General features: G+C 43.0%; 1 protein-coding gene across 1 annotated transcript; it reads right to left on the bottom strand.

Moving 5' to 3' along the window:
• Positions 1 to 37,557: 37,557 nt before the first annotated feature.
• On the bottom strand, positions 37,558 to 60,254 carry LOC120046007 (sodium- and chloride-dependent GABA transporter 2-like). Its single transcript, XM_038990920.1, has 15 exons — positions 60,068 to 60,254; positions 54,518 to 54,652; positions 52,798 to 52,938; positions 50,857 to 50,936; positions 45,834 to 45,841; positions 45,467 to 45,599; positions 43,539 to 43,673; positions 43,185 to 43,288; positions 39,224 to 39,348; positions 39,038 to 39,150; positions 38,605 to 38,742; positions 38,349 to 38,451; positions 38,136 to 38,236; positions 37,810 to 37,980; positions 37,558 to 37,617 (listed from the first exon to the last, which is right to left on the bottom strand). The coding sequence occupies exons 1-15, from the start codon at positions 60,252 to 60,254 to the stop codon at positions 37,558 to 37,560; spliced, it is 1,734 nt and encodes a 577-aa protein (XP_038846848.1).
• Positions 60,255 to 72,089: the final 11,835 nt, after the last annotated feature.

The raw sequence follows: 72,089 nt of genomic DNA, 5'->3' as shown, positions 1-72,089 counted from the left end.
CCCCATTTAGTTTAATTTGATTAAAAACCATTGCGAAGTAGTCAAGACAGTCAATAAACGTTTTGGTTCCTGAGACTTAATCACCAAAGATGTATTTAAAAAATAAACTTTGAGAGGAGTAAAACAGTGAGCTGCCATTCCCTTGCTTTCTATGCATTGTAAGCAGGCCCACTATGGGCCATTATGTAGGCTGTGTTCATGCCCATCATAAAACGAGATGTGAACCCCTTAGGTGAATACCGGTGAACCTTGAATTTATAAATGATCTGTAACCTGTAAAAATGGGTAGTTGTCTGTTTCATATTTACGTTCAAAACCCAAGTCCTCCCTTAGGCCTACTATAACGAAGGCTGGTTCAGCAGCAATAGGTTTCTTTTTTTTTATCTTGGCCAATTTATGATATCATTACATTTTACATGTATTTATTGTTGTAGTTGTTTTAAAAAAAAAGCGTATTGCTTGTTTTTTAGTGTAATGATATTACAACCAAACTTATTAGAATGATTCACATTCTTGGAATTATGGTGACAACGTCCGCGGCGTGCTTCTGGAGATGTTTGAATGCAATCTGACCTGTAAGATGGTTCCGATTAGGTTCATAAAACATATTGGGGGGCAGTATAACAGTGAGTGGACATTCTCCCTGTCTCTTTATATTGGATCTTTATCCAGCTACTGTGAAAAATGTGGATAGGTGTAAAACCCTCCATAGTCTGCGTGGTTTTAATAGTATACGCCCACGGGGACAAATGAAGTTGCCTGTAAGTGTGACGTAACATATTTAAAACAAGTGGTTATTTGTTCTCTTATTCCTTCTCCTTTAAGGCCTTATCAATAATTAATTCAATCTTGCTTATTGACAATGTTTGGCATGTATATGTTTAGCCATAATGCAATTTACAGTGGGCCATGCCCCTATATAAGTGTGAATGATATTGAAGCCATGGAATTACTTAGATCAATGTGGAATGCAAATAGATTCAAGTTAACATATTTAGCAAAGATAGCTCTGCATTTTGTAATTTTGTTTCTGTAAACCATTTAACAAACTATAATGGACTAACAATGGAATTGGAGTTGATTCCACGGCAATACATAAAATACCATATAAACACAACTTGTGGCAACGACATATTTGGCCATGGAGCACAATCTGATTAGCCAGTGAGGGGCCAAGCCTAGACACGCCCACAACTTGTTTATTCATTAAAAAACGATAATTGTAATAATGAAAATAAAAACATATTTCGGACACATAAAATTATCCAGTCATACTGTTATCCATTCATAGAGTTATCCATTCATACATTTATCCATTCATACAGTTATCCATTCATACAGTTATCCAGTCATACAGTTATCCATTCATGCAGTTATCCAGTCATACAGTTATCCATTCATGCAGTTATCCAGTCATACAGTTATCCATTTATACAGTTTTCCAGTCATACAGTTATCCAGTCATACTGTTATCCATTCATACTGTTATCCATTCATACAGTTATCCATTCATACTGTTATCCATTCATACAGTTATCCATTCATACAGTTATCCATTCAAACAGTTATCCATTCATACAGTTATCCAGTCATACATTTATCCATTCATACATTTATCCATTCATACAGTTATCCATTCATACAGTTATCCATTCATACAGTTATCCAGTCATACTGTTATCCATTCAAACTGTTATCCATTCATACAGTTATCCATTCATACAGTTAACCATTCATACATTTATCCATTCATACAGTTATCCATTCAAACTGTTATCCATTCATACAGTTAACCATTCATACATTTATCCATTCATACAGTTATCCATTCAAACTGTTATCCATTCATACAGTTATCCATTCATACATTTATCCATTCATACAGTTATCCATTCAAACTGTTATCCATGCATACAGTTATCCATTCATACAGTTATCCATTCATACATTTATCCATTCAAACTGTTATCCATTCATACAGTTATCCATTCATACATTTATCCATTCATACAGTTATCCATTCATACATTTATCCATTCAAACTGTTATCCATTCATACAGTTATCCATTCATACATGTATCCATTCATACAGTTATCCATTCATACATTTATCCATTCATACAGTTATCCATTCATACAGTTATCCATTTATACAGTTATCCATTCATACATTTATCCATTCATACAGTTTTCCATTCATACAGTTATCCATTCATACAGTTATCCATTCATACATGTATCCATTCAAACTGTTATCCATTCATACAGTTATCCATTCATACTGTTATCCATTCAAACGGTTATCCAGTCATACAGTTATCCATTCATACATGTATCCATTCATACATTTATCCATTCAAACTGGTATCCATTCATACAGTTAACCATTCATACATTTATCCATTCATACAGTTATCCATTCATACAGTTATCCAGTCATACTGTTATCCATTCATACAGTTATCCATTCAAACAGTTATCCATTCAAACTGTTATCCATTCATAGAGTTATCCATTCATACATTTATCCATTCATACATTTATCCATTCAAAATGTTATCCATTCATACATTTATCCATTCATACAGTTATCCAGTCATACTGTTATCCATTCATACAGTTATCCATTCATACTGTTATCCATTCATACTGTTATCCAGTCATACTGTTATCCATTCATGCAGTTATCAAGGTATACATTTATCCATTCAAACTGTTATCCATTCATGCAGTTATCCATTCATACAGTTATCCAGTCATACAGTTATCCAGTCATACAGTTATCCATTCATACAGTTATCCAGTCATACTGTTATCCAGTCATACAGTTATCCATTCAAACAGTTATCCATTCATACAGTTATCCATTCATACAGTTATCCATTCATACTGTTATCCATTCAAACTGTTATCCATTCATACAGTTATCAAATCATACAGTTATCCAGTCATACAGTTATCCAGTCATACTGTTATCCATTCATGCAGTTATCAAGGTATACATTTATCCATTCAAACTGTTATCCATTCATACATTTATCCATTCATACAGTTATCCAGTCATACTGTTATCCATTCATACAGTTATCCATTCATACTGTTATCCATTCATACTGTTATCCAGTCATACTGTTATCCATTCATGCAGTTATCAAGGTATACATTTATCCATTCAAACTGTTATCCATTCATGCAGTTATCCATTCATACAGTTATCCAGTCATACAGTTATCCAGTCATACAGTTATCCATTCATACAGTTATCCAGTCATACTGTTATCCAGTCATACAGTTATCCATTCAAACAGTTATCCATTCATACAGTTATCCATTCATACAGTTATCCATTCATACTGTTATCCATTCAAACTGTTATCCATTCATACAGTTATCAAATCATACAGTTATCCAGTCATACAGTTATCCAGTCATACTGTTATCCATTCATGCAGTTATCAAGGTATACAGTTATCCAGTCAACCTGTTATCCAATCACACTGTTATCCAGCCATACAGTGATCCATTCATACAGTTATCCAGTCATACAGTTATCCAGTCATACAGTTATCCAGTCATACAGTTATCGAGGTATACAGTTATCCAGTCAACCTGTTATCCAATCACACTGTTATCCAGCCATACAGTGATCCATTCATACAGTTATCCAATAATACATTTATCCATTCATACAGTTGTCCAGTCATACAGTTATCCAGTCATAATGTTATCCATTCATACAGTTATCCATTCATGCAGTTATCCAGTCATACTGTTATCCATTCATGCAGTTATCAAGGTATACAGTTATCCAGTCAACCTGTTATCCAATCACACTGTTATTCAGCCATACAGTGATCCATTCATACAGTTATCCAATAATACAGTTATCCATTCATACAGTTATCCATTCATACATTTATCCATTCATACAGTTATCCATTCATACAGTTATCCATTCATACAGTTATCCATTCATACTGTTATCCAGTCATACTGTTATCCATTCATGCAGTTATCGAGGTATACAGTTATCCAGTCATACAGTTATCCATTCATACAGTTATCCATTCATACATTTATCCATTCATACATTTATCCATTCATACATTTATCCATTCTCACAGTTATCCAGTCATACAGTTATCCATTCATACATTTATCCATTCATACAGTTATCCATTCATACATTTATCCATTCATACAGTTATCCATTCATACATTTATCCATTCATACAGTTATCCATTCATACATTTATCCATTCATACATTTATCCATTCATACAGTTATCCATTCATACAGTTATCCATTCATACAGTTATCCATTCATACAGTTATCCATTCATAGAGTTATCCATTCATACTCTTATCCATTCATACATTTATCCATTCATAGAGTTATCCATTCATACAGTTATCCATTCATAGAGTTATCCATTCATACTCTTATCCATTCATACATTTATCCATTCATAGAGTTATCCATTCATACTCTTATCCATTCAAACTGTTATCCATTCATACAGTTATCCAATCATGCAGTTATCCAGTCATACTGTTATCCATTCATGCAGTTATCGAGGTATACAGTTATCCAGTCAACTTGTTATCCAGTCACACAGTTATCCAGTCATACAGTTATCCAGTCATACAGTTATCCAGTCATACTGTTATCCATTCATGCAGTTATCGAGGTATACAGTTATCCAGTCATACAGTGATCCATTCATACAGTTATCCAATAATACAGTTATCCATTCATAATGTTATCCAGTTATACAGTTATCCAGTCATAATGTTATCCATTCATACAGTTATCCAGTCATAATGTTATCCAGTCAACCTGTTATCCATTCATACAGTTATCCAATCACACTGTTATCCAGCCATACAGTGATCCATTCATACAGTTATCCAATAACACAGTTATCCATTCATACAGTTGTCCAGTCATACAGTTATCCAGTCATAATGTTATCCATTCATACAGTTATCCATTCATACATTTATCCATTCATACAGTTATCCATTCATACAGTTATCCATTCATACAGTTATCCATTCATACAGTTATCCATTCATACTGTTATCCAATCATACAGTTATCCATTCAAACTGTTATCCATTCATACAGTTATCCATTCATACATTTATCCATTCATACAGTTATCCATTCATACAGTTATCCAGTCATACAGTTATCCATTCATACAGTTATCCATTCATACATGTATCCATTCATACATTTATCCATTCATACAGTTATCCATTCATACAGTTATCCATTCATACAGTTATCCATTCATACTGTTATCCATTCAAACTGTTATCCATTCATACAGTTATCAAATCATACAGTTATCCAGTCATACACTTATCCAGTCATACACTTATCCAGTCATACAGTTATCCAGTCATACAGTTATCCAGTCATACAGTTATCCAATCATACAGTTATCCAGTCATACTGTTAATAATCAATGTTGTTATTCTCTCTCTATCTCTCTCTCATGCAGCAACTGAAAAGGCCTTTTTAGTTTTCACTAGGAAACAGGAGGAAGAGTCAAGAACAACATTCCAGACCAAACAGAAAACAAGTGGTTTTAAGATGACAGGCCATTGGGTGAAAGGGTGTCGGGCAATAGAAAAAAGGTGAAAAACATCCCAGGAACACAAGAGAAGAGAGAGAAGGGAGAGGAGAGAGATAGCTCTCAGGGGGGCACAAAGCGCCCGATGCCCCAAGTTGCTTGAGACACTTGAAAGGCTTTGTCTAGCGGAGCTCTGGGGTAACCAATCCCCACTCAGTATGAGGGCCATTGGTCAAGGATGTCAACAAGGCCCTGGAAACAGAGGGAAGTGTTTGTCAGTGGAGGATAGATAAAAGATGAGGGTTACAGAGGCGAGGAGGGACGTTAATCAAGTGATGAGGAAGTTTGCCGGAGCAACGTGGAGGAAGAAAGAGGGGAGTTGAGGGGGAGGAGGGGGAGGAGATGGAGAGGTGGGTAGGATATGAAAACTGAAGGACAGATAATTGATAACAGATTACATGGTTGTTAGTTGCAGGTTCAAGCTGAGCTACTCACCAAGATGTTGAAATCCTGAGCTAATTGCACCATGGATAGTACAGACCCAGACTGGTGATTTTTGTTACTCCAAGCCTGCATCCCAAATGGCCATACATTGTACACTACTTTTGACCAGGACCCATACATTCTGGTCAAAAGTAGTGCAGTATGTAATGAAATAGGGTGCCATTCGGGACAGACCCCAGGGTTCCATCTCCAGACAGCCTAGCCATTAAACCATTATAATATAATAATCCAAGGAGACAAAGACAGGCAGCATCTAAGAATGGGCTTTGGTGATTTGTCAAAGTCCAGTGGGTAGATGAATATGAATAGAAATGTTGAATATTGAAATATTTAGCTCAAACATGAGGGTGAAAGGCTTTACTGTATAGAGGTGTTGAAGCTGGATTCAGCTGGAATACACACACAAAAATTCATACACACAAACATGCACATACGTACATACTCATGCAAGCACGCAAGCACAAACACACACACACAGTTTTCACATTGGCCAGAGCAGCATGAGAGCGAGGTGACGAACAGTTGATCAGGAAGCCTCTTCATCAGAGCTGAACAGTTGTCTGGAGAAAACAACAGATCACTGGTAACAGAGAGGGCTAGGATCAATATACTGTAGAAGGTGTCTTCACAGAGAGAGAGAGAGTGAGAGTGAGAGAGAGAGAGAGAGAGAGAGACCGACAGAGAGAGCGAGAGAGAGAGAGAAGGAAATCGAGAGTGTGTGTTTAGAGAGAGGAGGATGCCAGTGAGTGCCCAATAATTAGATCTAACCATTTCTTTATTAGCAGCTGCATGTTGGACTCTGTAGAGTAAGGGAACCGACCCATATATGTAAGGCTGCTGGAGTCTGAGGTAAATGGAGCAGACCCGTATATAAAAGGCTGCTGGAGTCTGAGGTAAAGGGAGCAGACCCGTATATAAAAGGCTGCTGGAGTCTGAGGTAAAGGGAGCAGACCCGTATATAAAAGGCTGCTGGAGTCTGAGGTAAAGGGAGCAGACCCGTATATAAAAGGCTGCTGGAGTCTGAGGTAAATGGAGCAGACCCATATATAAAAGGCTGCTGGAGTCTGAGGTAAAGGGAGCAGACCCGTATGTGAAAGGCTGCTTTGGTACAACATATGTGGTGGAGCCAAACTTTCAGAGTATTTCAAAACAATAGTGTATATGACGAATTGATGATACAGTTGAATAAATATACTATATTTGTTATTGTCGCTTTTCACATTCATATATTTCCCCTTTATTTCCTGCTCCCATCCTAATCCCCTCCATCCCTCTCTCCTCTCTGTCCTCTCTGTCCACTCCAGGGAGAGCAGGAAGTCTCCAGATGGTTTAGCACTTGTCAGAGTGACCCTGTGACCCCAGATGCTGTCCAGATGCGGGTCAGTGACGGGGTGCAGACCTCTGTCCGACTGATTTACGGCCCATCGTTAAAACCCTCAATGGAAAGGAGAGGGCCGAACTATATACCCCACCTAGCAGAATGAGCCGAATGGGCATAACATCGCAGAACGATTGATTTCTGGAGTTTAAGATTTTATTTCTGGATTTCCGAAATTCAGCCTTTTCTTCTGAGGTTGTGCTTGGTCTGTTTTTTTATGATGTCACCGGTGGTAAACTCAACACGTTATCCCAAGACAAGTAATGTCACTAGGTGTTCTAACTCAATGTAGAAGGGCAGAGTTTCTAAAAGCTTCCAAAGAGAACAAGAAAACATTGATATGAGTGTGAACAACAATTGCCATGTACTAGCACAGCTCCTGGAAACAACTCAGTACAAACCATTGACTAGTGGAGATGGGATTGGCTTTATGCAGACATAAAACTTGACCCAAGTGTCACCTTTATCCTGCAAAGTATAACCAAAGCAGACTATATCCAGTTATTGTTTATCCATCCAGACATACTGTCGACTCTCCCAATGAAAACACTCCACTGTGCAGTAAAATGACTAAATCAATTGGACTACATAGCAGAAGTGACCATTCTGTCTGTCAAGTGAACAAGTGCTGCTGTGTAGATGCATAAGGTGCAGTGTCGAGTGAAGTCAGACTCGTTTAAAGACATGTAACGTAGTTCTGTTTTTCTTTCCTAATTAACCACCGTGGTTTCAATAGTCCCCGAGTGGTGGATAACTGGGCAAATAGAAATAAAGTGTGTTTAATGGCCAACAGTGACAGGCTATATTATTTACTTCTTCAGACCCCTGTCGGAACACCCCCCACTGCCAAGGCACATTCTCTAATTAACAGCTATACAAGCCAATGAACCATAGGAATATGTTTTCCATATGGTGTTTGATTGTTACGCAGAGAAATAGAAGGAGAGAGGGAGAGAGAAGGTATTAAAGGGTGTGGAGGTAAGGGGGGACCCCGAATTCCCCTGATGCCGCGAGGGGCCTATGAATGGCGGCAGTCTGAACATTATCCAGATAGACGGAGTGTGTGTGTATGTATGTGTGTGTGTGATTTAGTGCAGTGACCTGCAGCTGCAACAGTTATTGTGAAGACGAGATCTCTTCCTCCGAGTACTTGTCAAACGGTTGGTTACACAAACCAGTAGCTCAGTACCATAGAGATACAATCTACCCATTATGGCATTATTTTGAATACGAAATTTCCCTTCTAGTCATCACATTTCTATGCTCTGTACAACACTATTGTTCTAACCAGTCAGACTAATCACACAGGGTCACATGTCTGACCACTGCCTACTGATTGTTCTAACCAGTCAGACTAATCACACAGGGTCACATGTCTGACCACTGCCTACTGATTGTTCTAACCAGTCAGACTAATCACACAGGGTCACATGTCTGACCGCTGCCTACTGATTGTTCTAACCAGTCAGACTAATCACACAGGGTCACATGTCTGACCACTGCCTACTGATTGTTCTAACCAGTCAGACTAATCACACAGGGTCACATGTCTGACCGCTGCCTACTGATTGTTCTAACCAGTCAGACTAATCACACAGGGTCACATGTCTGACCGCTGCCTACTGACTCTTCTAACCAGTCAGACTAATCACACAGGGTCACATGTCTGACCGCTGCCTACTGATTGTTCTAACCAGTCAGACTAATCACACAGGGTCACATGTCTGACCGCTGCCTACTGACTCTTCTAACCAGTCAGACTAATCACACAGGGTCACATGTCTGACCGCTGCCTACTGATTGTTCTAACCAGTCAGACTAATCACACAGGGTCACATGTCTGACCACTGCCTACTGATTGTTCTAACCAGTCAGACTAATCACACAGGGTCACATGTCTGACCGCTGCCTACTGATTGTTCTAACCAGTCAGACTAATCACACAGGGTCACATGTCTGACCACTGCCTACTGATTGTTCTAACCAGTCAGACTAATCACACAGGGTCACATGTCTGACCGCTGCCTACTGATTGTTCTAACCAGTCAGACTAATCACACAGGGTCACATGTCTGACCGCTGCCTACTGACTCTTCTAACCAGTCAGACTAATCACACAGGGTCACATGTCTGACCGCTGCCTACTGATTGTTCTAACCAGTCAGACTAATCACACAGGGTCACATGTCTGACCGCTGCCTACTGACTCTTCTAACCAGTCAGACTAATCACACAGGGTCACATGTCTGACCGCTGCCTACTGATTGTTCTAACCAGTCAGACTAATCACACAGGGTCACATGTCTGACCACTGCCTACTCATTGTTCTAACCAGTCAGACTAATCACACAGGGTCACATGTCTGACCGCTGCCTACTGATTGCTCTAACCAGTCAGACTAATCACACAGGGTCACATGTCTGACCGCTGCCTACTGATTGTTCTAACCAGTCAGACTAATCACACAGGGTCACATGTCTGACCACTGCCTACTGATTGTTCTAACCAGTCAGACTAATCACACAGGGTCACATGTCTGACCGCTGCCTACTCATTGTTCTAACCAGTCAGACTAATCACACAGGGTCACATGTCTGACCGCTGCCTATCAACATCTGTGATTATGACTTATGGTCTACCCTTAACCATTGAGAATGAAAGACTATGCATTTGTGTGTGTATGCGAATGTGTATGTGTATGTGTGTGTGTATGTGTGTTTGTGTGTGTGTGTCAGCTTGTGTGTGTGTCATGTGCTTTGTGTCAGATATGTTCAGTATGTCTGTCTGTCTCTGTCTGCCTGTGCCTCCTTATCTCCCCATAGCCTTACCACTCTGCTATGCTGGGCTCTTTGTCCAGGGAGTGATTCCACATCATCCAAGCTATGTGGGCTCTGAAGGGTAGTGTACCAGTGGGAATGCTGATTAACCTGGGCATTTTAACAATTGCTACCCTACCATCAGCCCAGTTTGTGTCCTAAATAGCACCCTATTCCCCAGTACACTACTTTTGACCAAGGCCCATGTAGGGAATAGGGAGGGTGTCATTTGGATTGCAGCCCCAGCCTGCCTGCCAGTCAACTCCTGATTGCCATGAGAGAGAGTAAGAGAAAAGTATTGAGAGGAGATTACAGCATGTGGTTCCACTAATCACTCTCTACACCATGTAGATTAATGGTGATCCAAAGGGCTTTAGAATGGAAGGTACTGGGGATAATTAGGTTTACTTATCATTGTTTCATTAGCCTTTAGGAGAGTGTCCCAATTGACACCCTGTTCACTACTTTTGACTAGAGCCTTATGAGAGCCCTATGGGAGCCCTATTGGTAATAGTGCACTGCTTAGGGTATAGGGTGCCATTTGGGAAGCATTCTGGGTCGAGCCTCTTTCCGTCTCTGACTCTATGTGGGGCTGTAACGGCACCCGCCTGTCATTCCTCTTATCGAGCATATTTAGCTCTGTTGTTCAAAGGATAATTTATTTATGATTTCTGTACGGGCGTCTTAACACTGTAAATGCAACCCAGAGACACTGCCTGTCACACAGTTATCACTCCTGTAACGTAATCGGACCAAAATTCGGCGTGGTAAGTGTTCATGTTAATTTATTAAAACAGAACACTAAACAAAATAACAAACAGAATGAACTAAACGAAACAGTCCTGTCAGGTGCCACTACTCAAAACAGAAAACACAACTACCCACAAAACACAGGTGGGAAAAGGCTACCTAAGTATGGTTCTCAATCAGCGACAACGATAGACAGCTGCCTCTGATTGAGAACCACACCCGGCCAAACACACAGAAATAGAAACCTAGAACACAAAACATAGAATGCCCACCCCATCGCACGCCCTGACCAAACCAAAATAGAGACATAAAAAGGATCTCTAAGGTCAGGGCGTGACAACTTCAGAGGTCTAGGACATTGGGCTCCTTGTTTTGTTTTGAACCGTTTGAAACAAGGGTAACAGAACATACTGTAGATGTGATACTATTACTTGTGATTTCACTGACGGGTCAGATAGTGGCAGTATAACCCATATGATTGTTAGGCTCTGTAATTGGGTACCTACAACAATGTCTTTTGTACTGTACACAAGTTCCCCCTGTATTCTCCTCTGGGCTTTAGCAGTCTTTTGGCACGCTGACATCACAGGTCCAAACCCAGATGATCCCACATACTTTAATTGGATTTTTAAGGTGCAACCTTATGATGCATTTATAAGTTAGAATGAGGCATGCAAATATCAATTTATATTATGAGATAAAAGCAAACACTGACATAAAATATAAACACAGGAGAAGAACAAGAACAGATGCATCAAGCTATTTATCAAACTAACAGAGAGAACCCCAGAGGGGTATATTCATTGATCCTGTTATGTAGTATACCATTCAGGAACAAACAGGTAACGCTGAACCCCAGAGGGGTATATTCATTGATCCTGTTATGTAGTATACCATTCAGGAACAAACAGGGAACGCTGAACCCCAGAGGGGTATATTCATTGATCCTGTTATGTAGTATACCATTCAGGAACAAACAGGTAACGCTGAACCCCAGAGGGGTATACTCATTGATCCTGTTATGTAGTATACCATTCAGGAACAAACAGGTAACGCTGAACCCCAGAGGGGTATACTCATTGATCCTGTTATGTAGTATACCATTCAGGAACAAACAGGGAACGCTGAACCCCAGAGGGGTATATTCATTGATCCTGTTATGTAGTATACCATTCAGGAACAAACAGGGAACGCTGAACCCCAGAGGGGTATATTCATTGATCCTGTTATGTAGTATACCATTCAGGAACAAACAGGTAACGCTGAACCCCAGAGGGGTATACTCATTGATCCTGTTATGTAGTATACCATTCAGGAACAAACAGGTAACGCTGAACCCCAGAGGGGTATACTCATTGATCCTGTTATGTAGTATACCATTCAGGAACAAACAGGTAACGCTGAACCCCAGAGGGGTATACTCATTGATCCTGTTATGTAGTATACCATTCAGGAACAAACAGGTAACGCTGAACCCCAGAGGGGTATACTCATTGATCCTGTTATGTAGTATACCATTCAGGAACAAACAGGTAACGCTGAACCCCAGAGGGGTATACTCATTGATCCTGTTATGTAGTATACCATTCAGGAACAAACAGGGAACGCTGAACGCCAGAGGGGTATACTCATTGATCCTGTTATGTAGTATACCATTCAGGAACAAACAGGGAACGCTGAACCCCAGAGGGGTATACTCATTGATCCTGTTATGTAGTATACCATTCAGGAACAAACAGGTAACGCTGAACCCCAGAGGGGTATACTCATTGATCCTGTTATGTAGTATACCATTCAGGAACAAACAGGTAACGCTGAACCCCAGAGGGGTATACTCATTGATCCTGTTATGTAGTATACCATTCAGGAACAAACAGGGAACGCTGAACGCCAGAGGGGTATACTCATTGATCCTGTTATGTAGTATACCATTCAGGAACAAACAGGGAACGCTGAACCCCAGAGGGGTATACTCATTGATCCTGTTATGTAGTATACCATTCAGGAACAAACAGGTAACGCTGAACCCCAGAGGGGTATACTCATTGATCCTGTTATGTAGTATACCATTCAGGAACAAACAGGTAACGCTGAACCCCAGAGGGGTATACTCATTGATCCTGTTATGTAGTATACCATTCAGGAACAAACAGGGAACGCTGAACGCCAGAGGGGTATACTCATTGATCCTGTTATGTAGTATACCATTCAGGAACAAACAGGGAACGCTGAACCCCAGAGGGGTATACTCATTGATCCTGTTATGTAGTATACCATTCAGGAACAAACAGGGAACGCTGAACCCCAGAGGGGTATACTCATTGATCCTGTTATGTAGTATACCATTCAGGAACAAACAGGTAACGCTGAACCCCAGAGGGGTATATTCATTGATCCTGTTATGTAGTATACCATTCAGGAACAAACAGGGAACGCTGAACCCCAGAGGGGTATACTCATTGATCCTGTTATGTAGTATACCATTCAGGAACAAACAGGGAACGCTGAACCCCAGAGGGGTATACTCATTGATCCTGTTATGTAGTATACCATTCAGGAACAAACAGGGAACGCTGAACCCCAGAGGGGTATACTCATTGATCCTGTTATGTAGTATACCATTCAGGAACAAACAGGGAACGCTGAACCCCAGAGGGGTATACTCATTGATCCTGTTATGTAGTATACCATTCAGGAACAAACAGGGAACGCTGAACCCCAGAGGGGTATACTCATTGATCCTGTTATGTAGTATACCATTCAGGAACAAACAGGGAACGCTGAACCCCAGAGGGGTATATTCATTGATCCTGTTATGTAGTATACCATTCAGGAACAAACAGGGAACGCTGAACGCCAGAGGGGTATACTCATTGATCCTGTTATGTAGTATACCATTCAGGAACAAACAGGGAACGCTGAACGCCAGAGGGGTATACTCATTGATCCTGTTATGTAGTATACCATTCAGGAACAAACAGGGAACGCTGAACGCCAGAGGGGTATACTCATTGATCCTGTTATGTAGTATACCATTCAGGAACAAACAGGGAACGCTGAACCCCAGAGGGGTATATTCATTGATCCTGTTATGTAGTATACCATTCAGGAACAAACAGGGAACGCTGAACGCCAGAGGGGTATACTCATTGATCCTGTTATGTAGTATACCATTCAGGAACAAACAGGGAACGCTGAACGCCAGAGGGGTATACTCATTGATCCTGTTATGTAGTATACCATTCAGGAACAAACAGGTAACGCTGAACGCCAGAGGGGTATACTCATTGATCCTGTTATGTAGTATACCATTCAGGAACAAACAGGTAACGCTGAACCCCAGAGGGGTATATTCATTGATCCTGTTATGTAGTATACCATTCAGGAACAAACAGGTAACGCTAAACCCCAGAGGGGTATATTCATTGATCCTGTTATGTAGTATACCATTCAGGAACAAACAGGGAACGCTGAACGCCAGAGGGGTATACTCATTGATCCTGTTATGTAGTATACCATTCAGGAACAAACAGGGAACGCTGAACGCCAGAGGGGTATACTCATTGATCCTGTTATGTAGTATACCATTCAGGAACAAACAGGGAACGCTGACGCCAGAGGGGTATACTCATTGATCCTGTTATGTAGTATACCATTCAGGAACAAACAGGTAACGCTGAACCCCAGAGGGGTATACTCATTGATCCTGTTATGTAGTATACCATTCAGGAACAAACAGGGAACGCTGAACGCCAGAGGGGTATACTCATTGATCCTGTTATGTAGTATACCATTGAGGAACAAACAGGTAACGCTGAACCCCAGAGGGGTATACTCATTGATCCTGTTATGTTGTATACCATTCAGGAACAAACAGGGAACGCTGAACGCCAGAGGGGTATACTCATTGATCCTGTTATGTAGTATACCATTCAGGAACAAACAGGGAACGCTGAATGCCAGAGGGGTATACTCATTGATCCTGTTATGTAGTATACCATTCAGGAACAAACAGGGAACGCTGAACGCCAGAGGGGTATACTCATTGATCCTGTTATGTAGTATACCATTCAGGAACAAACAGGGAACGCTGAACGCCAGAGGGGTATACTCATTGATCCTGTTATGTAGTATACCATTCAGGAACAAACAGGGAACGCTGAACGCCAGAGGGGTATACTCATTGATCCTGTTATGTAGTATACCATTCAGGAACAAACAGGTAACGCTGAACCCCAGAGGGGTATACTCATTGATCCTGTTATGTAGTATACCATTCAGGAACAAACAGGGAACGCTGAACCCCAGAGGGGTATACTCATTGATCCTGTTATGTAGTATACCATTCAGGAACAAACAGGGAACGCTGAACGCCAGAGGGGTATACTCATTGATCCTGTTATGTAGTATACCATTCAGGAACAAACAGGGAACGCTGAACGCCAGAGGGGTATACTCATTGATCCTGTTATGTAGTATACCATTCAGGAACAAACAGGTAACGCTGAACCCCAGAGGGGTATACTCATTGATCCTGTTATGTAGTATACCATTCAGGAACAAACAGGGAACGCTGAACCCCAGAGGGGTATACTCATTGATCCTGTTATGTAGTATACCATTCAGGAACAAACAAGGAACGCTGAACGCCAGAGGGGTATACTCATTGATCCTGTTATGTAGTATACCATTCAGGAACACAATTGGGCTATCTACAATGTTCAAGCAGGAGACGGAGAAATAAAAGTGGCAATCACAAAAGCAGTTGAAGCGGACCTAAACAAGTCTATTGAACAAATATTTTGTTCACCTCATGAAGCTGGTTGAGAGAATGCCAAGAGGGTGCAAAGCTGTCATCAAGGCAAAGGGTGGCTACTTTGAAGAATCTAAAATACACAATATATTTTGATTTGTTTAACACTTTTTGGCTACTACATAATCCCATATGTGTTATTTCATAGTTGTGTTGTCTTCACTATTATTCTACAATGTAGAAAATAGTAAAAAATAAAGAAAAACCATGGAATGAGTAGGTGTGTCCAAACTTTTGACTGGTACTGTAGGTGCTCAGATGACTGAGCTGGAGTAGATCCAGGAATCTCTTACCGCTGAAAATAATACCTGAAGAAAACCTCTGGAGGGAGACAAACAGCAGAGTGTGCAATAGGCTTTATTCCTTACAGTCACATGATATACAAGCCTACTCTGTTGTGGACACAGATATGATGGTTGTAATGTTTGGAAATATTTTTATAGTTTAAGGGCTATCCAAGTTCACCTGCCCTTGGCTATAGCCTACATACATACCATCACTTGGAGAGTATGGAATCAGCTTTGGCTGTGTTAGGTTTTAAAGTGTTTTATTACAGAAAGGTTAAAACATTTATAATAAAACAGTATTAGTTCAAATATAACATTTTCATTTAGGTTGATATAATGAAACATGTACAATGTCCAAGGTATACTGTTTTCTTTCTTTAAATACCATAAAACCTTATAAAGAAACATTTTTCAAGTTATAAAAATAGATATGAATAGAATATGAAGGGCTGGTTTCCTGGGACCTCACTTATAAAAATGTTCTTAGATTTATACTTGAACGTTGTCGTGAGATCATTTCCAACAGTGTGCTTGCGTTCGATTCATAAAAGATACTGAGCATAAAAAACTTTGCTTATGCAGGTTCTAAGAAGCCCATTTGTAACTTACGCACCTGTGATCTAAAAATCTCAAATTAACTTAAAATTGACAGGACCTGAACGTGCCTTACAATCAGCGATTTCCCCTTATAGAATGCTAGCACAAATGAGGGTTTAGTCAGGAATAGCCATGGATCATCATGCGCATAAAGATTGTATTCCGGTCTCTGAAAACTCTCTCCCTGTCACGCTAGTTGAAAGATGGATTGGACCAAGGTGCAGCGTGGTAGGCGTACATTTTCCTTTATTTAATGAACACCGAAGAAAAACAACAAAATACCAAACGAAACGTGAAGCTAAATAATAGTGCTGACATGCAACTATCCATAGACAAGATCCCACAATCTAAGGTGGGAAAAAAGGGCTGCCTAAGTATGATCCCCAATCAGAGACAACGATAAACAGCTGCCTCTGATTGGGAACCATACTAGGCCAACAAAGAAATAGAAACATAGATTTGCCCACCCAAGTCACACCCTGACCTAACCAAATAGAGAATAAAAAAGGCTCTCTAAGGTCAGGGTGTGACACTCCCTTCTAAAAGCATGGTTTTCAATGTCTTCCAATAACGCAAGAACAGCCATGGTTACTTTGAAAAAATTTGACACACTATTTATAGAACATCGTATCCTGTTTTTGATTCAAAACACCTTGCGTCTGGCAATGAATTCCTCACACCTTTGATAATTCCTAACAAATTCTTCATAAAGCTAATGCAAAGTTTACCACAGACTTGGACGCATATGCATCTCAAACTGCAATACCCCTACATAACCAGCATGGAAATCACTTACGTCAAGTCTAGACTTTGCGTAGGGATAAGATCATTTCCACATCTAAGTAAGGTTTTATTAATAACTACTTATAGACTCAGCAAAAAAGAAAGGTCCCTTTTTCAGGACCATGTCTTTCAAAGATAATTCGTAAAAATACAAATAACTTCACAGATCTTCATTGTAAAGGGTTTTAACACTGTTTCCCATGCTTGTTCAATGAACAATAAACAATTAGTGAACATGCACCTGTGGAACGGTCGATAACTTCTTTGGAGTAGGGGGCAGTATTTTCACGTCCAGATGAAAAGCATGTCCAGAGTTAACGGACTGCTACAAAGCCAGAAAAGCCAGAAAAGCCAGAATATGCATATTATTAGTATTATTAGAAAACACTCTGAAGTTTCTAAAACTGTTTGAATGATGTCTGTGCGTATAACAGAACTCATATGGCAGGCAAAATCCTGAGAAAAAATCCAACCAGGAAGTGGGAAATCTGAGGTTGGTCGATTTTCAACTCAGCTCCTATTGAAGATACAGTGGGATATTGGTAATGTTGCACTTCCTAAGGCTGCCACTAGATGACAACAGTCTTTATAACCTTGTCTGATGCTTATACTGTGAAGTGGAGGCGAATGAGAGGGGAATGAGTCAGAGGTCTGCCAGCAGCCATGAGCTGACCATGCTCTGTCCATGCGCGTTCACATGAGAGTTCGCTCCCGTTCCATTGGCTTTTCTGAAGACAAAGGAATTCTCCGGTTGGAACATTTTTGAAGAATTATGTTAAAAACATCCTAAAGATTGATTCAATACTTCGTTTGTCATGTTTTTACGGACTGTAATATAACTTTTTTTTACTTTTCGTCTGTAATTTCCGCTGGACCTGCCCACGCGTTGTGAGTTTGGAAAGTGTACTGACCGCTAGAACAACAAGGAGGAATTTGGACATAAATGATGGTTATTATCGAACAAAACAAACATTTCTTGTGGAACTGGGATTCCTGGGAGTGCATTCTGATGAAGATCATCAAAGGTAAGTGAATGTTTATAATGTTATTTCTGACTTCTGTTTACTGCAAAATATGGTGGATATATTTGTGTCTTGATTGGGCTCTGAGCGCCGACTCAGATTATTGCATGGTTTGCTTTTTCCGTAAAGCTTTTTTGAAATCTGACACAGCAGTTGCATTAAGGAGAAGTGCATCTAAAATGCCATGCATACAGTTGTATCTTTTAGCAATGTTTATTATGAGTATTCCTGTAAATTGAATTTGCTCTCTGCAAAATCAAAGGATGTTTTGGAACTTCTGAACGTAACACGCCAATGTAAACTCAGATTGTTGGATATAAATATGAACTTTACCGAGCAAAACATACATGTATTGTGTAACATGAAGTCCTATGAGTGTCATCTGATGAAGATCATCAAAGGTTAGTGATTCATTTTATCTATATTTCAGCTTTTGTGAATCATCTCTTTGGCTGGAAAAATGGCTGTGTTATTCTGTGAATAGGCACTCACCTAACATAATCGTTTGGTTTGCTCTCGTCATAAAGCCTTTTTGAAATCGGACACTGTGGCTGGATTTACAACAAGTGTATCTTTAAAATGGTGTAAAATACATGTATATTTGAGGAATTTTAATTATGGGATTTCTGTTGTTTTGAATTTGGTGCCCTGCAGTTTCACTGGCTGTTGAAGAGGTGGGACGCTACCGTCTCACGTACCCTAGAGATGTTAAGACACTAACAGCTTACAGACGGTAGGCAATTAAGGTCACAATTATGAAAACTTAGGACACAAAAGAGATATTTTGACTGACTCTGAAAAACACCAAAAGAAAGATGCCCAGCGTCCCTGCTCATCTGTGTGAACGTGCCTTAGGCATGCTGCAAGGAGGCATGAGGACTGCAGATGTGGCAAGGGCAATAAACTGCAATGTCCGTACTGTGAGACGCCTAAGACAGCGCTACAGGGAGAAAGGACAGACAGCTGATCATCCTCGCAGTGGCAGACCACGTGCAACAACACCTGCACAGAATCGATACATCCGAACATCACAACTGCGGGACAGGTACAGGATGGCAATAACAACTGCCCGAGTTACACCAGGAACGCACAATCCCTCCATCAATGCTCAGACTGTCCGCAATAGGCTGAGAGAGGCTGTACTGAGGGCTTGTAGGCCTGTTGTAAGGCAGGTCCTCACCAGACATCACCGGCAACAACGTCGCCTATGGGCACAAACCCACTGTCACTGGACCAGACAGGACTGGCATAAAGTGCTCTTCACTGATTAGTCACGGTTTTGTTTCACCAGGGGTGATAGTCGGATTCGCATTTATCGTCGAAGGTATGAGCGTTACACCGAGGCCTGTACTCTGGAGCGGGATCAATTTGGAAGTGGAGGGTCCATCATAGTCTGGGGCGGTGTGTCACAGCATCATCGGAATGAGCTTGTTGTCATTGCAGGCAATTTCAACACTGTGCGTTACAGGGAAGACATCCTCCTCCCTCATGTGGTACCCTTCCTGCAGGCTCATCCTGACATGACCCTCCAGCATGACAATGCCACCAGCCATAATGCTCGTTCTGTGCATGATTTCCTGCAAGACAGGAATGTCAGTGTTCTGCAGTTGGCCAGCGAAGAACCCGGATCTCAATCCCATTGAGCAAGTCTGGGACTTGATGGATCGGAGGGTGAGGGCTAGGGCAATTCCCACCAGAAATGTCCGGGAACTTGCAGGTTCCTTGGTGGACGAGTGGGGTAACATCTCACAGCAAGAACTGGCAAATCTGGTGCAGTCCATGAGGAAGAGATGCACTGCAGTACTTAATGCAGCTGGTGGCCACAACAGATACTAACTGATAATTTTGATTTTGATCCCACCCCCTTGTTCATGGACACATTATTCCATTTCTGTTACTCACATGTCTGTTTATGTCTCAGTTGTTGAATCTTGTTATGTTCACACAAATATTTACACATGTTAAGTTTGCTGAAAATAAACACAGTTGACGTTTATTTTTTGCTGAGTTTACGTGGTTTTCCGTGTAAATTCTACTTCTTGCCACTAGGGGGGTGCCATTTCGACATAGTACAAATTCGTTTCCAAATTAAACTGCCTCGTACTCAATTCTTGCTCGTACAATATGCATATTATTATTACTATTGGATAGAAAACACTCTCTAGTTTCTAAAACCGTTTGAATTATGTCTGTGGGTGAAACAGAACTGGACTTAGAGCAATTTCCCTATGTGGAGTTGAGAATGCAGAATTTTCCAACCTGTTCTCAGACCTGTTTATAAATCTGCCTGTCTTCTATTGGTTGAGATGCACTGCATACGCCTTCCTCTGGGTGTCAGCGAATAGAGGGCCTTGAAATGGAGTCTCTAGGCAGAGCTGAAAGTCTATAAATTGATTGGAAACGAGGTGTATCGTTCTTTTCCCCTTCGCTCTGACGCACTGAGGACCTTGGAACGTTCCTTTGGAAACATCGGTTATAGATCTTACACATTTCCGGCTGTGTTTTTATTCGATATAGGCTTTAAAGACATCATAATCTTGTTATTTTGAACCGAATTATATCAGTTTATGTCAGTATATTGCGATTTTCGGGTATTTATTTTCTTGGCGCTGTAGGAAGTTGGGTATCTCTCTCTCTCAAGCTAATGTTTACTGCTAATTGCAACGTGGAAGACGACGTTCTCCAACCTAGCAACGATTCTTTTGGACAAAGGACACCTATCCCAAGATTCTGATGAGAGTTCATCGAAAAGTAAGAACTATTTATGCTGATAATTCATTGTTCTGTTGAAAAATGTCAAATGCATAAGACGCCATTTCTTGCAGTGTAGCCTTGCGTTATCGCACCCTGTATTGCACAGTAACGTTAATTTTAAAAATGTAATTCAGCGATTGCATTAAGAACTAATTTGTCTTTCAATTGCTGTCCAACCTGTATTTTTTTAGTCAAGTTTATGAATAGTTTTCGATAAGAATAGGCGCCTTTCCAAGATGGCGCCGGACAGATTGCTTGACGTTATGGACACTATTCTCATTGTATAAGCACGATTTGTGCCGCTAAATATGCACATTTTCGAACAAACTCTATATGAATTGTGTAATATGATGTTACAGGACTGTCATCTGAAGAATTCTGAGAAGGTTAGTGAAAAAATTAATATATTTTGGTGGTTTATACGTTATCGCTCTTTTTGCCTTGAATCAATGCTGGGGTGATGTTTGCTATTGTGGTAGCTACTATAACGCTATATTGTGTTTTCACTGTAAAACACTTAGAAAATCTGAAATATTGTCTTGATTCACAAGATCTGTGTCTTTCATCTGCTGCACGCTGTGTATTTTTAAGAAATGTTTTATGATGAGTAATTAGCTAATACACGATGGTCTCTGTAGTTATTCTAGTCGCTTTGGTGAGAGTTGGGATGGTGGCTGCAATGGTAAACTATGATTTATACCTGAAATATGCACATTTTTCTAACAAAACATATGCTATACAATAAATATGTTATCAGACTGTCATCTGATGAGGTTGTTTCTTGGTTAGTGGCTATTTATATCTTTATTTGGCCGAATTTGTGATAGCTACTGATGGAGTAAAAAAATGGTGGAGTAAGAAAAGTGGTGTCTTTTGCTAACGTGGTTAGCTAATAGATTTACATATTGTGTCTTCCCTGTAAAACATTTTAAAAATCAGAAATGATGGCTTTATTCACAAGATGTGTACCTTTCATTTGGTGTCTTGGACTTGTGATTTCATGAACATTTTATTATATGATATCCCTGTGGCTTTAGGCTAGGCTATGCTAGTCAGCTTTTTTGATGGGGGGGATCCCAGATCCGGGTTTGGGAGGTGTTAGAGGTTTTAAGATCAAAATTGATTGTAAGTCCATTTTATAAATGAGACCCCAGGACTAGGTTCATTCTGTTTCCGTGAAACTGCCCCGGAAAGTATATGGAACAGTCAGTCAATCTATAGATTATTGCTCAGTGTCGTCTCATCTACCATTGTCCAGAGCTGAGAGAGCTGCCATCTCCTTCTTCATTATGGGCTACTGTGTAAATGTAATCCGTTACAGTTACTAGTTACCTGTCCAAAAATGTAATCAGTAACATACCTTTTGGAGTACCCAAACTCAGTAACATAGTCAAATTGCTTTCACTTAATTTTAGATTTTTTTCGTCTTAAAAGCCACTAGAAGAAGACAACAATGAATATTACCAATTGAACGACATCTATTGCAGGATAGATCAATGTTAGAGTTTACATGGCTGGCCATGAAGGGATGTTGCATTTACTTGATGGGTTAGTTATGCAGGCTTCTTCTAAACCAGTTCTTTCTACGACAACAGAATACGGCTATATATTTACATTAAAAGCCAAAGTCTGTCATTCTAGTCAATCAAATTAAATAAATATCATGTTAAACTTTTTAGGGATAGGGGGCAGCATTTTCATGCATATTTTGGATGAATTGGTGCCCAAAGAAGTTTCTAAAACTGTTTGAATTATGTATGTGAGTATAACAGAACTCATATGGCAGGCAAACTTCCAAACAGGAAGTGAGAATTCTGAAAAGGGTCGATGTGAAAGTCATCGCCTATTCAATTCCCTGTAATTTATTGATCTGTTTTCACTTCATATGCCTTCCACTAGATGTCAACTAGATGCCTTCCACTAGATGTAGAACGTGGAATGAAGCCTCTATTGTGATGTGGGGCCGGATGGGAGGTGTTTCAGTCACTGGTCTGGCAGATTGCCAGTTCCTGGTCATGCGCGCTAGTCATGGAATGGCAATGTGTGCCATTACTTATACAGACATGAAGAAATGCTCCGGTTGGAACTTTATTGGATATATATGATAACAACATCCTGAAGATTGATTATCTACTAAGTTTGACCAGTTTATTCGACTTGTAAAATAACTTTTTTAAGTTTTCGTCCGACGTTTGCCTTCACTTGCGCCAGTGTTTGGACACGTGTACTACACATGCTAACTAAAGTTGCTAATTTGACGTAAATAATGGACATTATCGAACAAAGAAAACTATTTATTGTGGAAATAGGATTCCTGGCATTGTATTCTGATGAAGATAATCAAAGGTAAGGGAATATTTATGATGTAATTTCGTATTTCTGTTGACTCCAACATGGCGGAGAAATGTTATTTATATTTGAGCGCCGTCTCAGATTATTGCATGATGTGCTTTTTACTAAAGTTTAATCTGACACAGTGGTTGCATTAAGAACCAATGTATCTTTAATTATATGTAAAACATGTATCTTTCATCAAAGTTTATGATGAGTATTTCTGTTATTTTACGTGGCTCTCTGTAATTACTCCGGATATTTTGGAGGCATTTCTGAACATGGCGCCAATGTAAACCGAGATTTGTGGATATAAATATGCACATTATCGAACAAAACATAAATGTATTGTGTAACATGATGTCCCATGAGTGTCATCTGATAAAGATTATCAAAGGTTAGTGATTAATTGTATCTCTATTTCTGCTGTTGTGTGACTATCTTTGGCTGGGAAAATGGCTGTGTTTTTTGGATTTGGTGGTGATCTAACATAAATATATGTTGTGTTTTCGCTGTAAAACATTAAAAAAATCGAACACGATGGGTGGATTAACCTCTACCGCTTCTCTCTCCCGGATCCGGGATCCTCCTCATCAAAAAAGCTGACTAGCATAGCCTAGCCTAACGGGACAGGGATATCATATAATATAATTTTCGAACAAAACATAAGTGTATTGTATAACCTGATGTTATAAGACTGTCATCTGATGAAGTTGGTCAAGGTTAGTGATTAATTTTATATATTTTGCTGGTTTTTGCGATAGCTACCTTTTGCGGTGAATAAATGCATTTGTGTGTTTGGCTATTGTGGTAAGCTAATATAATTCTATATTGTGTTTTAGCTGTAAAACACTTTAAAAATCGGAAATATTGGCTGGATTCACAAGATGTTAATCTTTCATTTGCTGTACACCATGTATTTTTCATAAATGTTTTATGATGAGTATTTAGGTATTTCACGTTGCTCTCTGTAATTATTCTGGCTGCTTCGGTGCTATTTGTGATGGTAGCTGCAATGTAAAACTATGATTTATACCTCAAATATGCACATTTTTCAAACAAAACATAAATGTATTGTATAACATGTTATAAGACTGTCATCTGATGAAGTTGTTTCTTGGTTAGTGACTAATTTTATCTCTATTTTGTCGGTTTTGTGATAGCTACCTATGCGGTAGAAACATGGTGAAAATATGCGGGTCTTTTGCTATTGTGGTTAGCTAATAGAAATACATATTGTGTTTTCGCTGTAAAACATTTTAAAAATCGGAAATGATGGCTGGATTCACAAGATGTTTATCTTTCATTTGCTTTATTGGACTTGTGATTTCATGAAAATTATATTATATGATATCCCTGTCCCGTTAGGCTAGGCTATGCAAGTCAGCTTTTTTGATGAGGAGGATCCCGGATCCGGGAGAGAGAAGTGGTAGAGGTTAAATATTTCCCAAAAATATTTTTGAATTTCGCGCGCTGCCTTTTCAGCGGAATGTTGGGGGGGGTTCCGCTAGCGGAACGTGTGTCCTAGAAAGGTTAATCTTCATTAATAGGACTTGGAAATATGGCAGTATGGATTAGCCAAGTACTTTTACCTGAGCATAACCCAACATAAGGACTTATTACGTAAAACAAAATATATGATTTCTGCTCTTTTGCCGCGATCCACCAAATGAATTTGGTATGTCATCATAGTGGTCTGTGACTTGTAGTCAGACTCGCTCAAGCAAACAAATTAAAATGTGCGGCTTTTTTCAATGAGGATTTGAATGTCATTGAGAAAACAGAAAGGTGTCAAATATTTTTTTTACGCAAACATCCTTAATGATTTTTTAAGTAATCCTAGAAGTAATCATCTAGTTTTTTCAAAAGTATCTGTTATCTGATTATATATTTTTTGCTGGTAACCATAGCCACGGGAAGTAGTTTGTGGGTGGGGGTGAAGTAGTTTGGGGGTACTGCGAATGCAAACAGCTGACTGGGAATGTAAACTATGCCAGATAAATCCTACACATGCATTGCAATAAAATGCATACATACACAGGCGTGCAGTATTAGTGATGGGTCGTTCGTGAGCGAGTAAGCTCTAAAAGCCGGCTCTTGTAGGTTAATGTTGGGAGCCGGCTCGCATATCAGAAGAGCAGAATCTATTTATAAAAATATTTAAATGAATAGAATGAAGTACTTCAAAGAACGAATAAAATAAATAAAATAATATAGGCCTAAATGCTCAAGCGCACACATATTCGTTCTGACTGTCTGCTCAGACTAACAGCCTCACCTGTTGTTCCTGTCAATCAGACACGCAGTGTCAACCAATGAACCAAAGATGCGTGAGGGAGGGCTGAGCCAACTCACTCACAGTCACACACTTAGCAGCCGAGGAGAGAGAAGATGGACAGCTGTGAAAACAACAGCTGGAAAATGAGTCGGAAGCACAGTAGCATTTTGATGCATTATAATAATGTAGACAATGTTAGAGCACAGTGTAGAATATCTCATATAAAGCCGGTTCTATGCACAACCTACACCGGCATATGCGTACTGTGCACCCAACTGTGAAGCTAGCTGTAGCGCAGCTTTGAGAAACTAGCAGGCCTTCTAGTGATAGTGGTTGAGCCAACACCTCCACGTGGTCAAGTAGGCCTATTCCATGACCCACAGCAATGCAGTCTTCTATGGACCAGTTTATGCCAAAGTCTATGTCTGCAGCAAAAGAAGGCCAAATTGATATTGCATTGGCTAAAATGATTGCCACCAATTTTCAGCCATTTTTGATTGTGGATGACAGAGGTTTTAGAAATTATAGCAAAAGTCTAAATCCAATGTACACAATTCCAAGCAGGAAACCCCTTTCAAAATCACGTATTCCACAACTGTACGAGAGCACACAGGCTTCAGTGCGGGAAAGAGTCCGAAAAGCTACTCCAGTGACCGCTGGACATCAAGGGTAACCACTTCTTACATGTCGGTTACATGTCACTTCATTGAAGATTTTTCGATGTCTAGCTGTCTTCTGGACTGCTTTGAGTTCAGCAACAGACACACCTCAGAGAACTTGGCAGAGGAACTGTTGAGAGTGGCCAGAAAATGGCAAGTAGATGGAAAAGTGGTCTGTTGTGACATTTTAAAATGGACCCATCATCCATATCTTTCCCACACTAATAAGTTACTGTTCTCTCTTTTCAGCTATGTGACAGCCTCAAAAATGATACTCCTGTGTAAGGGTCTGCAGCAAATCACAGCCAGCCACCAGAGAGAAGCAAATGTAACCACAGGACATGTGACAGAGTTGATAGACACCCTATGTTCATCAATAGACAGAAAGTTCCACAGAATGGAATATAATCACGTACTATCAGAAACCGCTGCACCTGACCCCAGGTTTAAGAAGTTAGCCTTCAGTGATGTCAGAGCGATTGATGAGGCTCTTCAAAGAATAACCTCAGCAGCAGGGAGGGACAGCCCCAGCAGTCAGCTGGCTCAGGCACCATGGCAACAGAAAGAAGAGGGATCAGATGGAGCAGAGGCACCAGCAGTAGTGCCACAAACGTCTGCTGTTTGGATGCTGTTTGACGAGAGAGCAACTGGGGATGCAGTACGAAGGATTTCCTCAGCAGATGCCATAATGGAGGTCCGATCCTATTTGTCTGCAGATCCTCTGAGCTGGTGGAAGAACAAGGCCTCTGTCTACCCACGGCTTACTAAAGTCATGACAGGGAGACTCTGCGTAGTGGCCACATCCGTTCCCTCTGAGAAGGTCTTCTCGAAAACGGGACAAATATTTACTGGGAGAAGAAACCGAATAAGCCCCTCGAAAGTTAGGCAGCTTGGATTTCTGAATGCAAATCTCTCATAAAAGCAAAATATGGTTAGCATTGCTGTGTGCTGCTGGTTATAACATGGCAATAAAGAAGAGAGAGAAAAGAGGGACCAGTTTAATATTTTAAGTGGCATGTTGCGGTTTTGCACATTGTTATATATATTTTTTTGATATGGTGCAATATTCAATTATTATGTTTTTCAGATTGTATTCCTTTTGAATTGTTACATTTATATGCACTTTGTTAATATACATTAAAAACGTTTTACTTTAAATGCACATGTGTAATAGCATCCTTCCTTGGGAAATTCTTTTTTTATTATTATGAAAAAAAGAATAATTATTAAATCCTTTTCAATGATAAGAATTCAAACATTGTAATTATTTTTCCACATAATGATCCTTATATGAAACAAAAACAGCCTATAGTCTGTACTGGATGCTGGCCAGTTTGAAGCATTGAGTGACTCAGTCTGTATAAGTGACAACCAATTTTAAAATAATACCTTCAAGTCATATGGCCAAGGTATGTCTTCATGGCTTTGATGCAGACTGAAATATGTTCATTTACTGTCGTCTAGTGGTGGTGATATGCAACTGCAGGTAATTTGGGTCAATTATCTGCAGGATTCAGTGATGTTTAATTTTTGTCAGTGTTGCATGCAGTTAATTTAAGTCAACAAAATGGTAGTAGCTGAAATTTTGGTTAGGATGTTATTACAAATGGTATTATATTATAGGACATATTATCATATGCGTCATGTACACTCTACAGAGCCAGGACCCTCTTCAAGTGATACAGTTTTGTCAGGGAGGAGTGTGTAAGTGGAGGAAGAGGTGAAAGACGGCAGTACCAATGCAGATGATGAGGATGGAGCAAATGAGAGAAGGTGCACATAAAGACACAGACAAAGTGAGGATGCTGAAAAACAAGCTGATTAATGACTTTGCTAGCAAGGCTCTGTGCTGGGCTTTGGTGAGTAAGGCTGAGCAAGGGCCAGTGATAACTGTTATTAAATGACATGGCTATGGATATTGGATCACTACACAATGATGCCCACAGGCTGAGAACAAGACTGAGAACAGACGGAGAACAAGATATATCTCAAAGTAATGGCTGGATTGACATAACATTTGTTGTGCACAATCAAGACCCCAAGTGGAAGAAACCTATTGATTTGGTGACCACTTGACCTTTCCTCTAGCGCCACCATCAGGCCTTTTCATTTCCATTTTCCATTTCCACTTTTACAGCTGCTAATTTTCTTGTTGGTATGTAAATACTTGGTTAAAAAAATCTGCTGCTGATTTTATTATTTTGTTTGTTATATCATTCTATAGATGATGATGTTAGTTTATTTTAATTGAAGAGGTTAATGTATATTAAAGTTATATTTATTTGAGGTTATTCATTATTATTAAGAGAATTTTCCATTCAATAATTTAACCATTAACATTACATTTAGACTGTAAAAGGCCTTTAGCACATTTCTTATAGAGGGTATCAGTCTTGCATCAAATAGTGAATTCCACTGTATGTAGAATGTTGCATGTCTGCACAGTGTTATATTTTCACAGCTCACTGTCAGTAAATATCGTACAGTAAATATTGGACTACAAGAGAGTTGAAAGACTGCAAAGTGTCAAAGCCGTGTGTATAGGTGGCAGGGAAGTCAGGCGCAGGAGAGTTAAACTGAGTGTAAATGGAGACTTTTAATAAATGTCCACTTAACATGCTCCAAACACGAAAATGTACATACATAAAACAAACATGGGTACGAGGACCCGTCGCGCACCTATACACCAAGAAACAACAGTTGACATAAAACAATCCCTGACAAAGACATGAGGGGAAACAGAGGGTTAAATACACAAGAGGTAATGGATGGGATTGAAAACAGGTGTGTGGGAAGACAAGACAAAAGCAATGGAAAATGAAAAATGGATCGATGATGGCTAGAAGACCGGTGACGTCGACCGCCGAACACCGCCCGAACAAGGAGAGGCAACGACTTCGGCAGAAGTCGTGACAGTACCCCCCCCCCTGACGCGCGGCTCCAGCAGCGCGTCGACACCAGCCTCGGGGACGACCCGGAGGGCGAGGTGCAGGGCGATCCGAATGGAGGCGGTGGAATTCTTTTAACATGGAAGGATCTAAAACGTCCTCCACCGGAACCCAGCATCTCTCCTCCGGCCCGTACCCCTCCCAGTCCACGAGGTACTGAAGGCCCCTCGCCCGACGTCTCGAATCCAAAATGGATCGAACAGAGTACGCCTGGACCCCCTCGATGTCAAGAGGAGGCGGAGGAACTTCACGCACTTCAGCCTCCTGGAGCGGGCCAGCCACCACCGGCCTGAGGAGAGACACATGGAACGAGGGGTTAATACGGTAATTAGTGGGCAGTTGTAACCTATAACATACCTCGTTCACTCTCCTCAGGACTTTAAACGGCCCCACAAACCGCGGACCCAGCTTCCGGCAGAGCAGGCGGAGGGGCAGGTTTCGGGTCGAGAGCCAGACCCTGTCCCCTGGTGCGAACACCGGGGCCTCACTGCGGCGACGGTCTGCGCCAATTTTCTGGCGCCTTATGGCGCGCTGAAGGTGGACGTGGGCTGCCTCCCAGGTTTCCTCAGTGCGCCGAAACCAATTGTCCACCGCAGGAGCCTCGGTCTGGCTCTGATGCCAAGGAGCCAGAACCGGCTGATACCCTAATACACATAGAAAAGGAGTGAGGTTAGTGGAGGAGTGACGTAGCGAGTTCTGGGCCATCTCTGCCCAGGGCACGAACTTCGCCCACTCCCCCGGCCGGTCCTGGCAATAGGACCGCAAAAACCTGCCCACATCCTGGTTAACTCTCTCCACCTGCCCATTACTCTCGGGGTGAAAACCTGAGGTAAGACTAACCGAGATCCCCAGACGTTCCATGAACGCCTTCCAGACCCTTGATGTGAACTGGGGACCCCGATCAGACACTATATCCTCAGGCACCCCATAGTGCCGGAAAACGTGTGTAAACAGGGCCTCTGCAGTTTGTAAGGCCGTTGGGAGACCGGGCAACGGGAGGAGACGACAGGACTTCGAAAACCGATCCACAACGACCAGGATCGTGGTGTAACCCTGTGAAGGTGGAAGATCAGTCAAAAAATCCACCGACAGGTGCGACCACGGCCGTTGAGGAACAGGTAAAGGTTGAAGCTTACCTCTGGGCAGGTGTCTAGGAGCCTTGCACTGGGCGCACACCGAGCAGGAGGAAACATAAATCCTCACGTCCTTGGCTAAAGTGGGCCACCAGTACCTCCCATCAAGACAGCGCATCGTCTGACCTATCCCAGGATGACCAGAGGAGGGTGACGTGTGAGCCCAATAGATCAATCGGTCGCGGACAGCAGACGGAACGTACAGACGACCAGCTGGACACTCAGGAGGAGAGGGCTCTGCACGTGACGCCCGCTCAATGTCCGCGTCCAGCTCCCACACTACTGGCGCCACCAAACACGAAGCTGGGAGTATGGGAGTGGGATCCATGGACCGCTCCTCTGTCATACAGCCGAGACAATGCGTCTGCCTTGACGTTCTGGGAGCCTGGTCTGTAAGTAAGGGTAAACACAAAACGAGTGAAAAACATGGCCCACCTTGCCTGGCGAGGATTCATTCTCTTCGCCTGCCGGATGTACTCCAGATTGCGGTGGTCAGTCCAGATGAGAAAAGGGTGTTTAGCCCCCTCAAGCCAATGCCTCCACGCCTTCAAGGCTTGTACGACAGCTAACAGCTCCCGGTCCCCCACATCATAGGTTCGCTCCGCCGAGCTGAGCTTCTTCGAAAAGAAAGCACAGGGGCGAAGCTTCAGTGGCACACCCGAACGCTGAGAGAGCACTGCTCCTATCCCAGCTTCGGATGCGTCCACATCCACTATGAATGGCAAAGAGGGATCCGGATGAGCCAACACAGGCACCGAGGTAAACAGAGTCTTCAGGTGTCCAAAAGCCCTGTTCGCCTCAGCCGACCACTGCAAGCGCACCGGGCCCCCCTTTAGCAGTGAGGTAATGGGAGCAGCCACCTGACCAAAACCCCGGATAAATCTCCGGTAGTAATTGGCAAACCCTAAAAAACGCTGCACCTCCTTTACCGTGGTTGGAGTCGGCCAATTACGCACGGCTGTAATGCGGTCGCTCTCCATTTCCACTCCTGAAGTGGAAATCCGATGCCCTAGGAAGGAGATGGATTGTTGGAAGAACAAGCATTTCTCAGCCTTGACATATAGATCATGCTCCAACAGGCGACCAAGCACCCTGCGCACCAGGGACACATGCTCGGCGCATGTAGCGGAGTATATCAGAATATCATCGATATACACCACTACACCCTGCCCATGCAGGTCCTTGAAGATCTCATCTACAAATGATTGGAAGACTGATGGAGCATTCATCAACCCATATGGCATGACAAGGTACTCATAATGACCTGAGGTGGTGCTAAATGCTGTCTTCCACTCATCACCCTTCCGAATACGCACCAGATTGTACGCACTCCTGAGATCCAATTTTGTGAAGAAGCGTGCCCCGTTCATTGACTCAATAACTGTATTTATCAGAGGTAACGGGTAACTATATTTCACCGTGATTTTATTGAGACATCGATAATCAATGCACGGGCGTAAACCGCCATCCTTCTTCTTCACAAAAACGAAACTCGAAGAGGCTGGTGAAATGGATGGCTGAATGAACCCCTGACGCAGGGATTCAGAGATATATGTATCCATAGCCACCGTCTCCGCTTGCGACAGGGGATACACGTGACTCCTGGGATATGCAGCGTCTACCAGGAGATCTATCGCACAATCCCCCCGTCGATGGGGTGGTAATTGAGTCGCCTTCTTTTTACAGAAGGCGAGAGCCAAATCGGCATATTCAGGGGGAATGCGCACGGTGGAGACCTGGTCTGGACTTTCCACCGTAGTAGCACCAACGGAAACCCCTAAACACCTACCTGAGCACTCTCGCGACCACCCTGTGAGAGCCCTCTGTGGCCAAGAAACAGTGGGGTTATGACAAGTTAACCAGGGTAGGCCTAGCACCACAGAATACGCAGGAGAATCAATAAGGAAAAGACTAATCTTCTCCTTGTGACCCTCCTGCGTTATCTTACACAAAGGTGCGGTGACCTCCCTGATAAACCCTGAACCTAATGGTCGACTATCTAAGGCATGAATAGGGAAAGGCATATCCACAGAAACAATAGGGATCCCTAAACTATGAGCTAAATCTTTATTAATGAAATTCCCAGCTGCGCCTGAATCTACTAGCGCCTTATACTGGGAATGCAGGGGAAAATCCGGAAAAGTGACAGAGACAAACATTAGCGCAGCAGAGGGCTCTGGATGAGAATGGTGCCTACTCACCTGGGGTGATGCCAGAGTGCCCTGCCTGCCTTCTCTATTCCCAGAGGAACCAACCCGGCACCGACCAGCAGTGTGATCTCTGCGACCATAGATGGTGCTCGAGCGGGAACCCCCTCCGGTCTCCCTGCGCACCATCCCTCCCAATTCCATAGGTTCGGGAGAGAGGGTGCGGGAGGATGGAACAACCAGACCCCGATCTAGACGTCCACGAGTAGCCAGCATGTTGTCCAGCCTGATGGACATGTCCACCAGCTGATCGAAGTTGAGGGTGGTGTCTCTACAGGCCAGCTCCCGACGGACGTCCTCGCGTAGACTACAACGGTAATGGTCGATCAGGGCCCTGTCGCTCCATCCAGCGCCGGCAGCCAAGGTCCTAAACTCCAAAGCGAACTCCTGTGCACTCCTCGTCTCCTGCCTCAGATGATAGAGGAGCTCACCCGCCGCTCTGCCTTCGGATGGGTGGTCGAATAGCTTCCGGAAATGGCGGATGAACTCCTCAAAATGGTCCAACGCCGCATCCTCCTCTCTACGCACAGCGCTGGCCCACTCCAGGGCTTTCCCGGTGAGGCATGAGATGAGGGCGTAACTCTTCTCACGGTCCGATGGTACTGGAGAGACCGTGGCCAGATACAAGTTCAGTTTTAGGAGAAAGCCCTGGCAGCTGGCAGTATCTCCATTGTATCCCGTGGGTAGGGATAAATGGATTTTGTTATGTTCAGGAGGAGGAAAAGCGTTCGACGGAAATACCGGTTGTGGTGGTAGAGGCGCTGGAAAAACTCCCTGTCTCTCCAAGCGATCCATATTCTGGACAATGCGATCCATGGCAGCGCTCAGACTGTCAATCTCCTCCGCTTGTTCCATGACGCGTTCCTCTAGCTCCATGAGCGAAGTGTCTCCTCCTGCTGACTTCATAGCAAGGGTCAGGGATTCTGTCAAAGCCGTGTGTATAGGTGGCAGGGAAGTCAGGCGCAGGAGAGTTAAACTGAGTGTAAATGGAGACTTTTAATAAATGTCCACTTAACCTGTTTGGGCTACAAGGGGCAGTATTGAGTAGCCAGATAAAAGGTGCCCATTTCAAACGGCCTCGTACTCAATTCTTGCTCGTACAATATGCATATTATTATTACTATTGGATAGAAAACACTCTCTAGTTTCTAAAACCGTTTGAATTATTTCTCTGAGTGAAACAGAACTCATTCTGCAGCACACTTCCTGACCAGGAACTGGAAAGTCTGAAATCGAGGCTCTCTTCTACTTCCTGCCTATAAATGGGCATGAGATCTATTAGTATACATGCACGTCATACACCTTCCCCTGGATGTCAAGAGGCTGTGAGAGAAGAAATGAGGTGATTATCTTGGTCTGAGATGGAACACATCATCTTGGAATGACGTGTCCCCCATTTTCGGTACTCTGAAGAGCGCGAGGTGGACAGTGGGATTGCCTTCTGTTTAGCTGCCGTTATAGGCGACTACTATCTCCGGCTTTGATTTTATTTGATACATGTCACCATATCATCGTAAAGTATGTTTTTTCAATATAGTTTCATCAGATTATTGAAAATTTTTCGGGAGTTTTGCCGTGTTCCGTTCTCTTCCGTTTGTTGACATGGAGAGATTCGCGCCACTTGGCTAGTGTGCTTGCTAAATGAAGAGGGAAAGTTGCCGTTCTAAATCCAAACAACGATTGTTCTGGACGAAGGACACCTTGTCCAACATTCTGATGGAAGATCAGCAAAAGTAAGAAACATTTTATGATGCTATTTCATATATCTGTCGTAGATGTGAACTAGTCGTCGGCGCCCAAGTGTTTCTGGCTATTGTGGTAAGCTAATATAACGCTACATTTTGTTTTCGCTGTAAAACACTTAATAAATCGGAAATATTGTCTGGAATCACAAGATGCCTGTCTTTCATTTGCTGTACACTATGTATTTTTCAGAAATGTTTTATGATGAGTAATTAGGTATTTGACGTTGGTGTCTGTAAATATTATGGCTGCTTTCGGTGCAATTTCTGATTGTAGCTGCAATGTAAACTATGATTTATACCTGAAATATGCACATTTTTTGAAAAACATAGATTTAAAACATAGATTTATTGTATAACATGTTATAAGACTGTCATCGGATGAAGTTGTTTGTTGGTTAGTTTGGTTGGTTCTTGGTTAGTTAGGTTGGCTTTGTGCATGCTACCTGTGCTGTGAAAAATGTCTGTCCTTTTTTGTATTTGGTGGTGAGCTAACATAAATATACGTGCTGTTTTCGCTGTAAAACATTTAAAAAATCGGACATGTTGGCTGGATTCACAAGATGTGTACCTTTCATATGCTGTATTTGACTTGTTAATGTGTGAAAGTTAAATATTTTAAAAAAATATATTTTGAATTTCGCGCCCTGCACTTGAAGTGGCTGTTGTCATAAGTGTACCGACGCCGGGCTGCAGCCATAAGAAGTTTTAACAATGCTCCAAACACGAAAATGTACATACATAAAACAAACATGGGTACGAGGACCCGTCGCGCACCTATACACCAAGAAACAACAGTTGACATAAAACAATCCCTGACAAAGACATGAGGGGAAACAGAGGGTTAAATACACAAGAGGTAATGGATGGGATTGAAAACAGGTGTGTGGGAAGACAAGACAAAAGCAATGGAAAATGAAAAATGGATCGATGATGGCTAGAAGACCGGTGACGTCGACCGCCGAACACCGCCCGAACAAGGAGAGGCAACGACTTCGGCAGAAGTCGTGACACAAAGGTAGAGTTATTTAAAGCTTTGAATTTGTCAATTGGGTTCTGGAAGTGTGTGGTTACAGCAATTGTGCAATGTTGGTGTGGCCTGTGGGGCCCAACGTGATATCTTTTCATGGGGCCCAAAATCCCTGGTGGCGCCCCTGTACATACATCAAATTAATTACTTAGGCCTACAATCAACAAGGACGCATGAAGGCAAACAAACTTGCAAGGAATTAAGAAAATCATGAAATACAAAGCCGTGATTCAGCACGACTGAATGGACAGTGCCTTGGTACAGGTAGGCATAGTGGAGCTCCGTGGCATGTGGCTGAATGGACAAAGTCTCTGTCTAGTAGCCATCAAGAAGTATTCAGTTTGTGGGCAGTTAGAATTTTTTTTTTGACACAGTTGAGTAGCCTACAATGCTTATATGAAAAATCCAAACTGGCACGCAGATCTTTTGTAAATTGTCACTCATGTGAAAAGGGTTGCCGATCCCCTGGTATAGGCTATATGAAGCCGCCCTTGTGGAACGGAACATACAGTGTACCATGCAGTGGCATTGTCTCGTGCACTTCCCACCAAGATTGTTGATCTGCATTCAGAGATGTTCCTTATAATGTGTGTGCCCGGCTCATTCTTGTATATGCCTGTCTGCATTATTCTCCAGGGAAGCAAAACATCTGGGTGCTCATTATGTACAAAAACAGGCCTACATCCACACTAGAGCTGAATAACTTAGCTATATTTAATGGCGTTTTGCCAGAAAGATAGATTTGTTAGAATATCTCATTTAATTCAGGAAAATGGAGAAGCAAGATAGAGGGAGAGGTGGAAATGCATCATACCAAAGGCAGGTAGGCTCAGGTAGGGTTTAAGTATGTAGGCAGAGGATGATGATGAAGAAGGCCTAAAGTAAGATTTTTTAAAGGTTAACACAACTAAATAATCATTCATGATTTACATTATCTCAATTATCATTCTGTCACTGCATGACAATCCACATTTGCTATGTAGCCTACAATTGTTATTGTTTTTTAGGCCAAAATTGGTGAAATTCTCTAAATAGCAAGTTGTTTAGTTGTGTTTACTTTGATACCAATAGGCCTACATGGCGTTAGAAGAAATAAAAGTGCACACTACAGATGGCTATATCAGTCCGCTAATACAGGACTGGTATAGGCCCAGTGTACTACTTGTGTCATTTTTTGAATAATATACAGTACCAGTAAAAAGTTTAGACACAGCTACTCATTCCATGGTTTTTCTTTATTTTTACTATTATTCAACATTGTAAAATAATAGTGACGACATCATAACTATGAAATAACACATATAGAATCAATATGCCATCCCATCTGGTTTATGCTTAGTGGGACTATCATATGTTTTTCAACAGGACAATGATCCAACACACCTCCTGGCTGTGTAAGGGATATTTTACCAAGGAGAGTGATGGCGTGCTGCATCAGATGACCTGGCCTCCAAAATCACCTGACCTCAACCCAATTGAGATGATTTGGGAAGAGTTGGACCGCAGAGTGAAGGAAAAACAGCCAACAAGTGCTCAGCATATTTGGGAACTCCTTCAAGACTGTTGGAAAAGCTGTCCTCATGAAGCTGGTTGAGAGAATGCCAAGAGTGTGCAAAGCTGACATCAAGGCAAAGGATGGCTTCTTTGAAGAATCTACAGTATGTTTTGATTTGTTTAACGCTTTTTAGGTTACTACATGATTCCATATGTGTTATATCATAGTTTTGATGTCTTCACTATAATTCTACAATTTAGAAAATAGTAAAATAAAGAAAAACCCTTGAATGAGTGGGTGTGTCTAAGCTTTTGACTGGTAATGTATATTTTTTATTCAGGGGGTTCTGCAGCACCCTCAGTACGGTTGTGCTGGCAACAGTACATTATTACAGTTACAGGTGTTTTGTAATCCTTTACTTGTAACGGATTACATGTAATCCATTACACCCCAACCCTGATCCTGGGAAGGTCATCTGCTGGCCGACAGATCGCCTGGAGGCACTGGGGAAGCAAAGAGGTATCAATATACGTACAATCAATTAGAAGCAAAAGTTTTCCTCAAAATCTATCTCAGAATAGCTCAGAAACTCATAGACAAGCTTTATTGATCAAAATGTCATAATTCATTGGATTCATGCATTTAATGCAACACGAGTGCTAAATATTCAAGAGGAAATCTCAAATGCCACTGACTTGCCAGAATGTCCCTTGTCCTCGGTACAGTTTGTAGACCATGGTGATGGGAATGAGAGAGAGGGAGGACATAGCCAGGAACCAGCCCAGCCCGTAGGCCCACCACGGGTACACATAGGTGTTGTTGAACTTCAGAGGGCTGTACTTCAGCAGCGAGAACACAAAGGTTCCCTGGAAGAGGAAAAAGATGTCAAATATGTTGTTTTGTAATATCACTTGTCTTGTTTGATATTAACAGCACAATGTTTTGAAAGCAACTGCATTGTGAAATGATATCCGTAAATGTAAGTAAAATAATGATGAAAATGCACTTGACTTAAACTCACTGTGCACATAGTAGGGGTGATGTATAGCCAACAGTACTTCACCAGAGAGGAGGGCCTGTAGCCAATCATATCCTCAATGTTGTCACAGAAATGTTCAGCACCTTGGACAGAGACATATACGGGGTTCTCATGAACAGTGTCCTTGTTGAACGGATAGTTGAAGGAACTAAAGGAAGAACTACTATTTACAAAATGCAATTTCCCCATTCTTACCATATATCCATCCAATACTGAAAGACTGGCATATGGAGAGGAGTAGCAGAGTGGCACCACTGCACACATAATGATCAAACAGCTGTATGATGTAGAGGCCTCCCTGCAGAGAAATAGACATTCATTACAACTACTTTCAAACCTCGCTCCATGTTATCGATATGTGTTCTTACAGTATATCAGAGACCCATCTCTACCTGTTCACACAGCAGAAACTGTTTGAGAACATGTGTGACCTGTGTCTGGGACCTCTCACCTCTGTGACCATGATGAGTCCGACCAGGAAGCAGCAGCAGCAGATGAGCAGCAGCAGTAACTCCCTCCGGTGGCCCTTTCTGAGGACGTTGGGGTAGACATCCGTTACCGAGGTCATAAGGCTCTCAAGGCCGACAAACTGGGGAACATGACAGAAGAGAGAGAGGGCAGTGTACATGAGAGGGTCAGGTACATGGAAGAACACAGCAGGACACCCAGGTGGAGGGAGGGTAAGGTACAGGGAAGAACACAGCATGACACCCAGGTGGAGGGAGGGTAAGGTGCAGGGAAGAACACAGCAGGACACCCAGGTGGAGGGAGGGTAAGGTGCAGGGAAGAACTCAGCAGGACACCCAGGTGGAGGGAGGGTAAGGTGCAGGGAAGAACACAGCAGGATACCCAGGTGTAGGGTGTGGTGGGTGTTGAGCTCTAACCTGGCTGTCCAATCCTAACAGGATGATCATGGTGAAGAAACACACGGCCCAGAACTGAGGACAGGGGAGCAGGGACACTGCCTGCGGGTACACTATGAACACCAGGCCAGGACCTGCAGCAGAGCAGCAACAAAACGTTACAGAATACTCTACGTGTACCTCCGTTACACTGCATTAGAGACTCACCTGACTCAGCTACCGTAGAGATGTCCACACCCTGTTCTCCAGCCATATAACCCAGGATGGAAAAAATAGCAAAACCAGACAGGAAGCTGGTCCCACTGTTCAACAAGCACAGGTAGAAGGAGTCTCTGCAAGGCACAAAACAGTCTTCAACATACGGTGCATTTGGGAAGTATTCAGAGCCCTTGACTTCTTCAGCATTTTGTTATGTTACAGCCTTATTCTAAAATTAAATAAAAAATGTTCCTCATCAATCTACACACAATACCAAATAATGAAAAAGCAAAAAACAGGTTTTTAGACATTTTTGCAAATGTATAAAAAAAAACTAACAGAAATACCTTATTTACATAAGTATTCAGACCCTCTGCAATGAGACTCGAAATTGAGTTCAGGTGCATCCTGTTTCCATTGATCATCCTTGAGATATTTCTACAACTTGATTGGAGTCCACATGTGGTAAAATCTATTGTTTGGACATGATTTGAAAGGAACACATCTGTCTATGTAAGGTCCCACAGCTGATCGTGCATGTCAAAGCAAAAACCAAGCCATGAGGTTGAAGGAATTGTACGTAGAGCTCCGAGACAGGATTGTGTCGAGGCACAGATCTGGGGAAGGGTACCAAACAATTTCTGCAGCATGGAAGGGCCCCAAGAACACAGTGGCCTACATCATTCTTAAATGGAAGAAGTTTGGAACCGCTAACACTCTTTCTAGAGCTGGCCGCCCGGTCAAACTGAGCAATCGGGGGAGAAAGGTCTTGGTCAGGGATGTGACCAAGAACCCAATGGTCACTCTGACAGAGCTCCAGAGTTCCTCTGTGGAGGTGGGAGAACCTTCCAGAAGAACAACCATCTCAGCAGCACTCCACCAATGTTCGAATCACCAGACGGAATCCACTCCTCAGTAAAAGGCACATGACAGCCCACTTGGAGTTTGCCAAAAGGCACCTAAAGGACAAGATGCTCTGGTCTGATGAAACCAAGTTTGAACTCTTTGGCCTGAATGCCAAGCATCACGTCTAGAGGAAACCTTGCACCATCCCTACGGTGAAGCATGTTAGTGCAGCTTCATGTTGTGGGGATGTTTTTCAGCGGCAAGTACTAGGAGACTAATCAGGATCGAGGGAAAGATGAACGGAGCAAAGTACAGAGAGATCCTTGATGAAAACCTGCTTCAGAGTGCTCAGGACCTCAGACTGGGGCGAAGGTTCACCTTCCAACAGGACAACAACCCTAAGCACACTGCCAAGACACTGGAGGAGTGGCTTCGGGGCAAGTCTCTGAATGTCCTTTAGTGGCCCAGCCAGAGCTTGGACTTTAACTTCTTGCGAATATAGGGGGTGCTGTTTCGCATTAGCATAATTTGCACTACAGATTAAACGGCTTCCTACTCAATTCTTGCTCGTACAATATGCATATTATTATTATTATTGGATAGAAAACACTCTCTAGTTTTTATAGCCGTTGGAATTTTGTCTCTGAGTGAAACAGAACTCAATCTACAGCACTTTTCATGATAGGGAGTCAGATTTCAAACATTTTGGCCACTGATCTGGAGTCAGTTTAAAGGTCCGTGTAAATGCTATGAAGAAACAGACACTTCTTACGTCTTCCCCTGGATGTCAGTGCGTGATGACGCTTTGAATGGAGTCGATTGCGCAATCAGGGGCTGTATAAAACAGCAAATACCGGAAGTAGCTTCCCTTTGCTGCCTGCGCCTTGCGCGCGAAGGACATCGGACTCGCCTCCTTCCAAGCGTTAGTTTAGCCAGTAATATTTCTCCGGTCATGTTTTTACCCGTTATAGGTGTTAACAGCATCATAAGGTAGTTAATTTGAACCGTTGTATAGCAATTTATATCCTTTTAGTGCGATTTTGAGGCATTGCTTTGTTGTGCACTTTGAAGCGCTGGGCACGTTTCGGGGTCCCGGTCGTACGTTAGTGGGCATTTCGACGGACAAGTGGACATCTTTCGACCAAAAGAAGATTAGACCCAAGAAAGGATTCTTTGCCCAAGATTCTGATGGAAGAACAGCTCACAGTAAGAACAATTTATGATGATAAATCGTGTTTCTGTCGAAAAATGTTAAACGCTTACGCCGCCATTTTGTTTTGTATAGCTTCGCTTGGCGCAACCTGTATTGAAAAGTAAGGATAATTTAAAAAATGTAAATCAGCGATTGCATTAAGAACTAATTTGTCTTTCGATTCCTGTCAACCCTGTATTTTTTAGTCAAGTATATGATTAGCTATTGATTAAACTAGATCACTCAAAGATGGCGACCGACATTTCCAGGCTTGTTTTGCTACTATTTTCATTGTATAACCACGGTTTTTTATGGCTAAATATGCACATTTTCGAACAAACTCTATATGTATGTTGTAATATGATGTTACAGGAGTGTCATCTGAAGAATTCTGAGAAGGTTAGTGAAAAAATTAATATATTTTGGCGATGATACGATATCGCTCTCTTTGGCTAGAATCAGTGCTCGGGTAACGTTTGCATATGTGGTATGCTAATATAACGATTTATTGTGTTTTCGCCGTAAAACACTTAGAAAATCTGAAATAGAAAATCTGAAATGTTGTCTGAATTCACAAGATCTGTGTCTTTCCATTGCTATGTGCTGTGTATTTTTAAGAAATGTTTTATGATGAGTAAATTGGTAATACAAGTTGCTCTCTGTAGTAATTCTAGTCGCTTTGGTGAGATTTGTGATGGTGGCTGCAATGGCAAACTATGATTTATACCTGAAATATGCACATTTTTCTAACAAAACCTATCCTATACCATAAATATGTTATCAGACTGTCATCTGATGAGGTTTTTTCTTGGTTAGTGGCTATCAATATCTTAGTTTAGCCGAATTGGTGATAGCTACTGGTGGAGAGAAAAAATGGTGGACAAAGAAAAATGGTGTCTTTTGCTAACGTGTTTAGCTAATAGATTTACATATTGTGTCTTCCCTGTAAAACATTTTAAAAATCTGAAATGGTGGCTTTATTCACAAGATCTGTATCTTTCATTAGGTGTCTTGGACTTGTGATTTAATGATATTTAGATGCTACTATTTAATTGTGACGCTATGCTAGCGATGCTAATCAGTGTGGGGGGGGGTGGGGGGTGATCCCGGATCCGGGGTTGAGGCTCGTTAGAGGTTAACCAGATTGAACATCTCTGGAGAGACCTGAAAATAGCTGTGCAGCGACACTCCCCATCCAACCTGAGCTTGAGAGGATCTGCAAAGGAGAATGGGAGAAACTCCCCAAATACTGTATATGTGTCCCAAGCTGGTGGCATCATATCCAAGAAGACTCAAGCCTATAATGGCTGCCAAAGGTGCTTCAACAAGAGTAAAATGTGTGAATACTTATGTAAATGTACTATTTCAGTTTTTTTTAAATTATATGTCATTATGGGGTATTGTGTGTAGATTGACGAGGGAATTTTTTTTTCATCCATTTTAGAATAACACTATAAGGTAACAAAGTGTGGAAAAAGTCAAGGGGTCAGAATACTTTCCGAATGCACTGTATTAGTTCTCTATTCTCATTCATTTTAGGTTTGAATACTCTTTCATATTCGGTCTCAATCCTCTTGTACACACTATTGTAATTGGTGGTCTAAAAATATTTAAATTTAGGGGATTAACATTTAGCCCGAGGTAATGCCTTGTCAGGGCATGTCGTGCCATGACTCTTCTAGGCGTAGCTGAATGAGATAACTATGCATTTAAGGGATTGAATGTACTGCATCCGATCCATCCGAGCAAGCCAAGCCAGTGTGGGTTTTCCTTTCTAAGTGTTCTACTCCTCCATGCTTAACCAGGTGTGCATTTTTTCCATCTTCAGACCAGTTAGCACCACGGAATGAGCAAACTATGCAAGATCTTCACTGTGACAAATGAATACTGTCTATTCTAAATCAAACCTAGGCCCTAAAACTGAAGACTCACTTGTAACAGTCGTTGTTGTATTTGTTGTAGCTTCCAAGAGAAGTCAGGTATCCCAGGCATATGGCGTAAGAAAAAAAAACCTGGGTTCCTGCATCCATCCAAACCTTATTGAACACAAATAAGAGTTCAACTCAAGTCATAAACAGAACATTCAATAATCAAAACAGAAATCAATTCCGGTAAGATGTTGTAAGATTGGAGAAGGACTTAGAGGGCAGGTTTCCTGGACACTGATTGAGCATACTCCTGAAGGATGTGCAATGGAAAGGCTCAATTTAAAATGTTTTTTAGTCCCAGCCGATGCTGTATCTGTGTCCGGGAAACTGGCTCATAAATTTACACTACACATAATACCTGTGGATCAGCAAGCCTTGTAGCATTGGGATACATGTAGTAGAACATGCCATCTATAGCTCCAGGTAGGGTCACTCCTCGGACGAATAGCACCAGTAGCATGACATAGGGGAAGGTTGCCGTGAAGCACGCTGCCTTGGAATAAATAGTACAGGTATAATACAGAACAACACATTATAGACATTACCGGTATTACGATAGCAACTAGCATGTATTACCATAGCAACTAGCAGGTAATACCATACCAGCGAGCAGGTATTACCGTACAAACTAGCAGTTATTATCGCACCAACTAGCAGGTATTACCGTACCAGCTAGCAGGTATTACCGTACCAGCTAGCAGTTATTATCGTACCAACTAGCAGGTATTACCGTACCAAGTAGCAGGTATTACCATACCAACTAGCAGGTATACCAAATAGCATGTATTACCATAGCAACTAGCATGTATTACCATACCAAGTAGGAGGAATTACCGTACCAACTAGCAAGTATTACCGTACCAACTAGCAGGTATTACCATGCCAACTAGCAGGTATTACCGTACCAACTAGCATGTATGGCCATACCAACTAGCATATATTACCAGACAAACTAGTATCTATTAAGATACCAATGTTGTGGAAATGCTTACACAGAGAAGACTGTCAGTCAATCTTAAATTAATCATTGTTTATTGTCAGCATGCTGGAGAGGTTCCAACAAACTTGATGCACCATAGTGAACATCAGTCAGGAGCTCTCACGGGGCAGTCCAGTTTAGTTCCCTTATATACTGGTTACAGACATGTTACATAGTGTCACGTCCTGACCATAGTTCTTGTATGTTTTGCTTGTTTAGTGTTGGTCAGGACGTGAGCTGGGTGGGAATTCTATGTTGTGTGTCTAGTTTGTCTGTTTCTGTGTCCAGCCTAATATGGTTCTCAATCAGAGGCAGCTGTCAATCGTTGTCCCTGATTGAGAATCATATATAGATGGCTTGTTTTGTGTTGGGATTTGGTGGGTGATTGTTTCCTGTGTCAGTGTTTGTGCCACACAGGACTGTGACGGTTAGTTCGTTTGTTATTTTGTATAGTGTCTATGTCTAACGTTAGTAGCTTGTGTATTGCACTTTCGTTTGTAGCTTCACGGTCGTTTGTTGTTTTGTATTAGTTTGTCAGTATCTTGTCTTTGTGTTAATTAAATTCATGGAAAATTACCACGCTGCACATTGGTCCTCCGATCCTTCTCTCCTCTCCTCGTCCGAGGAGGAGGAAGAGCTAGACTGCCGTTACACATAGGCACAGTTCATAGGATTGGTTCCGGCAAGTGTCTGGCACCGTCTCATATCTTAACTTAAAGAACATCTTCTGGGCGTTCTGCCAAATAGTCTAAAGGAGGAGGTCATGACGCCCCCCCATGTCTTTACCGGTCACAGGTAGGAAACAAGGATACTTTATGACACCAAAGACAAGATGCTCAAATTAAAATTTCCTTCACACCATCTAGCAGGTATTACCATACCAACTAGCAACTATTGCCGTAACAACCATCAGGTTGATGTTGATTTTCGTGAGTCTTGTCCTGGAGGCAGAACTGAGTGATTTCCCCTTAGATAAGCCAGCTGCAAAGTCAAAAAAGTCAAAGATTTAAGGTTAGGGTTAGCAGTGTGGTTAAGGTTAGGCTTAAGGTTAGGTTAGGTTTGGTTTAAAATTTGATGACTTGTGGCTGTGCTTGCTAGTGTCCACTCTGCAGAGCTGCGTCCAGGACAAGATACATGATGAAAAACGTTAACCTGGTACCAACTATGAACCCATACATCTCACCAAGTAGGGTACAGCTCCAGCAAATATTCCACCTCTGTTTTTTGTTGTTGTTGATTTTCTTCTTCTTTTTACCTTTGATTTAAAGATTGATTGAGAATGGAATGATGCATGTGTTCAGTCTCACCTTTCCTGTAGACCTCACTCCTTTCCAGATACAGAAGTAGCAGATGGCCCAGGACAGCAGAAGGCACAGAGCCAGCTCCCATCTAATGCCTCCAAGTGATTCTATTCCATCCGATATCCGCAGCACTCGCCGCCTGTGAGGAGAAAAGGTAGACACTGCAAAACATTTTGTCACCAAAATAAAATGTATCTGATACAAATATATTGTAGCCTATTGTAATATATTGTATGCACTTAGAATAATTATTTCAAGTACCCTTACAGTACCCTTAAAAAAGAAAATAAGACTATCTGATTAATTTGAGGAAAGAATCTAATCATGAAAGATGTAATGGTTAAAAACACAGCATTATTAGAGATTTACTTACTGCCAAAACTCTACAACTGTCACGACTTCCGCCGAAGTCGGCCCTTCTCCTTGTTCGGGTGGTGTTCGGCGGTCGACGTCACCGGCTTTCTAGTCACCATCGATCCATTTTTCAGTTTCGTTTTGTCTGTATTATACACACCTGGTTTCAATTCCCCCATCATGTTCCCTATTTAACCCTCTGGCTTTCATTTCTGTTTGTCCGTGATTGTTTGTGCGTTAGGTGTTGTATTGGATACGTGTACGTATCTGTTTATTTTCCATTTGTGGAATTGTGCATTTATTTTGAGTAAAACTCTGTGGTTTCGCTCAACACCTGTGTCCTGCGTTTGACTCCAAATATTCTCCGCACACAACCCTGACAGAATCACGGACCAGACTTCAAATGGAGTCAGCAGGCGCAGCCAGCCCTTCTCTCCCAGTAGAGGAGCAGGTTCAACAGCACGCGACTATGTTGCATAGTTTAGGGACAGCCATGGATCGCGTGCTGCAAACTATGGAAAGATGGGAGAGAGGAGGTCTCCCGGTAAATCATAACCCAGCACCAACACCCGCACCTCTACCTACACCACCATCCATCCCTCCACCGGTCGGAACCAGTGGAATTCGGCTCTCGCTCCCGGGAGCGTATGACGGAACAGCAGCCGGGTGTCAGGGTTTCCTCCTACAGCTGGAGCTATACCTGGCATCTGTTCATCCGCCCCCTTCGGGACACGAGAGGGTGGGCGCTCTCATCTCCTGTCTGACTGGTAAAGCCCTGGAGTGGGCCAACGCCATCTGGGGAAGAGAGGGATCTACCCTGGATAATTATGATGACTTCTCTCGCCGCTTCCGGGCAGTCTTTGACCATCCACCTGAAGGGAGAGCGGCGGGAGAGCGATTGTTCCATCTCAGGCAGGGGATGAGGAGCGCTCAAGATTTCGCTTTGGACTTCCGTACTCTGGCCGCTGGTGCGGGATGGAATGAGCGGGCCCTGATCGACCACTACAGGTGTAGTCTACGAGAGGACGTTCGTAGGGAGCTAGCCTGCAGGGACACCACTCTCAACCTGGACCAGCTGGTGGATTTATCTATCCGGCTGGATAACCTGTTGGCCTCCCGCGGGCGTCTAGATCGGGGTCCGCCCATTCCATTACCCAGCTCCTTGGATCCAACCCCTATGGAGTTGGGAGGGGCTGCTAGGAGGGAGACCGGAGGGGGAACCACTCCATGTACCAACTGTGGACGCAGAGGGCACACTGCTGTCCGGTGCTGGGGTGTTTCTCCTGGGAGTCGAGGTAGCAGGCGGAGCACTGGTGGGTCGTCTCAGGTGAGTAGGCACATAACTCACCCAGAGCCTTCTGTTGCACTCATGTGGTTATCTATAGAATTTCCTGGGTTTTCCCCACATTCCCAGCATAAGGCGCTAGTAGATTCAGGCGCAGCTGGGAACTTTATTGACCGCTCTTTGGCTCATAGCTTAGGGATCCCTATTATTCCGGTTGATGTTCCCTTCCCTGTACATGCCTTAGATAGTCGTCCTTTGGGGTCGGGGCTGGTTGGGGAGGTCACAGTGCCCATCGCTATGAGAACGCGGGAGGATCACGAGGAGAGAATTAGTCTCTTCCTGATCGACTCTCCTGCGTTTCCTGTTGTGTTGGGTCTTCCCTGGTTGGCCTCTCATGATCCGATTATTTCGTGGCAACAGAGGGCTCTCAAGGGATGGTCCTGTCAGTGTTCAGGGAGGTGTGTAGGTGTTTCCTTAGGTGCCACTACGGTGGAAAGTCCAAACCAGGTTTCCACCATGCACATTCCTCCCGAATATGCCGATTTGGCACTCGCCTTCTGTAAGAAGAAGGCGACTCAATTACCACCCCATCGACCGGGGGATTGTGTGATAGATCTCTTGGTAGACGCTAAACTTCCCAGGAGTCACGTGTATCCCCTGTCACAGGAGGAGACGGTGGCTATGGAGACATATGTCACCGAATCTCTGGGACAGGGATACATTCGGCCTTCCATCTCACCTGTCTCCTCGAGTTTCTTTTTTGTGAAGAAGAAGGATGGCGGTTTGCGCCCGTGTATTGATTATCGCGGATTAAATAAGATCACGGTAAAATACAGTTACCCGCTACCACTTATAGCGAGTATGACCGAGTCATTACACGGGGCGCGCTTCTTCACAAAATTGGACCTCAGGAGCGCTTACAACCTGGTGCGTATCAAGGGGGGAGATGAGTGGAAGACAGCATTTAGCACCACTTCTGGGCATTATGAGTACCTCGTCATGCCGTACGGGTTAATGAATGCTCCATCAGTCTTCCAATCCTTTGTGGATGAGATCTTTAGGGACCTGCACGGTCAGGGTGTAGTGGTGTATATAGATGACATTCTAATATATTCCGCTACACGCGCCGAGCATGTGTCCCTAGTGCGCAGGGTGCTTGGTCGACTGTTGGAGCATGACCTGTACGTCAAGGCTGAGAAATGTCTGTTCTTCCAACAGTCCATCTCCTTCCTAGGGTACCGCTTTTCAGCGTCAGGGGTAGAGATGGAGAATGACCGCATTTCAGCCGTGCGTAATTGGCCGACTCCAACCACGGTAAAGGAAGTGCAGCGGTTTTTAGGGTTTGCCAACTACTACCGGAGATTTATCCGGGGTTTTGGTCAGGTAGCGGCTCCCATTACCTCACTGCTGAAGGGAGGACCGGTGCGACTGCAGTGGACAGCTGGAGCGGACAGGGCGTTTGGTCACCTGAAGGCTCTGTTTACCTCAGCTCCCGTGCTGGCTCATCCTGATCCTTCCTTAGCATTCATAGTTGAGGTGGACGCGTCCGAGGCGGGGATAGGGGCTGTGCTGTCTCAGCGCTCGGGTACGCCACTAAAACTCCGCCCCTGTGCATTCTTTTCGAAGAAGCTCAGCCCGGCGGAGCGAAACTATGATGTGGGGGACCGGGAGTTGCTGGCTGTTGTCATGGCTCTGAAAGCGTGGAGACATTGGCTTGAGGGGGCAAGACACCCTTTTCTCATTTGGACTGACCACCGCAATCTGGAGTACATCCGGGCGGCGAGGAGAATGAACCCTCGCCAGGCAAGGTGGGCCATGTTTTTCACCCGTTTTGATTTCACCCTTTCCTACAAACCAGGTTCCCAGAACGTTAAGGCAGACGCACTGTCCCGGCTGTATGATACAGAGGAGAGGTCCTCAGATCCCACTCCCATCATTCCAGCCTCTCGCCTGGTGGCACCGGTGGTATGGGAGGTGGACGCGGACATCGAACGGGCGTCACATTCAGAGCCCATTCCACCTGACTGTCCAGCTGGGCGTATGTACGTTCCGTTTGATGTCCGCGATCGTTTGATCTGTTGGGCTCATACGTCACCCTCCTCTGGTCATCCTGGTATCGGTCGGACGGTGCGCTGCCTTTCTGGGAAGTACTGGTGGCCCACTTTAGCTAAGGACGTGCGGGTTTATGTTTCCTCCTGTTCGGTATGTGCACAGTGCAAGGCACCTAGACATCTGCCCAGAGGGAAATTACAACCCCTTCCCGTTCCACAGCGACCATGGTCACACCTATCGGTGGATTTCGTGACGGATCTTCCCCCGTCGCGGGGTAACACCACGATCCTGGTCGTTGTGGATCGGTTTTCTAAGTCCTGCCGTCTCCTTCCTTTGCCCGGTCTCCCTACGGCTCTACAAACTGCGGAGGCTCTGTTCACCCATGTATTCCGGCACTACGGGGTGCCTGAGGATATAGTTTCTGATCGGGGTCAATTTACATCTAGAGTCTGGAGGGCGTTTATGGAACGCCTGGGGATCTCGGTCAGCCTTACCTCAGGTTTCCACCCCGAGAGTAACGGGCAGGTGGAAAGAGTAAACCAGGATGTGGGTAGGTTTCTGAGGTCCTATTGCCAGGACCGGCCGGGGGAGTGGGCAGCTTACATCCCCTGGGCGGAGATGGCCCAAAACTCCCTCCGCCACTCCTCTACCAACCTATCACCGTTTCAGTGTGTGCTAGGTTACCAGCCGGTCCTGGCACCATGGCATCAGAGCCAGATTGAGGCTCCTGCGGTGGATGAATGGTTTCGGCACTCAGAGGAGACTTGGAACGCTGCCCATGTGCGGTTACAACGGGCCATCAGGAGACAAAAGGCGAGTGCCGACCGCCACCGCAGTGAGGCCCCGGTGTATGCACCGGGGGATCGGGTCTGGTTCTCGACCCGAAACCTACCCCTTCACCTGCCCTGCCGGAAGCTGGGTCCGCGGTTTGTGGGGCCATTTAAAGTCCTGAGGAGACTGAACGAGGTTTGTTATAGGTTACAACTCCCCCCTGATTACCGTATTAATCCCTCGTTCCATGTGTCTCTCCTCAGGCCGGTGGTGGCTGGTCCGCTCCAGCAGTCTGAGGTGCGGGAGGTCCCTCCGCCCCCTCTTGACATCGAGGGGGTCCCGGCGTATACCGTAAGGGCCATCATGGATTCTAGACGTCGGGCGAGGGGCCTTCAGTACCTCGTGGAGTGGGAGGGGTACGGTCCGGAGGAGAGATGCTGGGTACCGGTGGAGGACATTCTAGATCCATCCATGTTACAAGAGTTTCACCGTCTCCACCCGGATCGCCCTGCACCTCGCCCTCCGGGTCGTCCCCGAGGCCGGTGTCGTCGCGCTGCTGGAGCCGCGCGTCAGGGGAGGGGTACTGTCACGACTTCCGCCGAAATCGGCCCTTCTCCTTGTTCGGGTGGTGTTCGGCGGTCGACGTCACCGGCTTTCTAGTCACCATCGATCCATTTTTCAGTTTCGTTTTGTTTTGTCTGTATTATACACACCTGGTTTCAATTCCCCCATCATGTTCCCTATTTAACCCTCTGGCTTTCATTTCTGTTTGTCCGTGATTGTTTGTGCGTTAGGTGTTGTATTTGATACGTGTACGTATCTGTTTATTTTCCATTTGTGGAATTGTGCATTTATTTTGAGTAAAACTCTGTGGTTTCGCTCAACACCTGTGTCCTGCGTTTGACTCCAAATATTCTCCGCACACAACCCTGACAACAACTGAAGATGACGTATTCAGGAGGGGAACAGTCCAATTGCTGGTTACATTATTGGTACCAAATGTGACACAAGCATCTGAAATACATTGAAGTCTATTTGTAGCAAGTTAAACGTTGACAGCTTGGTACCAAATGTGAGGCAAGGATCTGAACTATATGGAAGCTTAGTTGAAGCAGGTTCTAACCTCCAAAAAAGGGGAGAGGGTTCTACTAAGCTAACATATGGAATTGTTTTTTAAGATGGTCATACCATGGATCATTTAGATATTTGATTTTGAATTGTATGAACCCCGTAGTTATGAACAAATATATTTGAAAGTTATTTGATAAAATTTAGATTTTGGCCTTGAATAACATATTCATAAATGGCAAAACAGACAGTCAAAAACCGATACCGGGTTACCTTCAGTTCGTGAGAATTTAATCTATCTCATTAAATATAAACAGTCCAATCATGCCCTCCGTAAGGCAATCAAACAGGCAACACGTCAGTACAGAGACAAAGTGGAGACGCAATTCAACGGGACGCACTGTATGTGTCATGGACTCCAGGCAATCACAGATTATAAAGGGAAAGCCAGCCAAATTGCGGACACCGACGTCTTACTCCCGGACAAGCTAAGCACCTTCTTCGCTCGAGGACGACCCGGGCCGCTCTCGAGGACTGTGAGCTCTCTTTCTCCACGGCCGAAGTGAATAAGACATTTAAGCGTGTTAACCCTCGCAAGGATGCCGGCCCAGACGACATCCCTAGCCGTGTCCTCAGAGCATGCACAGACCAGCTGGCTTGAGTGTTTATGGACATATTCAATCTCCCTCAATCCCAGTCTGCTGTCCCCACTTGCCTCAAGATGTCCACCATTGTTCTTGTGCCCAAGAAAGTGAAGGTAACTGGTGGGACTGATTAAAAACAATGACGAGACAGAGCAAGGAAGAAGCCACTGCTACAAACCGCCATAAAAAAGCCAGACTATGGTTTGCAACTGCACATGGGGACAAAGACCGTACGTTTTGGGGAAATGTCTGATGAAACAAAAATAGAACTGTTTGACCATAATGACCATTGTTATGTTTGGAGGAAAAAGGGGGAGGCTTGCAAGCCGAAGAACACCATCCCAACCGTGAAGCACGGGGGTGGCACTATCATGGTGTGTTTTTCTTTTGCTGCTCGAGGGACTGGTGCACTTCACAAATTAGATGGCATCATGAGGGTGGAAAATGATGTGGATATATTGAAGCAACATCTCAAGACATCAGTCAGGAAGTTGAAGCTTGGTCGCAAATGGGTCTCCCAAATGGACAATGACCCCAAGCATACTTCCAAAGTTGTGGCAAATTGGCTTAAGGACCACAAAGTCAAGGTATTGGAGTGGCCATCACAAAGCCCTGACCTCAATCCAATATAAAATGTGTGGGCAGATCTGAAAAAGCGTTTGCGAGCATGGAGGCCTACAAACCAGACTCAGTTACACCAGCTCTGTCAGGAGGAATGTGCCCAAATTCACCCAACTCATTGTGGGAAGCTTGTGGAAGGCTACCTGAAATGTTTGACCCAAGTTAAGCAATTTGAAAGCAATGCTACCAAATACTAACTGAGTGTATGTAAACTTCTGACCCACTGGGAATGTGATGAAAGAAATAAAAGTTGAAATAAATCATTCTCTCTACTATTATTCTGACATTTCACATTCTGAAAATAAAGTGCTGATCCTAACGGACCTAAAACAGGGATTTTTTACTAGGATTAAATATCAGGAATTGTGAAAAACTGAGTTTAAATGTTATTGGCTAAGGTGTATGTAAACTTCCGACTTCAACTGTAACTAAGCTATAGAGGTAGCAGCTCCTGAAGGGATTATTGTAACCCAGTAGCCTCCAATGTACTATTTGATAAAACTGCTACAAAGTTTCATTTCAGCCACCAATATTCTAAATACCTGTGTTCCAGTCATTATTACAGTTGGCCCATGGCAGGTCAACAGTGAAGGATGAAAACAGGTAGTGGAAAGCCCAGGCCAGGATCACAATGTAGGTCATACATCCATATATAGTGATCACCTGGGCGGCGTAGCCCAATCCTGATGAAGGCAAGAACAGAAGCATAGCAGCATGCTCATAAAACCTAAAAGGATATATTTTGGAAAAGGAATGGGGCCCTGTGTTACTGCACATTCATTAAGATCACTCACCACTTGTTTGTTTTGCAGGACTCATATAGAAATGAATAAATGTGTCTCAGCACGGTTAAGGAACACCCTTCCTTGGGCTTATAAAGTGAAGTGTTGCCTTTAAAGAAGAACTGAAAGTTTTCATTGCAGTGTGATTTATTTTACTTCACCAACGTTACAACTTTACAATCTGATGTAGCTAGCATAATCTTTAGACCAGGCTAGACAACATCTGCATTAAGACATCTGACAGATAAGATATGTGTGAAGCGATGATAAAAGCTCACTCCGTGAGAGAGTTTGTCACAATAACAATGTACCCTTGTGCACAGAACTGTACAGAAGTGGAGGCTCCTTAGAGGAGGAAGGGGAGGACCATCCTCCTTAGTGAATTCCAATTTTTTGATTAGATCATACTAAATATATTCAAATGTCACCAAATAACTGATTGACACAATGTTTTGTAATGAACGTTTACAGTAGACTCAACAGCACTCAGTAGGGTTGCACCGTGGTGTAGCTGGAGGACAGCTAGTTTCCATCTTCCTCTTGTTACATTTATTTCAATACGAAACATAGGAGGCTTATGGTTCTCAACCCCTTCCATAGACTTACACAGTAATTATGACAACTTCTAGAGGACGTCCTCCAAACTATCAGCATGAACTGACATGTTGATCCACCCAAAGGATCAGAGAACGAATCTAGTAATGAAAACATAAGCTACAGCCAGCTAGCACTGCAGTGCATAACATGTGGTGAGCAGTTGACTTAAAGAGAGAGAAAGACAATATTTGAACAGTTTTAAACAAATTAATTCATTAAAAAATGAAGGAGAAGCAAGATAGAGAGAGAGAGATATATATTTTATTGTATTGTTTTCACTTTCACTTAGCTAGCGAATGCAGCTAGCTTGTTTAGCATACTCAAACATCCTGCTCAAACAGAGAGGGATGCTATGTTACCTAGTTGGCCGTGGCTTTCCAACATTGGAACTCTTCCAAGTCAAGGTAAGCTTTTGGTTTTATTAATTTATTGGACCGGGGCCCGCCTGTGTAACTGCTAAACTGCTTTCTGATTGTACATTGTACTTCATGACTGTAGCAGGTTTACTAACGCATCAGTTCTAGTAGTTCTAGTTGACTTTGAGGTGACAAAGATGTAGGCTGTGTGTAGCGGTTAGCATCATGATATGAAGGTTTTGCTTGTCACAGACAGTTAATGTGTAGTGCACTGAAGTCCAGAAGCAACCTCACGATGGCTATAGTTAAAATGTAACTATCATGTAGTAGCCTAAACCTATCGATGTTACATTGAACTGGGTGAATGGAATATGAATGACGAATGACAGTCATCCAATATGCTGTAATAGAAATAAGACCATGCTCATAAAAAAATATTGTCCTCCCTCATATTAAACGACACCGAACATCACTGCTGTACAGCTATACTCAACACAGAGATCACTATGTAATTCAATGATCCTCACCTTCAAACAGCGGGCAGATCTTCCGCCAGCAGGTGATGCCCCCCTGGCTGGTGTACTGTCCAAGAGCCGTCTCCAAGATGAACAGAGGGATGCCACAGGTCACCAGGTACAGGATATATGGGATGAAGAAGGCACCTGCAGAACAGGCAGGAATCACAAAAAGTAGGCCTCTGTTCACTTTAACCATTAGTTGACTTTTGGGGGCCAGTGTGACAGGTTAGGTTTATTGGAAAGAATTCACCTACAATAGAGGCAGGCAGGAAACAGGAGACAAAGGGCTGTGAGACAGAGGCTTAATCCTAGACACATATAAAGTGGGATGTACACGGAGTGTGCGGGGCAACAGACAACAAACAGCAGAGGGGCTAAGGATTTTAGAGATGGGTAAAGGGCCAATGAAATGTGGGGAAAGTTTACAGGACTCCACCCGGATGGGCAAGTCCCGAGTGGAAAGCCATACCCTCTGCCCAAACGTGGCGCAGGGGTCCGGTGGAGATCTGCCTGTCTCCGATACCTGGATGTGGTCTTCAGAAGAGCAGCCCAGGCTCTCTTCCAGGTACAGCGACAGCGGGGGACCAACATCTGGGAAGAGGATATGCTGACTTCTTGCTCAGGGAAGAGCGGTGGCTGATATCCCAAAGGCCACTCCAAGGTGGAGAGACCAGTGGCCGAGCAGGGAAGGGTGTTACAGGCATATTCCACCCACACAAGTATCTGGTTTTCAGGTGGTGGGGTGGCGGAGACGAGGCAATGAAGAGCCGTCTCCAGGTCCTGATTGGCTTGCGCCGACTGGCCGTTAGATTAGGGGTGAAAACCAGAGTACAGGCTGGCTGACGACCCAATGAGGGTACAGAACGCCTTCCAGAACCGGAACGAGAACCACGATCCATGGATCCGGAAAACGTGCTACACCATGTGCTGAACAGTCTTCTTGGCTGAGGGTAACTTGGGAAAGGGGAATGAAATGGGCGGCTTTAGAAAATCTATCCACCGTCAGGATTGTGGGGTTGCCATCACCTGTTGCGGTGAGCAACAGGGAGTAGTTGAAGAAGGCCAGCCAGAGCTTGCAGCAGAGTCTTATTTCGTGCACACACAGTGTATGCGGCGACGAATGCGGAGACATCAGGCACCATAGAAGCCCACCCAAAGCATTGTCAAATGAAAGTCAGGAACCAACGGGAGCCTGGATGTCAGGTCAGTCTTGAGGAATATGCCCAATCCGGAGAACGGGCAGAGTCCGGGACAAAAATCTACCCACTCCAACCAGTGCCTCCACTCCTCCAACGCCATCTTGACGGCGAGGAGTTCTCGATTTCCCACATCATAGTTCTTCTCAGCAGGGGTAAGACGATGGGAGAGAAAAGCGCAGGGGTGCAGCTTTTGGTCCTGGGCAGAACGCTGGGACAGGATGGCCCACACTCCGACATCCGAGACGTTGATCTCCACCACCAACTGACGGAACGGGTCCAGATGGATTATGATGGGGGCTGCAGTGAATCGATATTTGAGGTTTGAGAATGCCCGGTAAACTGCTGGAGACCTCATGAATGGAACCTTGGGCGTGGTGAGTGCTGAGAGGGGGGAAGCCAGGGTGCTGTAACCTGAAGCGGCGGTAGAAGTTAGCAAATCCCAGGAAACGTTGCAGCTGCACTCCAGATGTGGTTTGAGGCCAATTCACCTTCACTCTCACCTTGTCTAGATCCATCTGTATATGTTCTACAGTGATGACTTATTCTAGGAAGGAGATGGTGGAGCGATGGAATTCACATTTCTTCACTTTAATGAAAAGCTGGTTCTCCAGGAGGGACTGAAGGACCTGTCGGACGTGCTCTTGAGCTGAATGGGAAAAGACAAGGATGTCGTCGAGGTAGACAAACACGAACAGGTTCAGCATGTCCCAGAGCACATTGTTGACCACGGCCCGGAACACAGCGTTGGTCTGAATGGCATAACCAAGTACACATAGTGCCCGCTAACCGTGTTAAAAGCTGTCTTCCACTCTTCTCCTTCCCGTATCCGAACCAGATGGTAGGCATTCCGAAGGTCCAACTAAGAGAAGATGGTCGCTCCCTGAAGAGGTTTGAAAGCCCAGGAGATGAGTGGTAGAGGGTAGCGTTTTTTTAACCGTGATGTCATTAAGGCCCCAGTAGTTGATACACAGGCACATGGTTTTGTCCTTCATCTCCACAAAAAAGAACCCTGCGCCGGCGGGAGAGGCAGATGGACAAACACTCCCTGCAGCGAGAGAGGCCTCAATGTACTCCTCCATAGACTTGGTCTCCGGACCCGACAGGGACTAAAACCGCCTCTGAGGTGATGTAGTGCCCGGAAGAAGGTCAATGGTGCAACCGTAAGGTCGATGCAAAGGGAGAGACATAGTGTGGGCATTGTTGAAGACCTCCCAGAGGTCCAGGTACTTCACGGGAATGGCTGAGGGATCCAAGACTTCTCCCAAGCCTGCAGGAAGATGTCCCGGGGAAGGCAGTGTGTAAGGTCCGTAAAGTTGGTATAGTCCCAAAATGTTTTGCTTGTCAGCAATGAAGTTTTCAAGATATGTAACTTTCAAAAAACATAAATCCTCCACATACAGTACCAGAATAAAAGTGAAGAATTCAAAATGATGAAATAACACATATGGAATTACGTAGTAACCAAAAAGGTGTTAAACAAATCAAAATATGTTATATATTTGAGATTCTTAAAAGTAGCCACCCTTTGCCTTGATGACAGCTTTGCACACTCTTGGCATTCTCTCAACCAGCTTCATGAGGTAGTCACCTGGAATGCTTTTCAATTAACAGGAGTGCATTGTTAAAAGTTAATGTGTGGAATTTCTGTCCTTCTTAATGCGTTTGAGCCAATCAGTTGTGTTGTGAAAAGGTAGGGGTGGTATACAAAAGATAGCCCTGTTTGGTAAAAGACCAAGTCTATATTATCGCAAGAACAGCTGTCTTGTCAATGTAGAAAATAGTACAAATAAAGAAAGTCCCTGGAATGAGTCGGTGTGTCCAAACATTTGACTGGTACTATATGTTAAAATATAATTTTATTTAACATTCTGGCTTGTAGAAGTCATGAGAGGAAACTTTCCTCATCCAAACGCTCCTTTCTGTCCGACGTAGAATTCAATGCAAGTCAATGTCGGGTTTCCAGGCAAGTGTCGATACTGATAGGATCGAAATGAAGGGAGCGCTGCTCTTGGGTCAGCTTTCTCCATTTAAATCTTTCCTTAACATTATAAATTATTTCACAATTCTGAAGAGGGATAAGCTTATAGTGATTTTTTACCACCTAAGGCTGCAAATATTAAGGCGGCTTATTCATTCATTCACCCTGCCTCACACAGGAAGCGGCGCAGGTCCTAATCCAGGCACTTGTCATCTCCCGTCTGGATTACTGCAACTCGCTGTTGGCTGGGCTCCCTGCCTGTGCCATTAAACCCCTACAACTCATCCAGAACGCCGCAGCCCGTCTGGTGTTCAACCTTCCCAAGTTCTCTCACGTCACCCCGCTCCTCCGCTCTCTCCACTGGCTTCCAGTTGAAGCTCGTATCCGCTACAAGACCATGGTGCTTGCCTACGGAGCTGTGAGGGGAACGGCACCTCCGTACCTTCAGGCTCTGATCAGGCCCTACACCCAAACAAGGGCACTGCGTTCATCCACCTCTGGCCTGCTCGCCTCCCTACCTCTGAGGAAGTACAGTTCCCGCTCAGCCCAGTCAAAACTGTTCGCTGCTCTGGCACCCCAATGGTGGAACAAACTCTCTCACGACGCCAGGTCAGCGGAGTCAATCACCACCTTCCGGAGACACCTGAAACCCCACCTCTTTAAGGAATACCTAGGATAGGATAAAGTAATCCTTCTAACCCCCCTCCCCCTTAAAAGATTTAGATGCACTATTGTAAAGTGGTTGTTCCACTGGATATCATAAGGTGAATACACCAATTTGTAAGTCGCTCTGGATAAGAGCGTCTGCTAAATGACTTAAATGTAAATGTAAATTCATCATTGCGCACTATGGGCTTCACGTCATGGAAGACTACAAGAAGCAAATACAACTCAATTGATTGAACATGAAATGTATTTCAATATGTTTGAAATTGGCCTATAGCCTACTGTTTATATTTTAATGTAGTCATCTAGGTTTTCATTTGCAGCATCTTTTTATACGTCACTTGTTTGTATCAAAGAAATTGGCAATGTTGTATTTGTAGTCAACTTTGTTCTGAAGTTATTGCCGGTCAAAGAGATAATGATAAACCATGTTTCGCTATGTTTAGTGGAGATCTTCTGTTTATAAATTGATTCGGGAGGGCAAAAAAACATCTATAACGTACTTAGCTGTTCTCAGTGGTGGAAAAAAGTACCTAATTGTCATACTTGAGTAAAAGTAAATATACTTTAATAGAAAATGACTAAAGTAAAAGTGAAAGTCTCCCAGTAAAATACCACTGTCGTGTGTGCTCCCTCTCTGGCCTCTAGGTCACCAGGTTGCTCGTTCATGGTGTACACCTGTCACCAGCGTTACGCGCATTTGTACCTTATGACACTCACCTGGACTCCATCACCACCTTGTTTACCTGCCCTTTATGTCACTCTCTTTGGTTTCTTCCCCAGTCGTCATTGTTTCTGTTTCATGTCTGTGCACTGTTTGTGTTTCTTGTTTTGTTTTGTTCATTTATTTATTATTTATTTATTATTTAATAAATGTATTCACTCCCTGAATTTGCTTTCCGACTCTCAGTGTACATCGTTACAACCGCTTGAGTAAAATACTAAAAGTATTTGATTTTTAAATATACATAAGTATCAAAAGTAAATGCAATTGCTAAAATATACTTAAGTTTTCAAATTCTTTATTTTGAGCAATCCAGACGGCACCCTTTTCTTGTTTTTAAAATGTATGGACAGCCAGGGGCACACTCCAACACTCAGACATCATTTACAAACAAAACATGTGTTTAGTGAGTCTGCCAGATCATAAGTGATAGGGATGACCAAGGATGTCCTCTTGATAAGTGCTTGAATGGACCATGTTCCTGTCCTGTCCAAAATGTAACCAGTACTTGTGGGTGTCAGGCAATTCATGTAATGAACTTAGTCTTATTAAGATGCTTTTGGGAAACCTTTCTGACTGAAGTGAAACATCTCAATTTCAGTTTAGATTAGTTTTATTGGTCCTGTGCAGTTCTAAATCAAGCAAATACAACTTATTTGAGAAATTGTAAATTGTGCAAGGGTTCCAGTATTAAACAGACCCATAAATATATTTTGGAAGTCCTAAAGAAGGTTTAGGATGTTCTAAAGAATATTAAAAGGGACCGAACTGAAAAGAGATCAAACTCCTCCATCATAAAGAGAACACTCTTCTATGGCTGCGTTTACACACGCACAATTCAGATCTTTTTAAGAGCTGATCTGATTGGTTAAAAGACCAATTAGTGAAAATTATGATCCGAATTGGGATGCCTGTGTAAACGCAGCCTCAGAGGTACACAAATGTATGCACATATTTCACCAACAAGCAAAAAGGAGACTTTGTTGACTCACCCCCACCATTCTTGTAACAAAGATATGGAAACCTCCATATATTTCCAAGTCCAATAATAGCACCAGCCACAGTTAGAATGAACTCCATTTTACTATCCCACTGGCCACGCTCCTTGACCCTCTGTTGGGTGTAATGCACGGGCCCTGGGAGAGGCTCATGTCTGCCTACGGAGAGAGGAGCTGCCATCCTGCCAGTAAGAGAGGGTCCGGAGCCAAGAGCTGCGTGTGGAGTCTGTTGAGTTCCTGCCTCAAGATCAGTTGTTGGTGCAATGGTCTGCTCCTGTTAGAGCTTTTATGGATATCAGCACTGTCAAGATAGTGTGGTGGTAGCCTCGAGGTTAGAGAGGCGGAAAGTTTCCAACCCCTGAGTTGCCTGCTGTAAAATCTTTCAGCCAGAGGGTTACCGGCTTCAGTATCCAATATAATTCATACTGCCGTTGTGCCCTTGAGAAAGGCACATTACATCTAAATGGTGTTAACACCCGTGTGGGCTCTTGAACTCTCTCTTCAAAGTTCTTTTCAACTTTCCCTTACGGTACTTGTCGACTATCGGTCTAATGCCGGTATTTAGTCTGAGATGGAGCTTACAACCCGCTTTGGGCTGCATTCCCAAACAACCAGATCCGAGAAGACCGGACCCCGGCGCGAGTGGGCCACAGTAAGCCTCATATTGAGAAGAGGGTGCTTACAGTATATCTTAGCCTTGGGCAGCCACACTAGGAGAACAGAACATTGGGCTTATCCTACTATTGTACAACAAGTCCTTCCACATAGAGATGAGGTTCAGCAGCTCTTGGATGACAAAGGAAGTAAGCATATTTATTGTTACAAAAAAAAAATGGAAAGCGGGGGTAGTGGCAGTGCTACCTTTCCCCAGACATCACAACGTCCCATGTACTGACATCGTTAGTTCTCTGTGTATCATCATACTGTACATGGAGCCCATAGGACCACTAAAAAGGATAGTTCACCTAAATTACAGGTGAACAAAACCAAAGCATGGGTTGCTGTCTTACCTTGTCCATTGACTGCTTACAGGGTAAAGCAACACATTATAAAATATTAAAATGCTAGATTGGCATTGATGATAATCAACTTTTGGTGATTTTGGTATAGTCACCCCCCATTATTTACAAAGATGGAAATAATTGATTCATTGGCTGGTGTTATAAAACTATTTTATAAATACATTTTGCAATGTATTTTAACAGCGTTACAAAAGAGTGTTACAAAAGACCTTGTTCAGATCAGATGAGTTTGAAGACAACGGTAATGACAGCTCAACAACATAGTTTCAAAACCCTTCCACAAAACATCATATACAGTTGAAGTCGGAAGTTTACATACACCTTAGCCAAATACATTTAAACTCAGTTCACAATTCTCAATTCTCAATTCTCAAAAATGCCCTGTCTTAGGTCAGTTAGGATCACCACTTTACTTAAAGAATATGAAATGTCAGGTTAATATGTGAGAGAATGATTTATTGCAGCTTTTATTTATTTCATCACATTGCCAGTGGGTCAGAAGTTTACATACACTCAATGAGTATTTGGTAGCATTGCCTTTAAATTGTTTAACTTGGGTCAAACCTATTAGGTAGCCTTCCACAAGCTTCCCACAATACGTTGGGTGAATTTTGGCCCATTCCTCCTGACAGAGCTGGTGTAACTGAGTCAGGTTTGTAGAACTCCTTGCTCGCACAAACGTTTTTAGTTCTGCCCAAAAATGTTCTATAGGATTGAGGTCAGGGCTTTGTGATGGCCACTCCAATACCTTGACTTTGTTGTTCTTAAGCCTTTTTGCCACAACTTTGGAAGCATGCTTGGGGTTATTTGCCATTTGGAAGACCCATTTGCGACCAAGCTTTAACTTCTTGACTGAAGTCTTGAGATGTTGCTTCAATATATCCACATAATTTTCCTTCCTCATGAAGTCATCTATTTTGTGAAGTGCACCAGTCCCTCCTGCAGCAAAGCACCCCCACAACATGATGCTGCTACCCCCGTGCTTCACGGTTGGGATGGTGTTCTTCGGCTTGCAAGCCTCCCCCTTTTTCCTCCAAACATAATGATGAGCATTATGGCCAAACAGTTTCATCAAACCAGAGGACATTTCTCCAAAAAGTACAATCTTTGTCCTTATGTGCAGTTGCAAACCGTAGTCTCGCTTTTTTGTGGCGGTTTTGGAGCAGTGGCTTCTTCCTTGTTAAGTGGCATTTCAGGTTATGTCGACATAGGACTCGTTTTACTTTGGATATAGATACTTTTAGAACTTTTTCCTCCAGCATCTTCACAAAGTCCTTTGCTGTTGTTCTGGGATCAATTTGCACTTTTCGCACACCAACGTACATTCATCTTTCACTGCTATGCGGATGACACACAGCTGTACATTTCAATGAAACATGGTGAAGCCCCAAAATTGCCCTCGCTAGAAGCCTGTGTTTCAGACATGAGGAAGTGGATGGCTGAAAACGTTCTACTTTTAAACTCGGACAAAACAGAGATGCTTGTTCTAGGTCCCAAGAAACAAAGAGATCTTCTGTTAAATCTGACAATTAATCTTGATGGTTGTAAAGTCATCTCAAATAAAACTGTGAAGGACCTCGGCGTTACTCTTGACCCTGATCTCTCTTTTGACGAACATATCAAGACTGTTTCAAGGACAGCTTTTTTCCATCTACGTAACATTGCAAAAATCAGAAATCTTCTGTCCAAAAATGATGCAGAAAATTAATCCATGCTTTTGTTGCTTCTAGGTTAGACTACTGCAATGCTCTACTTTCCGGCTACCCGGATAAAGCACTAAATAAACTTCAGTTAGTGCTAAATACGGCTGCTAGAATCCTGACTAAAACCAAAACATTTGATCATATTACTCTAGTGCTAGCCTCCCTACACTGGCTTCCTGTTAACCTGTCTGGCTCCGGGGTTCCGCTAGCGGAACTCCTCCCACATTCCACTGAAAAGGCAGAGCGCGAAATTCAAGTCCAATACAGCAAATGAAAGATACACATCTTGTGAATCCAGCCAACATGTCCGATTTTTAAAATGTTTTACAGCGAAAACACCACGTATATTTATGTTAGCTCACCACCAAATACAAAAAAGGACAGACATTTTTCACAGCACAGGTAGCATGCACAAAACCAACATAACTAACCAAGATCCAACCAAACTAACCAAGAAACAACTTCATCAGATGACAGTCCTATAACATGTTACACAATAAATCTATGTTTTGTTCGAAAAATGTGCATATTTGAGGTATAAATCAGTTTTACATTGCAGCTACCATCACAGCTACCATCAAAAATAGCACCGAAGCATCCAGAGTAATTATAGAGACCAACGTGAAATACCTAAATACTCGTCATAAAACATTTCTGAAAAATCGATGGTGTACAGCAAATTAAAGACAAACATCTTGTGAATCCAGCCAATATTTCCGATTTTTTTAAGTGTTTTACAGCGAAAACACAATATAGCATTATATTAGCTTACTACAATAGCCTACCACACTACCGCATTCATTCATCAAGGCACGTTAGCGATAGCAATAGGCACGTTAGCGATAGCGAATAAATCAGCAAAAGATATTAATTTTCACTAACCTTCATAAACCTTCATCAGATGACAGTCCTATAACATCAGGTTATACATACACTTATGTTTTGTTCGAAAATGTGCATATTTAGAGCTGAAATCAGTGGTTATACATTGTGCTAGCATCTTTTTCCCAGAATGTGCGGATATTTTTATGACACTCAACTATTCTGACCAAATAACTATTCATAAACGTTACTAGAAAATACATGTTGTATAGGAAATGATAGATACACTAGTTCTTAATGCAATCGCCGTGTTAGAATTCTAAAAATAACTTCATTACGACATCCAGCTTAGTTATAGCGAGAGAGTGCCCAAAATCTGGGCACAAACTACTAGTTCACATGTTCGACAGATATATGAAATAGCATCATAAAATGGGTCCTACTTTTGATGATCTTCCATCAGAATGTTGTACAAGGGGTCCTTTGTCCAGAACAATCGTTGTTTGGTTTTAGAATGTCCTCTTCTCCAGTCAATTAGCACGGAAAGCTAGCAAAGTAGCGCGAAGCTCTCCTTCCTGAACAAAGGCACACAACGCAACACGCCTAACGTCCCGAATAAATTTCAATAATCTAATAAAACTATATTGAAAAAACATATTTTACGATGATATTGTCACATTTATCAAATAAAATCAAAGCCGGAGATATTAGTCGTCTATAACGACAGCTTTACAGAAGGCAATACCAGGTCCCTTCTCGCGCGTTCCAGGAAACAGGAAATGGGTGTCACGTCATGCCAAGAGCTTTTATTCCACCTCAGATCATGTTATACACTCCATTTCTTCTCTCACTGCCTGTTGACATCTAGTGGAAGGCGTATGAAGTGCATGTATACTAATATATATCAAGCACATTTATAGGCAGGCCCTAGAACAGAGCATCGATTTCAGATTTTCCACTTCCTGTCAGGAAGTTTGCTGCAAAATGAGTTCTGTTTTACTCACAGATATAATTCAAACGGTTTTAGAAACTAGAGAGTGTTTTCTATCCAATAGTAATAATAATATGCATATTGTACGAGCAAGAATTGAGTACGAGGCCGTTTAAATTGGGCACGATTTTCCCCCAAAGTGAAAATAGCGCCCTCTGTCCTCAACAGGTTTTAAGGCAAGGGCTGATTTCAAGGTTTTACTGTTAACCTACAAAGTGTTACATGGGCTTGCTCCTACCTATCTTTCCGAGTTGGTCCTGCCGTACATACCTACACGTACGCTACGGTCACAAGACGCAGGCCTCCTAATTGTCCCTAGAATTTCTAAGCAAACAGCTGGAGGCAGGGCTTTCTCCTATAGATCTCCATTTTTATGGAATGGTCTGCCTACCCATGTGAGAGACGCAGACTCTGTCTCAGCCTTTAAGTCTTTATTAAGACTCATCTCTTCAGTAGGTCCTATGATTGAGTGTAGTCTGGCCCAGGAGTGTGAAGGTGAACGGAAAGGCTCTGGAGCAACGAACCGCCCTTGCTGTCTCTGCCTGGCCGGTTCACCTCTCTCCACTGGGATTCTCTGCCTCTAACCCTATTACAGGGGCTGAGTCACTGGCTTACTGGTGCTCTTTCATGCCGTCCCTAGGAGGGGTGCGTCATTTGAGTGGGATGAGTCACTGACGTGATCTTCCTGTCTGGGTTGGCGCCCCCCTTGGGTTGTGCCGTGGTGGAGATCTTTGTGGGCTATACTCGGCCTTGTCTCAGGATGGTACGTTGGTGGTTGAAGATATCCCTCTAGTGGTGTGGGAGCTGTGCCTGGGCAAAGTGGGTGGGGTTATATCCTTTCTGTTTGGCCCTGTCCGGGGGTATCATCGGATGGGGCCACAGTGTCTCGTGACCCCTCCTGTCTCAGCCTCCAGTATTTATGCTGCATTAGTTTGTGTCGGGGGGCTAGGGTCAGTTTGTTATATCTGGAGTACTTGTCCTGTCTTATCCGGTGTCCCGTGTGAATTTATGTATGCTCTCTCTAATTCTCTCTTTCTCTCTTTCTTTCTCTCTCTCGGAGGACCTGAGCCCTAGGACCATGCCTCAGGACGACCTGACATGATGACTCCTTGCTGTCCCCAGTCCACCTGTCCTCTGTCCACCTGGCCAACTGTTCTGCCTGCGGCTATGGAACCCTGACCTGTTCACCGGATGTGCTACCTGTCCCAGACCTGCTGTTTTCAACTCTCTAGAGACCGCAGGAGTGGTAGAGATACTCTTAATGATCGGCTATGAAAAGCCAACTGAATTTTACTCCTGAGGTGCTGCACCCTCGACAACTACTGTGATTATTATTATTTGACCATGCTGGTAATTTATGAACATTTGAACATCTTGGCTATGTTCTGTTATAATCTCCACCCAGCACAGCCAGAAGAGGACTGGCCACTCCTCATAGCCTAGTTCCTCTCTAGGTTTCTTCCTAGGTTTTGGCCTTTCTAGGGAGTTTTTCCTAGCCACCGTGCTTCTACACCTGCATTGCTTGCTGTTTGGGGTTTTAGGCTGAGTTTCTGTACAGCACTTTGAGATATCAGCTGATGTATGAAGGGCTATATAAATAAATTTGATTTGATTTTAATTTGATCTCTAGGAGACAGAACGCGTCTCCTTCCTGAGCTGTATGACGGTTACGTGGTCCCATGGTGTTTATACTTGAGTACAATTTTTTTGTACAGATGAACGTGGTACCTTCAGGCGTTTGGAAATTGCTCCCAAGGATGAAACAGACTTGTGGAGGTCTACAAATTTTTTTTCTGAAGTCTTTCTGAAGTGGAGTTCCATACACGGGGTTCCATAATAGATCTGGAGTTGCATAAGAGATGTGGAGTTCCATACATGTAGTTCCATAAGAGATCTGGAGTTCCATAAGAGATGTGGAGTTCCATACATGTAGTTCCATAAGAGATCTGGAGTTCCATAAGAGATGTGGAGTTCCATACATGTAGTTCCATAAGAGATCTGGAGTTTCATAAGAGGTGGAGTTCCATACATGTAGTTCCATAAGAGATCTGGAGTTCCATAAGAGGTGTGGAGTTCCATACATGGAGTTCCATAAGAGATCTGGAGTTCCATAAGAGATGTGGAGTTCCATACATGTAGTTCTATAAGAGAACTGGAGTTCCATAAGAGATGTGGAGTTCCATACATGGAGTTCCATAAGAGATGTGGAGTTCCATACATGGAGTTCCATAAGAGATGTGGAGTTCCATACATGGAGTTCCATAAGAGATCTGGAGTTCCATAAGAGATGTGGAGTTCCATCTGAGATGTGGAGTTCCGTACATGGAGTTCCATAAGAGATGTGGAGTTCCATACATGGAGTTCCATAAGAGAGCTGGAGTTCCATAAGAGATGTGGAGTTCCATAAGAGATGTGGAGTTCCATAAGACCATGTCTTTGAGGTATGACATGCTGCTTTTGCACAGCTTTAATGAAGTATCACATCAATTACATTCCCATCATGAATCAAAAGTCCCTCAGAAGGAACATCTGAATCTAGACAGCTTCTGGCCTGAGGGGTTCTAACACCTTTTGAATGTGTTCTCATCTGCTGTAGTGGGTGTGTTAGCAAAGAAAGCTATGAACGTTCCAACCCAGGGACATTTTGATAAATACAGGTATGCCGGCATTACAAAGTGATTCTGTGAACCTGCACTGTGCTGGGCAGTGTCTCTAGACATACAGTGCCTTTTCTGAAAGAGAGCTGGGGTCAGCCCAAAAACAAAGGAGAGACACAACAGGATATCTAAAGAAATGTAGGATTGCGTTTTCAGTCATGAATCTTGTTCTGGACGCAGCTCTGCAAAGTGGTCACCAGTTGGCACAGACACAAAGTAATAGCATATGATTTTAAACCTAACCCTAAGCTTAACCCTAACCTTAAACACACTGCTGACACTAAAGCCTAACCCTAAACTTGAATTAAAATATATATTTTTTTTCTTCGGGATATTAGATGGAATACGATCACTAGGAAGCATTAGATGGGAGCTGGCTCTGTGCCTTCTGCTGTCCTGCACCATCTGCTACTTCTGTATCTGGAATGGACTGAAGTCTACAGGAAAGGTAGAACATGGAGAGGTAGGTGACCATGCTGATCTTGTCTGGTTCCTGACCAGCACCTATATCTTTTCTAGTGGTGAAGGGCCGGATCCCCAAACTCCCACTAAGCCAGGTGAAAGGCCAGCTGGAAGTTGCCCTAGATAAGGAGTCTGCAAGGTTATGCTGTCTAAACTCCCCCATTCACATACATTAGGGTTTCTCTAGATCTGGTTGTTCTGTGTGCTCTGTTTAATAACACCTGCCAAAAACAGAGAAAAAGACTCTTAGAAGAAGGTAATTTTCATGTGCCACTTATATTTACTCTCACACAAAGAACATCTGTCAGGGAGAGACAGGGGCCTATGTGCAGACATACATTGACATGAATGGATTACGTTCATGCTTGGCATACTTTACTTTACACGCCCATTGAAGGACGCCTTCCTCTAAGGCATTATTTTAATTACAGCGTGGGTGGGTGTAAAATGTTTTAGACTCACCAGTGTCTTGATGTAAATGTTTAGTCTAATGCACTTAATAAGGAAAGTCACCATCACAGGATATACTGCATTTGGGTAGGTCATTTTTTGGTAACAGTTGGTGCGGTAAAGGAGGCCTTAAGTTTATCTCAACACATTCACAGTGAGGCCATAGGCTATACAGTCAATCATTTGTGAAATGGTGTGAGAACAGAGACGTTCTGTTCCCCAGACATGCAGCTGAACATGTTTTAACGACTGGGAGGGCTCTCAGTAGTGTACTGTGAGAGTGTTGAAATAATACAAAGTTATCCTACTAAAGTAGTCCAAATGGAGGATATTTCAAGAATGATTATTTTAAGTTCTGATTTGGTTGAACCTTTGTTGTCTCACCTGTGTGTCAGCACCCAGCAACATGACCATGACGAAGAAACATATGGCCAGCGGCTGAGGTAGAAGCATCATGGCCACAGCACGAGGACATGATATGAATGGCAGGCCATTCAATCTACACACAATACCCCATACTGAAAAAGCAAAAACAGAAATACCTTATTTACATAAGTATTCAGACTCTCTGCTATGATACTCGAAATTGAGTTCAGGTGCATTCTGTTTCCATTGATCATCCTTGAGATGCTTCTACAGCTTGATTGGAGTCCACCTGTGGTAAATTAAATTGATTGGGCATGATTTAGGAAATGTTGCCACCTGTCCATATAGAGTCCCACAGTTGACAGTGCATGTATATATTTATTTTATTTAACCTTTATTTAACTAGGCAAGTCAGTTAAGAACAAATTCTTATTTACAATGCCGGCCTACCGAAAGGTAAAAGGCATCCTACGGGGACGGGGGCTGGGATTAAAAATAAAAAATGGAATTATAATATAGGACAAAAAACACATCACGACAAGAGAGACACCGCAACGCTACATAAAGAGAGACCTATATAGCATGGCAGCAACACATGACAACACAGCATGGTAGCAACACAGCATGACAACAACATGGTAGCAACACAACGTGGCAGCAGCTCAACAAGGTAGCAGCACAAAACATGGTACAAACATTACAGGGCACAGACAACAGCACAAAGGGCAAGAAGGTAGAGACTACAACGCGAAGTAGCCACAACTGTCAGTAAGAGTGTCCATGATTGAGTCTTTGAATGAAGAGATGGAGATAAAACTGTCCAGTTCGAGTGTATTTTTTGCAGCTGGTTCCAGTCGCTAGCTGCAGCAAAGTAAAAAGAAGCGACCCAGGGATGTGTGTGCTTTGGGGATGTGTGTGCTGTTCTGTCAGTCACATATCAGAATGTGACTGACAGAACGGGTGTTGTATATGGAGGATGAGGGCTGCAGTAGGTATCTCAGGTACGGGGGAGTGAGGCCTGAGAGGGTTTTATAAATAAGCATCAATGACAGGTATACAGAGATGACCAGTTTACAGGGGGGTATAGAGTTCAGTGATGTGTCCTATAAAGGAGCATGTCAGAGCAAAAACCAAGCCATGAGGTCGAAGGAATTGTCCGTAGAGCTCCGAGACAGGATTGTGTCCAGGCACAGATCTGGGAAGGGTACCAAAACATTTCTGCAGCATTCAAGGTCCCCAACAACACAGTGGCCTACATCATTCTTAAATGGTAGACGTTTGGAACAACCAATACTCTTCTTAGAGATGGCTGCCCAGCCAAACTGAGCAATCGGGGAGAAGGGCCTTGGTCAGGGATGTGACCAAGATCCTGATGGTCACTCTGACAGAGCTCCAGAGTTCCTCTGTGGAGATTGGAGAACCTTCCAGAAGAACAACCACCTCTGCAGCACTCCACGAATCAGGCCCTTATGGTAGAGTGGCCAGACGGAAGCCACTCCTCAGGAAATTGCACATGACAGCCCGTTTGGAGTTTGACACCTAAAGACATTCACACCATGAGAAACAAGATTATCTGGTTGGAATGCCAAGCGTAACTTCTGGAGGAAACCTGGCACCATCCCTACGGTGAAGCATGATTGTGGTAACATCATGCTGTGGGACTATTTTTCAGCTGCAAGAACTGGGAGACTATCCAGAGAAAAGCAGAATCCAAGATGAGATCTCCTTTATAACCTCTGACAAAAAAGAGCACTAGTCAGTACTAAAGTGAGATGTTGTGCATTTTCTCATATCTCTCAATTGTTACTCCTGAGAAGTAGACATGGATCTGTCGCACTGTGTTTCCTGTATGAGTTCTCTGAACTCTCTCACACGTGTCTATTTTCTCAGTCTCGGCTACTAGAGACATGAGAGTAGTACACGTTCTGAAATGAGTCTCAATGTGATATGAACAATTAGATGCTCTTTCTCAAACCTGTCTTATATTTATCCCATACAGATGTCAGTGGTATTTACACATTGTAATCTTGGACCTATCTCACTATGAACTATATACGAGACTAATTATAACAGGTCTGATCATTTCATGCAAATGTAATCTTAGAAATATCTCTACGTGGTGCTGAAGTGTAAAATAATCACAAAAGTGGAGCAGATATGATTAATTTCCATTAATTCATAATTCAATATATTTTCATACTGTTCTAACACACGTCATTTGTTGAGTATATCTAGTCCTTCTCAAGTGTTTGTGAAATGAGCTGCAAACACAATACTGGGCATAGTTGTCAAGTCAAGGAAAACAACGTAGCCCAAAACTTGCTCAAGGGCAATTGCAACTGTGTTGACAGGGGTTTCCAATAGGGGCACAACATGAAAGCAGGTACCATGTGTTACAGTATCTTGCAGCAAAGAAAAACCTGCACTTTCAATCCGTCCATCCTTCATTTGTGCTACATTAGAAGAAAACAAAGTTCAATTGTCCCTTGATGTGAGACGAGATCTCTTAACTCGTGCCCTGTGGAATGCCTTCACTGAATGCGGTGAATTAATGTGGCGACCAGCATGTATTTCTATTGCAGAGAGGTGCCTTGTCTCCAGTTGAAGTTCACTTGATGCTCCAATTATGTTTGTTCTCGACTTATCACTGTTTTTGTCACAAAAACTATGGTCATCGGTCATTTGTGCGTAAAAGTCAGCTATGGCATTAGCTGGCTTTATGATTTGCGAAATAGCAGGGATAGACTGCACTAATTTGACCTCATGGTCCATTTGCATGGGTATATTTTGAGTACCATGAATGAGCCTTAACAAATAGCCATTTTTTTCTCAAAATGGAAACATGAATGAGTCCATAATGGGCCAAGGACTCTGACGGTGTCTGCCAGGTGCACAAGAAGGTGAATATTTGCAGTTTGGTAACATTCACTATAGAGATGACTAATTTGAGAGCAAAAGTTCCATAGCAGTTTCTCTGCATGATGGATCTGTTGTATTGATATGGAGTCCATCAGAAGAATGAAAATAGCTTCACTTAGGAGGAGGAAGTGATTGTAGTAAAGCGTTCCAAGAACAACACGGAAAACAACAGGTCCAAACAACATTCAAAGAGCCTGATATTCTGATGCATTAAAAAACATCCTGTGCGATGCTACTGATTGAGGATATCGCCTCAAGGATGGTGGTCGGATATCTTGCAATAGCTTGTCTATTTCTTTTGTTTCTTTTGACATGCTGAAGGCCTGATGAGAAAACTCAGTGGAAAACCATAGAAGCATCAGAAGGGGCATCACTCCTGTCATGTCTTTAGTATCATTAAAGGTGAAGACTGTTATTTTATCAAATCATTTCTCTGTAATTAATATTACGTGATTAAACTAATCATGTAAATGTAATTAACTAGGGAGTCGGGGCAGAACGGAAAATGTTCAGATTACAAAGTTAGAATTTTCCGATTATAACTCTTCAGATAATTTTATATCTGATCAATTAGTCTTCTATTAAGGAATTATTATAATTATTACCGTCGTCTGTCTCATCTGA

This window comes from Salvelinus namaycush, chromosome 4, assembly GCF_016432855.1.
Source record: "Salvelinus namaycush isolate Seneca chromosome 4, SaNama_1.0, whole genome shotgun sequence".
NCBI classification, from domain to species: domain Eukaryota; kingdom Metazoa; phylum Chordata; class Actinopteri; order Salmoniformes; family Salmonidae; genus Salvelinus; species Salvelinus namaycush.
The sequence above is the reverse complement of the archived record's forward strand: the minus strand, read 5'-3'. Positions and strand labels throughout refer to the sequence as shown.

Coding starts and splice junctions, on each gene's coding strand:
- LOC120046007 (XM_038990920.1), bottom strand. CDS start 60,254: ATGGCAGCTCCTCTCTCCGTAGGCAGACATGAGCCTCTCCCAGGGCCC. Junction 54,653..60,067: donor TTGTTACAAGAATGGTGGGG/GTGAGTCAACAA, acceptor CCTGTTCTGCAG/GTGCCTTCTTCATCCCATAT. Junction 37,618..37,809: donor GACAAGGGACATTCTGGCAA/GTCAGTGGCATT, acceptor TTGCTTCCCCAG/TGCCTCCAGGCGATCTGTCG.